At 35.3% G+C, this 72,089-nt stretch overlaps 3 protein-coding genes, 1 long non-coding RNA gene and 1 other non-coding gene across 11 annotated transcripts; 1 reads left to right on the top strand and 4 right to left on the bottom strand.

The window, feature by feature from the left end:
• The first annotated feature begins 28,211 nt into the window (after positions 1 to 28,211).
• LOC140822993 (uncharacterized) lies at positions 28,212 to 32,627 on the top strand. 3 transcript variants are annotated; one of them, XM_073184041.1, is made up of 5 exons: positions 28,212 to 28,344; positions 29,697 to 30,034; positions 31,163 to 31,256; positions 31,353 to 31,435; positions 32,319 to 32,619. In XM_073184041.1, the coding sequence occupies exons 2-5, from the start codon at positions 29,721 to 29,723 to the stop codon at positions 32,413 to 32,415; spliced, it is 588 nt and encodes a 195-aa protein (XP_073040142.1). In that variant the 5' UTR covers positions 28,212 to 28,344; positions 29,697 to 29,720; the 3' UTR covers positions 32,416 to 32,619. The 3 variants fall into 3 exon arrangements, 1 of the variants encoding a protein (XP_073040142.1); XR_012116088.1 differs by lacking the exons at positions 28,212 to 28,344; positions 31,163 to 31,256 and having other exon boundaries at positions 29,630 to 30,034; positions 32,319 to 32,625; XR_012116087.1 differs by lacking the exons at positions 28,212 to 28,344; positions 31,163 to 31,256; positions 31,353 to 31,435 and having other exon boundaries at positions 29,630 to 30,034; positions 32,313 to 32,627.
• A 4,967-nt stretch (positions 32,628 to 37,594) lies between these two features.
• On the bottom strand, positions 37,595 to 40,313 carry LOC140824612 (uncharacterized). 5 transcript variants are annotated; one of them, XM_073186181.1, is made up of 6 exons: positions 39,425 to 40,313; positions 38,753 to 39,334; positions 38,455 to 38,618; positions 38,212 to 38,380; positions 37,849 to 38,123; positions 37,595 to 37,771 (listed from the first exon to the last, which is right to left on the bottom strand). In XM_073186181.1, exons 2-4 carry the CDS (start codon positions 39,221 to 39,223, stop codon positions 38,212 to 38,214), a joined length of 804 nt encoding a protein of 267 aa, XP_073042282.1. In that variant the 5' UTR covers positions 39,224 to 39,334; positions 39,425 to 40,313; the 3' UTR covers positions 37,595 to 37,771; positions 37,849 to 38,123. The 5 variants fall into 5 exon arrangements, with proteins under 5 accessions (XP_073042282.1, XP_073042283.1, XP_073042284.1 ...); XM_073186182.1 differs by having other exon boundaries at positions 38,470 to 38,618; XM_073186183.1 differs by lacking the exon at positions 38,212 to 38,380.
• A 6,520-nt stretch (positions 40,314 to 46,833) lies between these two features.
• LOC140824938 (small nucleolar RNA snoR135) lies at positions 46,834 to 46,981 on the bottom strand. The gene has a single exon (XR_012116551.1). It is a non-coding gene; the product is annotated as a small nucleolar RNA snoR135 (small nucleolar RNA).
• An 11,871-nt stretch (positions 46,982 to 58,852) lies between these two features.
• LOC140824611 (uncharacterized) lies at positions 58,853 to 59,657 on the bottom strand. Its single transcript, XR_012116394.1, has 3 exons — positions 59,251 to 59,657; positions 59,051 to 59,184; positions 58,853 to 58,971 (listed from the first exon to the last, which is right to left on the bottom strand). It is a non-coding gene; the product is annotated as an uncharacterized lncRNA (long non-coding RNA).
• Positions 59,658 to 60,276: 619 nt separating this feature from the next.
• On the bottom strand, positions 60,277 to 61,314 carry LOC140824151 (zinc finger BED domain-containing protein RICESLEEPER 2-like). The gene has a single exon (XM_073185749.1). It carries the CDS (start codon positions 61,312 to 61,314, stop codon positions 60,277 to 60,279), a length of 1,038 nt encoding a protein of 345 aa, XP_073041850.1.
• Positions 61,315 to 72,089: the final 10,775 nt, after the last annotated feature.

The raw sequence follows: 72,089 nt of genomic DNA, 5'->3' as shown, positions 1-72,089 counted from the left end.
CGAATTTCAATTTTTCTTACAATTCCCAACATTAAAAGATGGATGACCATGCTTATTGTATAATATTTTCCTTAATTTATACCCAAAATGTTCGTCAACTTATCATATTTAAATCTTAAAATCCCAAACTCATCCACGAACGCTTAAATTTTTCAAGCCTAATATCGATTCATCCTACAATACCCTTGATTAAAATTTCTTATAACATTATAACCAAGATATCCTAAGGTTCCAAATATTCTTAAAAGTCTAAATCATCGAAAATTCTTACCATTTAAACCATTCAATTATCACTTATTGCTAAACTAGTTTTCAAATTCCTAAAAAAATCTCAAAATTAATTCTTAATTTCCCCAAAAATTATCTTAATTGGTCTTTAATTTCAAAAAAAATCCTACGATTAACCCATAAGTTCTCGGTATTCTTAATTTTCTTCTACAGTTTTCCCATGACATAATTTCGATAATTATAAACTTATTTCCCAAAATGAATTCTTATAACCAATTTTACTTTTCATCAAACTAAAAATCTCAATTTATACATTTTCTTACTTCCAAAGATAATTGCAGTCCTCGAATAATTATTACTGTTAGGATCGGTTATTGGCTAATTAGTGTTTAGAAGGGGGGGTTGAATAAACACTGATAGGAATTTAAATGTTTTTCGAAAAAGATAGTTCAGTCTTGTTACAAACTGAACTAAGTATCCCGTCAGTCAATATCAACCAGTTAAACTGAATAAGCAGTTGCGGAAAATAAACTGTTTAATAGATAGAATATCTAACTGAAAATGAAAAGCTAAAGTAAAGATGACACGGTATGTTTATGGATGTTCGGAGAATTGAATAACTCCTACGTCACCCCTTCTATCTCAAGGATAGGATATTTACTAAAAGACTTTGATCGAGTACAACGCTTGTACAGACCCACTTCAGTTAGGACTTATCTATTGCCTGAACTGAAACTCTTAGTATAATACAATGATCTCTGTAAGTAACTGAACTTAGCACTTAATTGAATCTTCAATATTTCACAGTGCTAATTTGCTCAATGTGTAGCCTTGATTGCTACGAATGGAACTGATACGAGTGAGCAGAGATTTTTGACAGAGTAATGGCAAGCTTAAGATTGGTCAATGGCGTTTTTTGTCAACTGCTCTTTAGTCATATTTATAGACTTCTCTTCCAACGGTAATTTTGAATTCTTGTATCCGTTGATTGCCACTTTATCATTTCTTGGACAATGTTCTTGATTGCCGCTTCATCATTTATTGCAAGACGGCGTATAAATCTTGATAGCCGAAACACATTGTTCTATGCAGTGCGGCTTTCCACATTCAGTTGCTGTCTGATATGTCTTTTTGTCTGTTTGAATGGTCTTTTCCGAGGTATCTTCAGTTGAGAAGCTTTAATATGTTCGGCTGAATGTTTTACTGATCTGTTCTCAACTGATCAGTTTGTGTCAACTGATTTTAGTTGAATGTTCAGCTGCCGAATATGCTTTCATGTATTAGTTGGTTTAGTTAATTGGTTTATGTTTTGTCAAACTCCAGAATTCAGTTTCCAACAATTTCCCCCTTTATGGTGTTTGACAAAACCAAGAGATTTGACTCAGCTCTTTGTTGATAATGGATTGTACGACTGAATCAAAAGATAACAGAATTCCTTGTAGATAATATAAATTCTGAGAGAATAACATCAGTTGGAGAAAATAACATCAGTTGATAATAATCTGATTCATTCAGATAATTCTTTAGCTGTTTTCCCCCTTTTTGTCAAATACCTCCATTTTGTCCGTTAGCTTTTGAACGTGAAGGGAGAGAATTTTGACGTCTGATGTGATGCTTGAAGTAAAAGTGTTGAAGGAGATCTGTAGTAACTCCGTTTGCTTTGAAACAAAAGCTTCCAGTCGCTGAAATCTTTGACTGTTTACATTTTGATCTGTAGATAAGGAGTTTAGTAACCCCTGCTTTGTTTGATCCATAGTTGTGACAAGAGAGTCCATTTTGACTCTAAGAGCATTCAATTTCTCTAAGTTGATCTATTTTAGATGATCCAATTTTAGAGTATGAGATAGTTGCGTGTTCTGAATGTTAGAGATGGCAGAGATCATTTGCTCCATATTATTGTGTAGATGCTGGACTTCTTCCAGAATAAGATCAATATCTGAAGCATTTTGAGGAGGAGATTGGTAGGATGATCCTGTTTCTTTGGTGATGTGTTCAGAAACGACTAGTGTATGATCAGTTGAGACTGGATCATCAACATTTTGAATTGAAACATCAGTTTCAATTATTTCTCCTTGAACTGTAAGGGGAGGAGATGAATTCTGTTCAGTAAAATGACTTGTCTGAAGAATAATAGATGGTGGAGAATTGAGCACCGGTTCTTGTAGCGGAGGATCTTGACAAGCCTGAGGGTTTTCTGTTGAAGTATTTATGTCAGCAGATGAAGCTTGCTGAATTGGTTCTTTTTCAGAGATGGGAGCCTCTTCATCAGTTTGATCAACTGGATGATCAATTTTGTCATTTGTAGATTTACTTAAGTTAGAATCCTGAACGATTACTGAAATGATCTCGTCGATGGGAGCAAAAGAAAGCTCAGCTTCGGTGTATAGTTGTTGTTCAGTCGGAGGTGACTGAAGCTTTTCTATAACTGGTACGTCAGTTGTAATAAGGGCCAGTTCAGACGATGGTTGCTGCTGTTCAGTGAGTGATTCGTCATCTTCGTTTTCATCATCAGTGTCTGAGTTTCCTTGATGAATAATCAATTCCTGATCCATTTCCCAAAATTTTATCTGAGATAGCAACCCTACCAGATCAGAATCTAGTTGAGTGATCACTGCTTGATCAGCATAGGCAGTTGGATTTGTGGGAATATAGTTATTCTTCAATTTGCTGATAATTTGAGTCAACTTCTTTGCTCGCATTTGATCAAATAAGTAGTTTTTCCTTTGCATAGCCAGAGTAATGGAGGCTGCTTTCACTGTCTTCAGAACATAATCTTCCATTTTAATAAATTTATTCAGTTGAGATTTGTTCTTCAGTTTCTAGGCAAAAATTTCAGTTCGGTAGGCCTTCCAATCATCATAGACCTGGATTTTTGAAGCTGCAAAATCATTAACCTTTGCCCAAACAAGGTCAATGTGGGTGTGAATCGGATTTGTTGGTCGGGATTTTTCAATCATCTTCCACTTTCCTTTGTCAGAACTCATGAGGTGTGGAATTTCTAATCCAGTTTGAGTTGAATCCACCACTTCTACAAACTTGATGCCTTTCGGGCGTGCAGGTGCGACACCAATTGGTCGGGATATCTGAGTTAAGGGAGCTTTGGCCCTAACTGATTCCCTCTTTGTGCTAGCTGAATCATCAGGTGGAATGATGTTCAAGGGAACAGCTTCTATCGGTTGCTGATTCTCTGTAGTCATTGACTGATCAGCAGCAATGGTGACTTCAGCAACTGACCTCACTCTTTGAGTTCTTGTTCTCTTGACAATCTGAGGTGATGGGGTTCTCTCTGAATCAGTTGTACTCAGAATCAATTTTCTTTTAGTGATCTTCCGTGGAGGTAGATTTTTTATTTTCTTTTCTGATTTTGTAGTCGCCTGATCTATTCCAATCTCCTTCTTAATCTTGACGAATTTGGCAGGAGAAATGTCCATGGTGATTTTTGGTGGCATGGTATTCTTTGCATTGAACACCTTGAATTTCGATAATCTTTCAGAATCAGCATCCACTAAACCTCTTACTTTCAAAAGATAACTGATTTGTACGGCAAAACCCTTGGATTGTTTTGATGACAACAAAATATTCTTCAGTATGTTAAAGATGAGCCGTTTCCAGTTGAATTTTTGATCAGTCATAATAGCAGTAATAGCTTGAAACTTTTCCAATGTAAGAGCAGCAAATGATCCTGCTTTTGCTAAGAGCCCTTTAGCAATTATATCAACAAGCAACTGAATTTCATGTTTCAGTTCCTTCTTAGGATCGGAAACTTTAATTTTCCGTCCATCAGCAGATAAAAGTATTTGCATTTCATCAATATCAGATGCTTTGACATCCGACAGTTGTGCTAATCCCTCACAAGGTAAAGAAAATATTTCCCCAAAAGAATCTTCAGATATAGTCAGCGACTGATTATTGACAGTAGAATTTATAATACCTTCTGAGTCAACCTTGCCAGATGAATAGAAATCTTGAAGTTCTTTTGGATATATATCCTGCGATTGTTGTCCCAGAAATTTTCTCAGACCAGCATTTTCGAGTTTTTGAAACACCTTTTTGACTTCTTCATCTCCGAAAGATAAAATGGATCCAAAATTGATTGTCATAGCATTAAGCATGTAAGCGGGAATCTGAGTCGTCATTTCGTACTGGGTAATTTGCTGAAGGAGAAATTTAGAGAAGATATGTGATCTTTCTTTCGGCAGTTTGTGAAGAATCGAACTGAAATAAGGCGGGCATTTGTACATATGTTTGTGACTATTCAAATTTTTGGACACGTGTCAGTCCGAAGTAATTTGTGTTTTTCAAAATAGTGTACGCGTGCCATGTGTGTGCAATTTTGAGCGGTGAAAAACGTGAACACGTTGTAAACTTAAAATTCATCATGATTTAGCAGATAGTCACGTCATATGATTTGGAATATAATAGGTTTAATTTATTAACTTTGATGAGAAGATTAATAGAATTTTCAACTGAACGATCAGTTAGGGAAAACTGATTCTATTCAGTTAAGAATTCACTAACAACTGTCTTCTTAGTTAATCTCTTAAACCATCATTCCCCCTAAATAAATGCATTAAAGAAAAATGACGGCGATAGTCAGTAATGATTAAAGACGAGTATAGTGCTTGGCATATCAATCGTCACAGAGAGAAGTGTCCTTTCGTTTTCCTTGTCCTGGCCTATAAATAAGACTGAAAAGTTAGTCACAAGTATCAGCAGAGAATTTTTAAGAAGCAATGGCAGGAGCAAGTAGTTCAAGCGTCGTTCCAGTTTCACTTGAGGCACAAAAAGCTGCGATAGAAGACGAGGTCTTCTATGCTAATCTTCCCTACTGGGAAGAGTTACAGGAGCTAGAGCTCCTGTACAACTCAGGAAGGGTCACCACCTTTAGGCGGATGGCCAAGTTAAGAGAAGTGCGAAAGCACTTAAAAATTTCTGCTGAGGTGGATGCCTTCAAGGAGGGCCACCTTTATGAATTGATGCTGCGTAAGGAGTTGGAGACTCTTAACAGCATCGCATCTTCTCATAATTTCTGCAAAACTTCATCCTCAGCACTAGCTGTTTGGATGAGAATGTGGATAGGTAGTGTGCAAGAAACTTATGATCATGTAATCTTGTCCAATATTTATGGATAAATGAAATATTTATTTTAATTAATGTGTCATTTTATTTTGTTTTTGTGCACAATGATCTGGTATGAGATATAAACGTTTAAACACTAACTGATATCAGTTGTGATAAATAGATAAACTAATAAAGGATTAATTTTAATAATTTGGTTACAAGTTATTAATTATTAACTAATAACTTAAAGTCATTGGTAAATAGGAAAGACATATTTAATGACTTAAAACGCTTCGGCTTCTTCATTTTTCCTATAAGTAGTGATCACAATGTGATATATTATCAGTTAAACTTTCAATATGTCTGATTCTGATACGGGCAGTAGCACTCATGTTCATGTGACTGAACAGTCAGCCCATCGTTTAGCTGAGATTAAAATAAAAATGGAGAAATATGTCTTTCACAAGGTGTTGACAACCTGGGAGAAGATTCAAGATTTGAAGGATGTGAGTGACAGTGGTGTCATGCCTACTCATGCTCAGGAAAGGAGAGAACAAAAATTTCTTGCTCGTTTTGAGGTTAGCCATGTTAGAGATTTGGTAGAAGATAAATGTCTTTTAGAGGCACTGCTGTGGAAGGAGTGGCATGTTGTTGATAAGATTTCGAAGTCTAGGGCATTTGCCAGAGTTCGAATCTATGAGTTGAATGACTGGGTTAGAGAATGGCTAGATACCGTTGGATCTATGATTTCTGCTGTAAATTGGGAACGTTGGTATTCTTAATAAAATATTATTCTTAATTTGTTCTGTTCTTATTTTCTGTATTTAATTCTGTTATAAAAGATATATCAATTAAACCAAGAATATTTCGAAAATAAGAAAACTTAGCCTCTGGTAGCGGTTTTGTGAAGATGTCTGCTGCTTGTTGTTCCGTTGAAACATACTCCAATCTGATGTTCTTCTTCAGTGCATGATCCCTGATGAAGTGATGTCTGACATCTATGTGCTTGGTTCTGGAATGAAGAACTGGGTTATATGTTATAGCGATTGTACTTGTGTTGTCACAAAATATCGGTGACTCCTTTGCATCGACACCATAATCTTTCAGTTGTTGATGAATCCAAAGCAGTTGTGCGCAGCAGCTTCCAGCAGCAAGATATTCTGTTTCAGTTGTGGAAGTTGCTATGGATGTTTGCTTCTTACTGAACCAAGAGATCAGTCTGTCTCCTAGAAACTGACATGATCCACTTGTGCTTTTCCGATCAAGCTTGCATCCTGCATAATCTGCATCTGAATAGCCAACTAAGTTGAAAGATGAGTCTTTTGAATACCATAAACCAACATTTTCTGTGCCTTTAAGATATCTCAAAATACGTTTGGCCGCAGAAAAATGTGATTGCTTGGGGTTAGCTTGAAATCTTGCACATATACATACAGCAAACATAATATCAGGGCGACTAGCAGTTAGGTACAATAAAGAACCTATTAATCCTCTGTATAGTGTCGTCTCAACTGATATTCCCCCTTGATCAGTGTCTAATTTAATTGATGAACTCATTGGAGTGCTTGCTGCTGAACAAGATTCCATGCCAAATTTTCTTAGCAATTCCTTGGTATATTTGGTTTGACTAATAAATGTTCCTGAATCCAGTTGCTTCACTTGCAAACCAAGAAAGAATGTCAGCTCACCCATCATGCTCATCTCGAACTTTTCCTGCATCAACTTAGCAAATTTCTTGCATAATTTGGGGTTAGTTGACCCAAAAATAATATCATCAACGTAAATTTGAACAAGTAAGATATGATCATTTTTCGAGAATTTAAACAAAGTCTTATCAACTGATCCAACAGTAAAATCATGATCAGTTAGAAATTTTGATAGGGTTTCATACCAAGCCCGTGGGGCTTGTTTGAGACCATATAATGCTTTGTTCAAATGATAAACGTGATTAGGAAAATTATGATTGACAAAACCTGGGGGTTGCTCAACGTAAACTTCTTCTTGCAATTGGCCATTTAGGAATGCACTTTTCACATCCATTTGATAGACTTTAAAGTTTTTGAAAGATGCATAAGCAAGAAATATTCTTATTGCCTCCAGTCTTGCAACTGGTGCAAATGTCTCATCATAATCGATCCCTTCTTCTTGTCTATAGCCTTGTGCTACGAGCCTGGCTTTGTTACGCACAACTGAACCGTCTTCGTTTAGTTTGTTCCTGTATACCCACTTTGTACCTATAACAGTTTTAGAAATTGGTCTTGGAACTAAGTTCCAGACATTGTTATGAACAAACTGATTTAGCTCTTCTTGCATTGCATTAATCCAATTAGGATCAGCAAGAGCTTCGTCAGTTTTCTTTGGTTCTAATTGAGATACAAAAGCTGAATGAATAAAAAGATTAAGCATCTGATTTCTGGTTCTTACTGGATCAGATGGGTTACCTATTACCAGTTCTGGAGGGTGTGATTTCTTCCATCTATATTCAGCATTTGTTGCTTCACAGCCAGCAGATTCTTCGTTGGGTAACTGAATGTTCTCAGTTTCATTTGGAACTGATTCAGCTGATAATTGATTTCCATTAGTTTGCTCCATGAGCTGATTGTCAAGATTTGCTTCTAATTCAGCTGGTTGATCCAATATCTCAGGTTCAGGTGTATGAAAGATATTCTGATTATTACGATTTTCATCTGAGTCATCATCTTCCAGACTGATATCTGTAAAACGATCAGCTAGCTCAACTGGATCAGTTGGCTTATCAATTAGTGCAGTTTCATCAAAATTAACATGTGCAGATTCTTCAACATTCAAAGTTTGCTTATTAAATACTCTGTAAGCTATGCTAACTGATGAATACCCGAGGAATATTCCTTCTGCTGATTTGACATCGAATGCTTTTAGATAATTTTTACCATTGTTGTGAATGAAACATCTACAACCAAATATTTTGAAATAAGTGATTATGCTTTTTCTTCCATGCCAGATCTCATATGGTGTTTTCATGTGATTTTTGTTAATCATCGATCTGTTCTGAGTATAGCATGCAGTGTTTACTGCTTCTGCCCAAAATCTTTGAGAAATACCTGAATCAGCAAGCATTGTTCTAGCAGCTTCCTTAAGAGTCCGATTCCTTCTCTCAGCTACACTGTTTTGCTGAGGTGTTCTTGCTGCTGAAAGCTCATGCTTGATTCCGGTATTTTCTAAAAAGTTTGAAAGTGTTTGATTGATGAATTCAGTTCCTCGATCAGTTCTGATTCGATCAATCCCAACTGATTTTTCATTTAAAAGTCTTTTGAAAAGTTTAATCAGTTGTGCAGCAGTATGGTCTTTGGATTTGAGAAATATAACCCAAGTGAATCTTGAAAAGTCATCTACAACCACTAAGGTGTATTTCATTCCCCCTAAGCTCATGACTGGTATTGGACCAAAGAGATCCATGTGCAATAGTTCTAAGCATCGGGATGAAGATTTACAGCCTTTGTTTTTAAAAGATGATCGAACTTGTTTTCCATACTGACATGCTGAACAAAGTTTTTCTTTTGAAAAATTTATTTTGGGTAAACCAGTTACAAGTTCATGCTTACTCAGATAGGCAAGAGATTTAAAATTTAAATGATTTAATCGTTTATGCCATAACCAGTTTTGGGATGATTTAGACGCAATAAAGCATACTGGTGTATTAGGTTGATCATTCCAACTGACTTTGTAAGTGTTTCCACACCTTTTGCCAGTTAGAATAATCTCTTCAGTTGAGTTTTTGACTGAACAAGAATGTTTGTCAAACTGAACTGAGAATCCATTATCGCATAACTGACTAATACTTATCAGATTATACTTAAGATTCTCGACTAATAAAATGTCATTAATGGTGAAATTACCATGGATAAGCTTACCCTTACCCACGGTTTTACCTTTGGAGTTATCCCCAAAACTGATGTTTGGACCATTGTATTTGACCAGTTGGGACAATAAGTTTGAATCTCCTGTCATGTGTCGAGAGCATCCACTGTCCAGGTACCATATTGATCCAATGCTTGTTCCTATTGTCTGCAATTAAGCACAAAATAAGATTCTGGTACCCTTTTCTATTTGGGTCCATAGTTGATTAGTCCTTTTGGAATCCAGACTTGAATCAGTTTAACTGACTGTCCTGTTGTTGTATTCCATATGGTCCTTCCCTGTCTGTGTGTGCTTGGTGTATATTGTGTGGATGATTTTACATGTGTTTTGTTCTTCTTCAACTGATTGTTCAGTCGATATCTTTTCTGAACCGGCTTACAGTTGTGATAGTTTGAATAGCCATATGAATATTTTCTGCTGAGTTTTTTTGGTTGCTGATTCCATGAATCAGTCTTACCCTTTGGAGTATATCCAATGCCACATCTCATGCCTTTATTCATATTCTGAGATGGCTGTTCAATCGGTTTGCTCGACTCTTCTTGATTTTGTACCATAACTGATTTTACAAAGCGAATATATTTCCCTTTGTTCGTATCCAGTTTTGGTTGAGTATCTTGGGAAGACAAATCATCGTTACTGCAGAATCCTAAACCAGTTTTATCATCAACTGATTTCTGAGAATTCTGTAAATTTGTTAGAGCTCTTGATGATTTGTTCCAAACTTGAATGAGCTCTTTGAGCTTTGTATTTTCAAGCGACAATTTTTGAATCATTGATTGATTCCTGCTTCTTTCATCAGTTAGTTCAGCAATCTCCCTTCTCAGACTCAACATTTCAACTGATTCATCAGTTTTTGTTTTATCGTCTTTGGGATCATCTTGCTTTGCTCTGAGTTTTTCAAATGATGAAGCAAGCTTTTGATACTCATTGACCATGTCATGAAGAGTGGAAATGAGTTCTTCTCGTGTAAAATCAATAGAGCTAAAGTCAAATACCTGCTCGCAGCTTGATTGATCTTCTATGTTATCTGCCATTAAGCATGTTACTTCTTCCTCATCACCTGAACTGCAAGAGCTTTCTGGATCTGACTCTTCACTGTCAGTTTCTGCCCATTTTGCTTTGTTGTCTTCAGCTAGCAGTACTTCATGTTTCTTCTTGTAAGGCTTCTTTTCGTCTTTAGATCTTCTTCTGTGCTCATATATCTTCTTTCTTTCAGTTGAGATTTGATTGTCCTTTTTAGGCTTTGTACAGTTGGCAATAAAGTGTCCGGATTTGCCACAGTTGAAACATACATTAGATTCTTCTCTGGAATTGTTTCTTTGATAATTCTTCTGAAAGTTTCCTTGATTTTTCCTCATGAATCTTCCAAATTTCTTAATAAATAGAGACATGGCATCATTACTCATCTGATCAGCAGTTTTCTCAACTGAACCAGTTGATTCATTTCTAACAGCAGTCAAGGCGGTAGTTGCTGCTGGAGTGGATGGTTCACCTTCTCGAGTTTGAAGTTCAAACTCATATGCTTTTAGATCTGCAAATAAATCATGAAGTTCAACTTTGTTAAGATCTTTGGATTCCCTCATTGCCATAGTTTTGACATCCCATTCTTTGGGAAGTCCTCTGATTACTTTCAGCGCTACTTCTTTGTTTGTATACACTTTTCCAAGTGCATTTAGTTCGTTGATAATACAGCTTGTTCTTTCATCATATTCATCCATTGTTTCACCCATCTTCATTCTGATGTTGTCGAACTTCTGCACAGCGACTGAGAGTTTGTTTTCTTTGGTTTGATCATTTCCTTCGCAAAGTTGAATTAACTTTTCCCAAATTTCTTTGGCGGTTTTGCACATTTTGATCTTACTGAATGTTACTTTGTCCAGCGTCTTATACAGTATGTCTTTTGCAACGTTGTCTAGGTTTGCCTTTCTCTTGTCTTCTGTTGTCCACTCATTTCGAGGCTTTTCAATTCGGTGAGGTGCCCCTTCAGTAATAGCAACAGCTGTGTTTGCTTTCAAAATTTTCATGGGTCCATCAGTTATGACGTACCACATGTCATCGTCTTGTGCAGCTAGATGAGCCTGCATTCTGATTTTCCAATCATCAAAATCTTCCCTGGAGAACATTGGAATCTTATTGAATGAAGACATAATGATTAGATTGAGGATAGATAATCTTTTGACAGGATATGCCTTGCTCTGATACCACTAGTTAGGATCGGTTATTGGCTAATTAGTGTTTAGAAGGGGGGGGTTGAATAAACACTGATAGGAATTTAAATGTTTTTCGAAAAAGATAGTTCAGTCTTGTTACAAACTGAACTAAGTATCCCGTCAGTCAATATCAACCAGTTAAACTGAATAAGCAGTTGCGGAAAATAAACGGTTTGATAGATAGAATATCTAACTGAAAATGAAAAGCTAAAGTAAAGATGACACGGTATGTTTATGGATGTTCGGAGAATTGAATAACTCCTACGTCACCCCTTCTATCTCAAGGATAGGATATTTACTAAAAGACTTTGATCGAGTACAACGCTTGTATAGACCCACTTCAGTTAGGACTTATCTATTGCCTGAACTGAAACTCTTAGTATAATACAATGATCTCTGTAAGTAACTGAACTTAGCACTTAATTGAATCTTCAATATTTCACAGTGCTAATTTGCTCAATGTGTAGCCTTGATTGCTACGAATGGAACTGATACGAGTGAGCAGAGATTTTTGACAGAGTAATGGCAAGCTTAAGATTGGTCAATGGCGTTTTTTGTCAACTGCTCTTTAGTCATATTTATAGACTTCTCTTCCAACGGTAATTTTGAATTCTTGTATCCGTTGATTGCCACTTTATCATTTCTTGGACAATGTTCTTGATTGCCGCTTCATCATTTATTGCAAGACGGCGTATAAATCTTGATAGCCGAAACACATTGTTCTATGCAGTGCGGCTTTCCACATTCAGTTGCTGTCTGATATGTCTTTTTGTCTGTTTGAATGGTCTTTTCTGAGGTATCTTCAGTTGAGAAGCTTTAATATGTTCGCCTGAATGTTTTACTGATCTGTTCTCAACTGATCAGTTTGTGTCAACTGATTTTAGTTGAATGTTCAGCTGCCGAATATGCTTTCATGTATTAGTTGGTTTAGTTAATTGGTTTATGTTTTGTCAAACTCCAGAATTCAGTTTCCAACAATTACTTATGAGTAATTCCCAAAATTAATTCAACTAGTAACCACGAATCATAAATATTTTTTTAGAAAATCTACGTGTCCCAAAACATTCATAATATTCATGATTAACTTATGGCCCAAAAGTAAAATGTCAATACTTTCCCAAAAATCGACATCGTCCAATTCCACCACGAAGCCAACATGCGTTAAAATCAAATAATTTTTCATTTCATATCGTATCACATAAAAAAAATTCCAAAGCATATAAATCATATATTATCATGAAGCTATTAAACATGTGACGTGAACATATAATTCATGTAGTCATGCAGGTGAAAACATATAAATCATATAAAGCATGTAAAAACTTACAACTTTGAGGCTTGGCGACTGATCTTTCTGGCTCTGATGGTGGCACAACCCTTTACAGGACCTTTGCTCTGATACCAACTGAAACGTCTACCCTTTTTATTGCTTATAAAGTACTAGAAATTTTTTTTTACACTCAATTTTGGCCATGTACATTTACCACATGAAAATATTTTACCCCTTTAAAATAAAACACCAACCAACTAGAATTTTAAAAATCAACTGCAATAGTCATAAAAATGAAATCGACAACTGTTTTACCAAACCTAAAAAGCAATAAATTTGAAAAGTATAGTCCATACTAAACCTCTCAAAAGCATTAATAAATAGCCTTAAATCTTTAACATAATTCATAAGTCATAATCGTAAATGCGGAAAAGTAGAAGCGCTGGTCCTCGGGTTGTGTGCGCCTTCAGTCCAGTCAAATCATCCCTCAAGCCCACCCTCAACCTCACCTGCATCCATCACACCTAGTGAGTCTAAAGAATCAACACACCATAATCTTGGTAACGAGTAATACGTAATACAGTCAACATATAACATTGAAAAATACATGTACTTAAAATATCGTTTTCATGAAGATGCATAAACTTCAAACATGAACATTTCCGTAAACCTTTTTATGATGCATGCACTTTAAATAGAACCATTTTCATAATGATGCATCAACTTTAAGCATAAACATTTTCATGACATGCATCACATAAACCTTAACATTTTCCTTTCTTTTTCCTGAACATGACATGACATAAAACCTTTAACATGATCATGAACATTTTCCTTTTTCCTTTTCTTTTCCTTTGTTGAATTCAGATCTTTAATTGTGACTTTCCTGATCATGACATAAACCTCAAGAGTCGGTGGATCAATCTACATGTAACCACAGTACTGGGCGGCGGGGGACACCAGCAACACTCTCACCGGTCAACTGGGCCCTGGTCTATCATCTTTCGAATAGAAATACGATCGTCGGGGTCCCCTCTGGGGCTTTTTCCCATAAATGGACTCTCTCTGGGGCCTTACTGTCCACAAATCCATTACCACATAATTGTTACCACATATTCGCAATGATGAAAACACGATCGTCGGGCTCATACTGGGACCATCACCCTCACGATATCCCCAGCATTAACGAATTATTCACAATTACTTCACTTCCTTAAACGTTTAACATTCACATCACTTTATAAAATCATGCATAACATAACAATTTTTTTTTGAAACCAAACATGCAACATGTCTTTTAAATGTCTTCCATAAATCATAAAAATCCCTTTGACATTTAAATAAATCATAATTTAATCATGATCATTTCATGTAAAGGCCTCAAATTTCGTTTTTTTAAAATTTACGGAAAAATTAAAAATTTTCTTTTTACATGATTAAAATGTCTCATTCATAAGTTAAACTGATAAATAAAGTTTAATATTCAAAATGGCAGCGGAAGAATTTAATGTTTGCAACATAACCGTTTAAAAATAATCCAACGACAGATAAAAATGTTTGATCATAAAATAATAAATGCTGAAAAATGAGATCCTCGGGTCCCACTACTGCCGACCCAAGCTAGCTCACTGGTCCCCGCCCTCGGTCCTGTCATTGTCAGTACCTACAACAATCAAGTTTAGTGAGTCTAAAGACTCAGCATGCATATATCGTAAATAACGAGTAAATAAATAATAAAATCGCATGCAAGTGAAAATATCATGTCCTGAGTTATATTGTGAATATCGTGTCATGATTAATTATAATACGTGCATAACTGAACTGAAAAATCATAAGTGAAAATGTTTGCTCCTTGGAGCCCTGTAATGAAATAACATGTAATAATTTTCTGGTGAGATTATGGTCTACGCAAGTGGCCCCTGAACTGAACTGAACTGAACTGACCGGTAAGTGACCACTGGGTGAAATAATAATCGTCTGATCAGATTAATGCCACAGTATACTGTGATGTGAATCTTGATACGAATAAATAGCAAACACGATTAAAAGTGAATCGCACCCTCTATTCAATTACAATAACAAGACGCGTGTGTTTTCCCGATCTTTTGATTCAAGTATTGTGTGATATTCACCTCTAAACTAGCAAGAGTTTAGCAACAAATAAACACGAGTATAAACAATCGAAAACTATACGAACCTTCGAAGAACTTTGCCTACGACAATCCGCACAAGCAACGATCGACAAACGCCACAAAGTTAAAAACTTTGATAAGTTTGATTTTGAATTAACAAAGCTAAAGCTTTGAAAATTTTGAGAGAAAATTCTCACAAATTTGATAAACTCAAAATAATATCTGTATTGTGTGTAAAAATTCGTCCAATATAGTCTAGATATCAAAAGATACCATGAAATCTAGTTTCCTAACAAAATAAAACTCTAAAAAAGGTAATTTTGTCGCGCAGAAAACACTAGGCACGGACCCCGTGCAGACCTCCGTGTCTGGGTCCGTGTACATACTGTAACTCATCTTCAGTCGGGATCAAGGGACACGGACCCCGTGCTCACCTCCGTGTACGGGTCCGTGTAGGCACTGTATTCGCCAAATACATAGGGCACGGACCCCGTGCCTGGGTCCGTCTTCAGGTCCGTGCAGGCACTGGAAAAGCTCATCTCAGGTTGTAAAGGACACGGACCCTGTGTGTAGGTCCGTGTGCAGGTCCGTCCAGACTCGGTCAGTTTATATTTGATTGTGATGCAACCCGAACCCTTCGAGCCTTGTTTCCAAGCTTTCATTGGTTGGATGAAGGGCAACATTCAACATCTTCAAGCGTCCTCTCGGGATTGGTTCTTGAAACGCATAGTGGCTGGCTAGATTCATATCATACTGGGTGGTAGGGAACTGAACTGACCGGTAACTGACGATCGGGTGAAGTAATGATAGTAAAGTGACCACAAGCAATATCGCATAAATCTCAAAATGAATATTTTGCACATAATATAATTAAATAACATAATTAAATATCTTGTAAAAATTTTACTAATTGGGTTGGATTGCTCCCATGCTCGCTGTGACTTAAATCTAACATGAAAAATATGCAAATGATCTAACTTGACCAAACTTTGTAATTGAATCCAAAAACGAGACAATTACGCCCAACGACTTCGTATTTAATCATGACTCCATACCAACCCAAACCAACACCGAACCATCATATAGTCCTGATTAAAATACGCTTAAAATGATGAAATAATGCTCCTAAATTTACAGTACTAGAAATTTAGTGAATGGAGGCCAAAAACGTGAAACGCTCTTTCGAGAGTCATTTTGACACATCGCACCGTAAATTCTCTTACGACCTCTAAAATGATCCGAATCACAAACGGCCAAAAACATGACCTTCCTAACTCGATGAGGCACTGTCTAGTCCAAGGACATAGGCTAAAAGCCAACCAAGAACCTAGAACATGCCTCTGAACCAAGACGTCACTTGCTGTCAACATATAGCATCAGCGCCTTTTAATCATTGCGTCGTTTTCGAGACTACCGGCCATTGGGGCTTGAACCACTGACCAGAGCCTCTTACCAACGTCCTAAGGAATGATTTGAACCATGGCTAATGGCCCTAGGCCAGCCACCATTCGAACCACACCATGAAACCATCCGAGAAGTCCCACCCGAGAGCACCCTTGCGTGCATGAGGTTTATTGCTTCGCTTGCTTTCTCGTGTCGTTCCAGTTGCCATTTGATTGACCATGGCACGATCTAGATATCAAGAGGTATGGTATGGACCGTGGCTATGGGCCAGAGGCCAACCAAGATTAACACCACACCACCAAACTCGAAACCACACTTGTTGTAAAATGAGAAGGGCCGAAAGAGGGGGGGCTGTTTTTGTGTTTTGATTTAAAAACCGATTCCACCATGGACCAAGCCTCGAAAGGGCGACTTGGTCACGTCTTAGACATGATAGGGAGGTGTTCTAACCATGGCTATAGTCCCCTAGGGCAGCCAAGATCAGAAACACCTCTTTGGACAGCAACTCTAAAAGAATTGAACACAATATGACACTTAAGGGGGTGTTTCTGTCATCTCTGGATTTCGGCTTTCATGGGACTCGAACCAATGGACAAAGGTGTTCCTAACATGTCCTAGTACATGCCTAGGAGCATACTTGGAAGCCTGGAATCGAACCATACCCTGAAACCATCGAAACAATGCAACCCGTGAAGCATGAAATGGAGGAAAACTGTGCAGAATTTGTTTTTACAATGAACTTGCTGTCATAATTCGGTTTTCATGATTCATGCTCACCTAATGGTTTATAAAAATGTAAATACAACTTGATTGAAGAGCAAGGGATGGTATATGCATGCCTGGATATTTGTGTTTCGAAATGAAAACAACCGAACGACGACGCGGCGCGGAGGAGACGGAGTGCACTTTTCTACCTAGTTTTCCTTCGATTTTTTTTCCTCTTGTTTTCTCTAAATTTTCTCACGGTTTGTACACTGAATTTTCCTCTGAATCACTCTCAGATTTTGGTGAAGAGGGGAGGGAGGGAATGGCTAGAAGATAGATGGGAATTTGCAAGATAAAAGGAAGAATAAGTCTTGTTATCCTAGTGAGTTGGTGAGATAAGGAAAATAGAATAATATCAAAAGATTTTTGAGGATCCTAGAGGGTGCATATGGTCGATCATAGTGTCTAGGTACAAGGGAGAAATAGTGCTTAATTAATTATTTTATGGTGATTTAAAAGTTGGGAGAATATCTACCTAGAAAAGATTAAGGAGATAATAAAGAATGAGTTGTCAACTACTTTAAATCTTTTGAAAGAAGGGAGAGGAGTGATCGATTTTAGCAATTAAGGGAGGGTAGGAAATTGTTTAAATAAATAATTATTAGGCAAAAGGTGAGGGATTTATCTCCCAAAAATAGATAAGGAAAAGATCAAGTGAAGGGTGGCCAAATATATTTAAATTAAATAGGGAGAGGGCCGAAATTTTAAACCAAAAATGAGGGTACGGAATTACTTCTTAAATATTTTATTTTAAATCTTTAGTGTTTTATCTACTCATTAAATAATTTAGTGAATTAAGGAATTAACTATGGAACTTTATTTACTACTTATCTCAATTATTTAAACAATTCTTTAAACATTCTTTTACATTTAATCAACTTATTATTTATCTTGAATAAATTCTAACTTATTATTTATCTAAAATAAATTCTAAGAATGTTTTCTTAATATTAAAATTTATCTCTTTACTCCAACTCTGGTCCGGCCTCACTTAATTAACTGAAAAGTTAATAATTAAACTACTAAATAAATTTAGAGAAAAGAATTTAAATACCCATGCACTAAAAATCATTTTAATTTAAATACTAGGAATTATGCATGGCTTATACATAGTCTAATTTACGGGTTCTACATTTCATAAACATTTAAAAATAATCATAATATCATAAAAATTGCATTTAAGGCACTGCCATGACGTTTACAAATTTTTAGGTGTAATAAGACCGTTTTACACCTGGACTCGACATTTTTCAATTTTGAATTTTTTTTTCTTGATTTCATGAGTTAGCATGTGCCAATTAATTATTTAAGCTTACATGAATTTTTTCATAATTTTATTTAGCTTAAATATTAGACTTTTCATTTATCTTTAATTAATTGTTTTGACGGTGTTTTAATCTCGAAAAATCCCAAACTTTAATATAAAATTCCTAAATTCATAATTTAGTCTTTTATATTATTTTTGCTCTTATGGACCACGACTCGACTCCCGTGAGCCAATTTCCAATTTTTCTTAGTTAAAAAACCCCAATGTGGCACCTAAACTTCGACCCTGAGCTAACTTTCGATTTCCACGAGTTACCCCCGAGCCATGCCGATCCAAAACTTGACCAATAACCTAAATTAACCTACTGGACCCTTAGACCACCAAGAACCCAGCCCGAACAACAAAAACGAAGTCCTCCCATGTAACCCTATACTGGCCGAGAATCCTACCTTGCATGGGTTCTAATTTTGCACACCTAGGGACCTAGCCGACGCCCCAGCACCCAAGCCAAACTCTAGTGCACCTTCTTAGGACCCTAGTGAGACACCCTAGCCCAGCCCGCGACCCACGAGCCGAGCCCCTAAGCCCCTGGACGCCTGCCCTCCCGTGCACACATGCAGCGCGATTCACGGGTGAGAGTCCTAGCATGGATAGGACTCCTTCCCCAACCCATAACTCGAGTCCTAGCTTGGCTAGGACCCACTCAATGACCCATGACAGCCCCTGGTCAAGCCCTAGCCCAAGCCAAGGCCGAACCAACCCCTTAACCCTGAACCCGATCGCCCCAACCCTTATGACAGCAGTTCACGGTTGTTGCTTGTTCTTGTTTCCCTTTTTTTTCCTTTGTTCCAGCCGAGTTTTGGGTGGTGTGTGGGACTCTAAAACATGTATAAATCTTACTTGATCTTACCATAATCATGGCAGCCCCTTAACTAAACAATAAACAAGTTATTGGATTCAAAGAATCAAGTGTCCTCATGTATACAAGCAATAAACCGAAATTTTCAGAAATAATTCCATGAACTTCATGCATACAATAATTCAAACAATACTATGATATGATGGATGAGAAAAGGAGATGTATGGTGTGCCTTTGCGTTTTATACGCACGAAAAACCGTTGACGACGAAGAACGGGACGCAACCTTGGCTTTGTTTTTGCTTGAACCTTGCGAATTTTCCTTTCTAAAGTTGTGAGTGTGTGTGCCGTGAGATAAGAGTGGTTGGGATAGAATTTTCAGAAATTGAAAGTGGGTGTGTGTGTCGTGACTTTAATGTGATGGAGAGAGTTTGAATTGATAGAAAGTGTGTGGTCGTGTGTATGTGGGTGGGGGAAAGGGTTGTGTTATTTTAAATACTCATATAATTATTAATCAAGGCTTAGGCCTAATAAGCCCTCAACTTAGGTCCAATTATCTTTGATTAAATAATAAAAATTATTTTGTTTAATAAATTTTGTGAATTTATTAGCCGGGTTGCCAAAACTTTTGCATTTTTGTTGAAAAACCAACACCGATAAAATTTACGTCCCAGCGTATAAAACCACTTCAAAACCCCTTATTTTCAAAAATAATAAAAAGCATCACCCTTATTTTAAATAATTAAAAACAATTAACCAATAAAAACATTTTTCTATTTTTCAGCCCTCGGTCTCCGTTCCTCGATCGCAACTTGAATAACCTTTAAAAATATACTTTAATGCAATCATGTAGAAAAATATATTTTAAACATGTAAATATGCACAACATAATTAATTCATGAAATTAAAATATTTAATTAAAATACAAAGAATTTAATAATTGCATGCGTGTGGTTTGCGTGGACCTTTAAATTTTTGGGGTGTTACAGCAACCCCTCTCAAACTTATGGATAAACTCCATAACAGTCAAGTCTCCCTGCCTCAGGTTCATAAACTCCCTGGTCAACCCGGAACGCATCTCGTCAGTAAAATATTTAGATTAGAATACCTCTGTATAGCACGTCCATCTCAGAGTAGCCAAGTTCAAGGCTACAGATGCTCCATCTCACCACAAGCGAGCGTCTCCTCAAAACAGATAGGTCGCACAACGAACCCTATCTTCATCTCCAAGCTCCATGAACTCGAAGATAACATCGAGGGACTTAATCCAGCCCTCGGCAATCATAGGATCTGTCGTCCCTGAGAACTCCTTCGGTCTCATCTTCATGAACCGCTCATAGGTAGCCTCAGGCCCCGCCTGCCTGGCTACCCCAGCATTGTTCCCTGCAAACTATGCGAAGAACTGCGTCATTCCGGCTAGCATATGGGCGTTCATGTCCGGTGGAGGGGTGGTGGTAAATCTCTCTCCTGCCTATGATCCTCACCGTCCTCATGACGATGCTCATCATCTCTCATGAGCTCAGGAATGCGTCTAGGAAGCATACTGTTCCATACATAACCCATACGTAACTAACATGCATAATTTCTATTATTTCTTTAAATTTAAATAGATACTGCATAATCATAATCTTGACATAAATCATTTCATGAAAACATGCAGTTAAAATATTTCATTCTTTAAAAGAAATGCGTAAACGTAAAACTTACATACCGAAGACGTGACTTCATAAGCTTCTCGAGGTCAGTAGTAGTACAACCCTTTACAAGAACATAGGCTCTGATACCAATTGTAGAGGCCCGTATTTCGTATTTGTAAATTTGCGAAATTATTTAAAAAATTTCTCTTTAAATAAATATCATGCATCATTCATAAAATAAACTAAAAAAAGATTTAATGTTCAAAGTAACATTGAAAGTAAATATTGTTTTCAAAACCACAACTTAAAAATAATTCATCAAAGTAAAAATTGAGTTTGAGCATAAATAGTAAATGATGAAAAGTGAGATCATCGGGTTCCTCCTACTGCTGACCCAAGCTAGCTCACTGGTCCCCGCCCTCAGTCTCGACCTCATCAGTGCCTCCAACAATCAATTCTAGTGATTCTAAAGACTCAGAATGCCTATATCGTGAATAACAAGTAAATATATCATAAAATTTCGTGTAACATAAAAATATCGTATCGAAAAGCGTAAATTGAAAATCGTGTCATGTATAATTATAAATACGTGCATATCTTAAAATCATACGTAAAAGCTTTGCTCGATAGAGTTCTGTCATAACATATCATATCGTAATTTTTTTGTAGAGATAATGTTTCTACGCAAGTGGCCCATAACATAACATGCACAGTCTGATCCGACTAAACCACGGTATACTGGGCGATAGAGATCATCACAGCCCTTGGACTGGATATCCGTACCCATACATAATCGTAAATCGGTCGTAATTCACCGGGTGAAGCAATCCCATAAGCGTAAGGTGGCCACAAGTCATATCGCATATATCTCAAAAATAAACATTTTATATTTTAAGCACGTAATATAATTATTACCCTGTTTTACCGAATGAGTTGGATCGTTCCCAGGCTTTCTGCGACCTAACTCTAACATGAGAAACATGCAAATAATATTGACTTGACAAGATCCACCCAAACCTCAAAAGCCGAAACCACTCACACGAAAATCAGACATGAAAATCGAAGGGGCACTTGTGTTGTTTGTTTAAAATTTCGATGGGACCATGAACCAAGCCATGTAAGGACATCTTGGTCACGTCCTAGAAATGCTAAGGAAGGGTTCTAACCATGGTTATAGTCCTTAGACCAACCAAGATTCGAACCTTCAACTTAGACAACCAACCATGGAAATCGAGACTCAAAATTTGCAACTATGGAGAGTTGCTGTCAAATTCGTTTTGCTGGGGTGAATGGACTTAAACCAATGGACCAATGCCTTCCTAACACACTCTATATCATGCCTAGATGCAGCCTTGAGCGCCTGGAACCGAGCCAATCCCTGAAATCACCGACACAACTCAAAACGTGAAGGCAACAAGTGAGAGCAGAAAATACTGCACAGATTTTTCGAAAGTTGCTGTCATACTTTCGTGTTTGCTTCACGATTTATGGACACAACATGGTTTAAAAATATGTATAAGACTTGATTGAAGAGAAAAGAATAACATATACATGCTTGGAAATTTTGTTTTGAATAAAACAAACAAATACGACGAACACGGCGCGACGGAGACGGAGTTTTCTTTTCTTACTTATCTCTCTTATTTTTCTTGCTGTTGTACACGATTTTTGCTGCTAGTTTCCTCTGAAATTTTTGAATGAGGGACAGGGAGAATGGCTAGGTAATGAAGGGGAACTTTACTAATTAAATGGGGATTTTGAATGGCAAATAAAAATCTTTCTATCCTAGTTGTTTGGGAGATATGAAATGATATGATATTATGGGATTAAGGGAGATTTGAGGGAGGCGAGTTGGCCGAGATTTGCTATCAAACAAGGCAAGGATATTGCTTAAATTATTAATTATAGGTGATTAAAAAGTGAGGGAATTATTCTACCATGAAAGATTAAGGAAAAGAATCAAAAATGGAGAGTTGCCAAACATGATAAATTCCTTTAAGGGAGTGGCCGAAAATTGCTATCAAAATGGGGTAAACAATTGCTTAATTCATGAATTTTAAACCCTTAAAGTTTTATACACCCATTAAGTTTTTTAGTGCATTAACAATTTAATTTAGGATAGTAATTTTCTTGCATACATGGCTAAGTCTTAAAATAAATTACTAACATGTTAAGTTACAATTTCTTAGATAGAATAGGCCTAGATTAATTTATCTCAATTGGTTACACATTTTAATTTAGGCTTTTAATTAATTATTGGACATAAAAGAACTTATTTACTACTTAACTCCAATTAATTAAATAAATCCTTGAACATTCTTTTACCTTAAAATAAATTATTCTTTGACTTAAAATAAATTTAGGAATATTTTATTATTATTAATTTTATCTCGATACTTCAACTCCAGTCCGGCCTCGCTTATTTATCCGAATAGATAAAAACTAAATTTGTGCGATTTAAAATAAATGATCATGACTTAACAAATTTTAAAATGCCTTAAACACTTCATAAATATAAAAAAAATCATTTTTAATTTAAATAATAGTTATTATGCATGGCTGATTTACCGAGTTCTACAGATACAGCTAGCAGTGGGTTCACATCTCCATATGATTCAGAATAACATTTATTCTTATTCGGGATTACCCTAGTTAGCCACATTCTTTTCATCAACACGTTAATCAATAATATCATAACTTAGTTATAGGTGCACCCATCGGATCATGGTAAGAGCATCTAGTAGTATCGCCCCATGATCCCTAGATATCTCTGATAGTGCCCGCAAGAAATTTTACTTATGGTTAGCGTATAGTACGGTCCCTTCAACACATATATCCTGATCGAATCTGCAACCATTGGTATATCGAGAGTTGCATATGAATTCGATAAAGATGTGATTTATCTTTGAGTAATAGTGTCATGGTATGCGCAACTTTGGAAACATCTGTAGAGGCCCGTATTTCGTGTTTGTAAATTTGCGGAATTATTTAATTTTTTAAAAAAATAAATAACATTCCTCATTCATAAAATAAACTGATAAAAAGATTTAATGTTTTAATGTAACAGTGGAAGCAAATATTGTTTTCAAACCACAACTTAAAAATAATTCGTCAAAGTAAAAACTGAGTTTGAGCATAAATAGTAAATGATAAAAATGAGGTCCTCGGGTTCCTACTACTGCCGACCCAAGCTAGCTCATTGGTCCCCGCCCTCGGTCCCGACCTCATCAGCACCTGCAACAATCAAGTCTAGTGAGTCTAAAGACTCAGCATGCCTATATCGTGAATAACAAGTAAAATATATCACAAAATTTGGTGTAACATAAAAATATTGTATCGTAAAACGTAACGTGAAAATTGTGTCATGGATAATTAAAAATACGTGCATATCTGAAAATCAAACGTAAAAACATTGCTCGATAGAGCTCCGTCATAACATATCATATCGTAATCTTTTTCTGTAGAGATAATGTTCTACGCAAGTGGCCCATAACATAACATAACATGCACGTCTGATCAAACTAAACCATAGTTTACTGGGCGGTAGAGATCATCACAGCCCTTGGACTGGATATCCATACCCATACATAATTGTAAACCGGTCGTAAGTCACCAGGTGAAGCAATCCCATAAGCGTAAGGTGGCCACAAGACATAGCGCATATATCTCAAACATAAACATTTTATATTTTATGCACGTAATATAATTAAATCCCTGTTTTTACCAAATGAGTTGGATCGTTCCCAGGTTCGCTGCGACCTAATTCTAACATGAAAAACATGCAAATAAACTTAACTTGACCAACACTTCATTATCGAACTAAAAACGAGACAATTACGCCCAACAAACTTAGTATTCAACCATGGATTCGTACCAACCCGAATCGACATTGAACCATCAGTTAGCCATTATTAAAATACTCCTAAAATATTGGAAAACATAACCATAGGGCTGTAATACACGAAAATAGTGAATGGAGGCCAAAATTGTGAAACGCTCTTTCGAGAGTCACTTTGGCACATTGCACCGTAAATTTTCGTACGACTTCTAAACTTAACCAAATCTCAAACAGCCAAAAGCATGACCTTCCTAACTCATTGAGGTATTGTCCAGTCCAAGGCCATAAGCTAAAAGCCAACCAAGTACTCGCACAACCTCCTGAACCGCAACACTGCTGCTGTCCAATTTCAGTGGCAGCAACTGTGCGTGCTTCATTTCGTTTACAAGGCTAATGGCCATTGGGGCTTGAACCACCAACCAGAGCCTCTTCCCAACATCCTAAAGTGTGGCTTGAACCATGGCTAAGGCCCTAGGCCAACCACAATCCAAGCAAACACCTAGGACAACCCGAAGTTCCACCCGAGAACACATATACTGTACCGTGGGGGATGTTGCTTCATCTTGCTGTCATAAATCATTCCAGTGCCCATAAGATCAACCATGGCTTGATCTAGACATCATGAGGTATTTTGTGAACCATGGATAAGGGCTAAAGCCAACCAAGATCCATCCAACACCCCAATACCAAAACCAACTCACAAAATCAGAAAATGAAACCGAGGGACATGTGTTTTGTTTTGTTTAAAAATCGATGGAACCATGACCCAAGCCATGAAAGGTCATCTTGGTCATGTCCTAAACATACTAAGGGAGGGTCTAACCATGGTTACAGGCCTTGGGTCAACCACAATCCAAACCTTCACCTTAGACATCCAAACAACCAAAATCGAGACTCACAATGCAACTATGGGGGAAGTTGCTGTCAAGTCTCTTCCTTGCGTGCATGGGGCTTGAACTAATGGACCAACATGATCTTAACACACCCTAGTACGTGACTAGATGCAGCCTTGAGCGCCTGGAACCGAGCCAATCCCTGAAATCACAAACACAACACAACCCGTGAAGCATGAAGGAAGCCGAAAAATCTGTGCAGAAATTTTTGTGTAGTTGCTGTCAACATTTCGGTTTTATCATGAATCAAGAACATGTAATGATTTAAAAATAGATATATGACTTGATTGAAGAGAAAAGAAACCATATATACATGCTTGGAAATTTTGTTTAGAAGAAAAAAAAAATGATACGACGAACGCGGCGCGGCGGAGACGGAGTTTCTTTTCTTGTTTTCTCTCTTGTTGCAAGTCACGATTTTTTGCTAGTGTTATGCTCTGAAATTCGAAGGTAAGGAGGGGAGAAAGATGTTATGGAATGAAGGGAAGGCTACTAGGAAATAAATGAGTCAAGAATGCTTTGGAGGGAAGTTTCAATTGAGGACATGGAATGACAAAGGGAATGATTCTTTTTCCTTCTATGTTGCTCGAATTTAAGGGATTAGATAGGCTACTTTAGTGATTTAATTAGGTGTAAGAAATTGTTTAATTAATAATTATTGATGAATTAAATTGAAGGAATTAATCATACCAAGAAAAGGATTAGTGAATGATATCAAAAATGGAGAGTTGTCTTAACAAGCATGATTGCTTCTAATGGGGCCGAAATCTTTACTAAATAAATGGAGGTAGAATATTGCTTAATTATTGAATGTTAACTCCTTAAAGTTTTAAACATTTATTATGTATTTTAGTGAATTAATAAATTGATTTAGGATAGTAATTTTTCTTGCATGCATGGCTAGGTCTTATCATAAATTTACTAACATGTTAGGTTACAATTTCTTAAATAAAATAGGCCTAGATTAGTTTATCACAATTGGTTATACATTTTAATTTAGGCTTTTAATTAAGTATTGGACATAAAAGAACTTATTTACTAACTTAACCCCAATTAATTAAATAAATCCTTTAAACATTCTTTTTCATTAAAATAAATTACTCTGTGACTTAAATTAAATTTAGGAATATTTTCTTATTATTAGTTTTATCTCAATACTCCAACTCCAGTCTGGCCTCGCTTATTTATCCGAAAAGATAAAAACTAAAATTCTGCATTTAAAATAAATAATCATGACGTAAAAAATTTTAAAATGAATCGAACCCTCATGCATGCATAAAAATCATTATAATTTAAATAAAAGTAATTATGCATGGCTTATACGTAATCTGATTTATCGGGTTCTACAACATCTTTCCAAACAGCACATGTTTTACTGCGACCAAAGATTCTTTACACTATTGACCATCAGACCAAATAAGATATCTTTACACGTAGGCAAACGGCAAATCCCCGACTACAATGCATTTTCTACTACGTATTTTGAAACTACACCTAATCTCGCCACCTGATGACCCTCGATGGAGTCGGTAAACGGAGCAAAGTGCATGCTAGTACGTATAGCCCCTACATTGTCTTAGGTCAAAGGACTAATGGTCTACAACCATAACTGCGGACTATTCTACTCGATAAGTGAGAACCACTTGGACAGCTCGAGAGAGAGTTGTTCGTGCATCATCACTTGATCACCTACCTGTGTGAATAGACATCTTCATGCCCCTGCCAATTAAACATGGCTTTTACTCCACAGATGCTAGTTTCGAGCTCGAGCGACTTTTATCCTTGTTTTAAGTGGCTTAATCGACTAGGCCTGTTTAGAATATATGGTACACTTTCTAATGAGTTTCATGATTTTACGTTGCGATGCAGACTTCATGGTACCTATTGAATATTGAAGAACTTTATCTATGCGACTTCTATAGTTATACAGATAAAGTATTATGTCATAATCGAATAAAATCATAAAATATTATTAAAATAAAATTTGTTTTACATTAGAATCAATAAAAACCCTGGCCATATGTTGGATTATCGGAATTCGGACACCTACTCTAACAGGTTGGAAGCCCCTCTAGTTTTGATAATTTTAAAGTGTATATATTTATTTATCTGGCATCAATTTTCACCCCTTTCATGGGGATAGCCTTATCTTGAGAGCTAACGTTATTTTTTGTGATGGATTTGACATGAGTTATTTTTTACTTTGGGATAACTTGTAGAGCTTATAGGAAATATCATATCCGAGTCACAGTCTGATATATAAAAGATGAAGAAATTCAAAATGGACGAGTTTGAGTTCGAAGAAAAAATTAGTAGATGGGTAATATTTTTTCTTAAGGTCATTATAGAACTTTATGATCCTAATTACATCAAATTAATTTTGATGGGTTATGCCTAATTTAATTAATAAGTTTATGGGTTTGACTTCACTCATCAACATTTACACCTGATCAAAAATCAAAAGATTGACATATTACATATACATTGTATTATCACATATATTCTATCATATTGATTTTAACATTAAAATTCATTCTTTGGGGTTCAGCTCATTCCTTATTTTACATTAAATAAAGGGAAATTTGGGAAAAAAATCCCTAACAGAAACTTGATTTGCTGTTCAATCTCCAAAACCCTAAAATTTTCTCTGCACCACCTGAGAGGATGAGAAATTTGTTTTAAACTCCCTCCCCAATATTTTATTAATTTTTCTCTTATTTTATTATTTTCTCTCTCCCCAATTCTCTCTCTCCAATTATCTCTCCCCCAATTCTCTCACCCATCGCCCCGACCGATCCTTAATCTTCCTTCAACCTCCACCTTCGAAACTACATCCACCTCCACGGAGCACCGATTTTTTTGGAGATTCAAGAAAAGAAAACCAGTGAGTTGCTTCTTCTTGTTTGTTCGCTCGTTTTTTTCCATTTATTTGATATTTGGTACGCCATTTGTCCTTGATTTATGATACTTTGACGATTTCGCAAAACAATTGATTCCTTCATCTTTTTTGTTCGGTGGATTTTTCCCGTTATTATGATATTTGTTAGCACACTTGTAATTTATCTGTGTTATTGTCATGATTTCTAGTTTAATTCCCTAGCCACCAAAACCCATGGTGAAGGCTATTGTTCTTGATTCTTCATGTACGCATGTGACGTAAAGAAAACAATCGGAACAAGATAATTAGTTTTTCTAAATTTTCAGATTATTTTGACCAAAAAAATTTGTCCTCTTTTGTTTGAAGAAGTACATTATTTTTAAAATAATTTGCGTCCATTCGTCCACTAATGCCACAAACTTATAAATTGGAGGCCAAAAAATGAGAAATTGGGAAAGCATACTACGGAGATGCCCAGTGCAGAGTTACTGGAGTCTTTTTGTGAATGAAAATAAATTTGTTTAATTTGAACAGTGAACCAGGTTCTCAATGTTTGTGCGGAAAAAAAATTTATATTTGTGGAAAATGAATAACAGAGCATCTTAGGAATAAAATTTGAATTTCACGAGTAGCTGTGTAATGTTTTTTGAAAGATCGAAGTCTATACGTAAATTTTTTACATATATATGACATACAAACAAGCTTTTTGGTTCACACAAGATTTTTTTTTCTTTAAATACATTATTGAAAGCTCAATGCTGAAGACACTAGAGAAGCAAGACAGTCGACAAATTTAGATTTTCTTTAGTTTGTGTTGGTTTAAGGTTAGAACTTATTTTAATTCTATTCATCAGCATGTTATTGTTTTTTCAGAGGTTATACTTCAAATATATTTTTTTGGAATTTGTATTAGTTATTGTACGTTTGTGCAAGTTTATGTGTGTTGTTTGTTGTTTTAATGTATTGTCAGTATGTCACTTTTTTGTTGTATAGATTATTATTCTTTTGTTGTAGTGTTGTTTTACTTGATGTAATCGATTTGTGCTTTTTTAATTGTTTCTAGTTTCTATTCGATTTATGATGGTATCATGTTTGTTTAATTCGAGCTTTGTTATACTTTAGTGTTGTTATTAAATCGTATGTTATAGTTGATTTTACTTTTTCGTATTGTATTTTAATTCTGTATTCTTATTTCTTTACTATTGGTGGATATATAAATAGTTTTATTAGATTTGATGAATGTTTTATGAATTAGTTTGTGAAGAACATTTTCTTTTGTATGAATTTGTTTTTTCTTCTAATTTTGTGCTTAGTAAAATCTTTTTCATGTGAAATTTGTAACTACTTAATTGACGCAGGTTTTTGTTTGATTTCTTGGAGAAATGGAATATGGATCTGGATCATCAAATTTTTCATTCCTGGGTAGCTGCGAGTACGAAAATGAGCTCTATATGATTTCAATCTTTAATGGCTTCTCTCTAACAGAGTTGTTTCTTAATTTTGGGAGAACATGTACGGTGATTTCCCCACAAACTATTACATTGCAGTATCTAGCCGCCCATCAGAAGATGTATGTGACGTTGAATGAAGATGATGACGTTCGTATCATGACCCATCTTCACACATCTATGAAACTTACAATAATTAACATGAGGGCAGTGAGAAAAGACCAAATAGGAGGCTATAATATTGGGAGGTAAAAACTCATGTGCAACTACTTATGATAACATTTTTTATTGTATTTTTCATGGAGATTTGTTGTGAGTGTGCTTCTTGTGAAAGTAGATGATGTGTCAGTTATATTTTTCAACTAACTGATCATTTACATTGTTATTTAGAACATAAGTATTATTTAACATGTGTTGTCTTAATAATTTCTTAAAAGGTACAAAATGTTAGTGTTAACAAATTTTTACATTACGTAAAATATGGTTGAATCTGAAGATGACACAGTGAGTAGCAATGATGGTCATCTTCAAGTTGGTTTGTTAAAAAATTCGATAGACGTTTGGAGTAATTGCATCTGTGGGAACGGTCAAATATTCAAGAATGCTGCTGAATTTCGAGTTTGTGCAAAAAATTATGCAATTGCTACGAGACGTTCTTTTTCGTACAAAAAGAATGATAATGAGAAGGTTACTATTGTGTGTAGTGTAAACAACTGTTCTTGGAGAATTTACGCTTCCAGACACAAATTTGACAAACTTTTTGGCATTAGAAAATGTAATCTAATCCATACATGTGGAGATGACAATCTACGTAGTAGAGGACATCCTAAAGCTGATGCTGCCTGGGTCTCCAATGTTGTGATGGAGAGATTGAGGGGAGAGCCGTCGTATAGACCATGTATGATGTTGAAAGACATACAAAGAGATTATGGGGTCGAGCTCAGTTATGACAAAGTTTGGAAAGGGAAAGGATTGGCTATGCATAACATTTATGGTACAGATGATTGGTCTTATGATAGATTAAGATGGTATTGTAGTGCCATCAAAGAAACTAATCCTGGAAGTATTGTTGAGTGTGAAATTGACCCTTCTAGTAATAAATTTAAACGATTATTTATCTGTTTCAATTCATGTGCAACTGGTTTTGTCAGTGGATGTAGGCCCTTGGTTTTTTTGGATGGCACTCATATAAAGGATAAATACAAGGGAAATAGTTTGGTTGTTGTTGCAAAAGATGTGAACGATGATCTTTTTACATTAGCATATGCAGTTGTGGATGCTGCTGATAACTGGGGATGGTTTTGTTTCCATCTTAAAGGTGCTTTGATTTTACATAACTGTATGGGGTTCGATGAGTACATTTTTTTCTCTGATAGGCATCCCGGAATAATCAAGGCCGTTGATTTAATATTCCCAAGCAGTCATCATTCATATTGTCTGCGTCATTTGGTAGATAATTTTGTGAAACAGGTTTGTAAGTAATATATATTTATATTGGGAAACTTTTGTTTAAAATATTGTTATGTGTATTATGTTTTATAATATTTTATCTTTTTTTTAATATAGGCCATGCGAAGATACCCACTTCACAACAAGAAACACTGGTCATCTGTGTTCAAAAAATCTGCATATGCCCCATCAAGGCAAGAGTTTGAAATTCATATTAACAATATAATAACGTCAGTGCCACTTGCCAGAGACTTTATATTCAATTCCTCTCCAGAAAGTTGGGCAAATGCATGGTTTCCTGAAAATCGATGGGGTGTAATAAAAAATAATATAGCTGAGTGTTGGAATAGTTGTGTGAAAGCAGCAAGATTTCTTCCTATTGTGGGCATGGTGGACCACATACGCATTCAAATTATGGACATGATGCACAAACGACGTGAAGCATCCATGAGGATGGATAAAATATTGAGTCAATCAAAGGAAAAAATTCTTGCAAAAACATATGCTGAATCTCGTATCTTGCAAGTGCGTAAGGCATGTGGTTGGAGTTTAGAGGTTGTGGACGGGGATAAATCATTTGCTGTGTATCTGTCTTCTACGAGTTGTTCATGTAGAGCCTGGCAGCTTAACAAACTTCCATGCAAGCATGCATGTGGTGCAATAGAGTCATAATCAGTGTCTTTATATGATTTTTGTGACAAATACTTTACGATGGAGTTATATCGTGAAACTTACAAAGGCATCCTAAATCTGTTCCTACATTTGATATGCATGAATACAATGCCAATCATGCATTAGTAATCAATCCCCCCGATGTTCGAAGCCAACCGGGCCGAAGAAGAATTGAAAGGATACCATCGCAAGTAGTTTTCTTCGAGTGTTAAAATGTGGTCGGTGTCATAAGAGAGGCCACAATCGACGAAGTTGCAAAGGACCCATTAACTAGCCTTTGTGTTGTGTTTTGTTAACTTAGTTTTGAGTTTTTGACGTACAAGTAAAAATCTTATATGCGTATTTTATGTGTCTCATTATATAATGATTGATAGGAAAACAACTAATACATTTTCCAATTCACAGGAAAAGGAGGATGGTAGAACAAAGAATTTGCGAGACAACGTCAACAAGAAGGTTTACTCGATCCAAGTGTACTAGTATTGGTGATGCAGCATTGCCTTTATGATCATTTTGCGAGACTCAGTTTTATTTTATGGTTTCGGTCGAGTGATGTACTTGTGATATTAATTAATTTGAACTCTTGTTCATTGAGTCTTAGTTCTTGTGTTTTATGTATAACTTGTGTTAGAAACATGGACTTGCGTATTTTCTGTAATGTTTTATTTTCATGTCATTTATGTCCTAGTAATATGTAAGTTGATTGTTGTCAACTAATATATTAACTGTTTTGTTACCTTGTTGGTTTTGTTGCGTGCCTTATTATTTTTTATTATATTGAGGTGTTGCATGCCTAAAACTTAAGGTGAAGAGTTGGTTTCTCAACTGTTAACCATCAAATGGAGATATGGGTGTGCATTTTCATGCACTTGCTTTCCCCCTTCAATTATGATGAAAAGATACTTTTACGTACCCAATTTAATCCATATTATGCTGAAATCGTTTGTTTTGTATGCCGAATTTAGCATTATTAATGCCGGAAATTTTTATGTCATGCAATTGTTTTGTGGGTATAAAAATCATGGTGAAGGGTTGGTTTCCCAACTTTGAATCAATAAATGGAGATATGAGTGTGTTTTCATGAACTTGCTTTCACCCTTCAATTATGCTGAAAAAATAATTTTACGTACCCAATTTAATCCATATTATGTTGAAAACGTTTGTTTTGTATTCCGAATTTAGCATTATTTATGCCGGATATTTTTTAGAAATGCAATTGTGTTGTGTTTATGAAAATCATGGTGAAGGGTTGGTTTCCCAACTTTGAATCAATAAATGGAGATATGGGTGTGCATTTTCATTTCCCAACTTTGAATCAATAAATTGAGATATGGGTGTGCATTTTCATGAACTTGCTTTCACCCTTCAATTATGCTGAAAAGATAATTTTACGTACCCAATTTAATCCATATTATGCTGAAAACGTTTGTTTTGTATGCCGGATTTAGCATTATTTATGCCGGAAATTATTATGACATGCAATTGTGTTGTGTTACTGCTTGTTGATGTCTTGTATTCTTATATGTTCTCTGGAAGAAAACTTGGGCTTTAGGTTGTTGTTTATATTAATCTTTTAAGTTGGAGAATTTATTGTTTTGTTTGTGTTAGGTGTTAAGCACTTCAATATGTATTTCTATTTATTGTTATTTGTTTCTGGAAGGTTTGGTATTTCATTTGTTCATTTTTTAATGTTTGGTTTAAGGAGTGTTTCAAATGGTACATATCAATTTTGAACAGATATTTGAATACAAAAATTGCTCAATTTGGTATATTATGTGTAAATATGAGTACAAATAATAAATAATTAGGTATATTTTGTGCACAAGAAAACTGTACTCATATTATACCGGAAATACAAAATACATGTCCAAATTGGAAGTTGTTGACTATTCAAATGTTATTCAATTAATGTAATATTTAGTCATACATTAATATGAACAGAGATTTGAATACAAATTTTACTCTCTTGTGTATAGTATGTGTAAATTGGAGTACAAATATTAAATAGTCGAGTATATTAGAGTTAGAGAAAAAGATATATTTTCGGTCGAAATTATAGTGTGTCAATTTCAAGGTACATAAATTGTCAGATTGAGTATATACGTTAAAGAATCGAGAACAATGTACATATGAATTGAGTACAATGACTTGTGAATCCAGCTAATCGTAGAGTAGTTCTTCTATTCATGCCTAAGATCACCAATTTAACAGTTTAATCGAGTACTAAAATTCATGTTATATGTTATGAGGAACATTACACAATAAATCAGGTATACATGTACATGAATCGAGTAGTAGAATTCATGTTATATGTCAATTTCATGAAATCTATACATATTCCATTAGAGTACTCGATTTGTGAACATGTATACCTGATTTTAAAACATTTATACCCGATTTAGTGTGAATTGTGCTCTATTATTTAATATATGTACTCAATCACACATCATGTGGGCATGTATATTAATCGAGTACTAAAATTCATGTCATATGTTATGTGGAACATTACACAATAAATCGGGTATACATGTGTTTATATCAGGTTTACATGTACATGAATCGAGTACTAGAATTCATGTTATATGTCAATTTCATGAATTCTATACGTATTCAATTTGAGTACTCGATTTCTGAACATGTATACCTGATTTTAAAACATTTATACCTGATTTAGTGTGAATTGTGCTCTATTATTTAATATATGTACTCAATCACACATCATGTGGGCTTCGAAATTGACATGATAACTTCTTCACCCAGATAGACGAATAAATGTGAGATACAATACTTGATCGAGCAAAACTTGCAATGTGGAATCTTAATAAAAATATGATTTTGTATGCTCAAAAATTAATTGCAAGTGCACGATGTCAAGTAATAGTATAATGTACGTGAGTATGAGTATCGTTCCAATGAAGACTGTATTTAACAATTATTATTTTCAGTTATTAAATCTTTAGTAACGAGATTTGGATGGTGGTTTTAGTACTACTATGCTCAATTACATAGGCAAATAAAATGATTCAAGAATGAAATAATGAAATATAATATCTAAAATGGTTGATTAAAATTCAATGAGAAATGAATTTGTTGGGAATATCGGTTCACCTACCCCTCGTTAATTAATTAATTCGTTCGATAGTGATTGTATGCTTCCGACAAGATTTCCTATTCAATTGAACACACTCTCTCGAACTATGTCAAACTAATTCTACTCGATGAAGTAATTAAATGTCTTTAATTATTTATCAAGAGTGAATCGCATTTCAATATATGATATCCCCTAGTTTTCGACCATTAAGACTATGACTATCGACGCGTATCCAAGAATAAACCAACAACTTAAATCATGTTAAAATCAGGTATACATGTACAATAAAATCAGGTATACATGTACATGAATCGAGTACTAGAATTCATGTTATATGTCAATTTCATGAATGTTATACATATTCAATTTGAGTACTCGATTTCTGAACATGTATACCCGATTTTAAAACATTTATACCTGATTTAGTGTGAATTGTGCTCTATTATTTAATATATGTACTCAATCACACATCCTGTGGGCATGTATATTAATCGAGTACTAAAATTCATGTCATGTGTTATGTGGAACATTACACAATAAATCGGGTATACATGTGTTTATATCAGGTGTACATGTACGTGAATCGAGTACTAGAATTCATGTTATATGTTAATTTCATGAATTCTATACATATTCAATTTGAGTACTCGATTTCTGAACATGTATACCTGATTTTAAAACATATATACCCGATTTAGTGTGAATTGTGTTCTATTACTTAATATATGTACTCAATCACACATCCTGTGAGCATGTATATTAATCGAGTACTAAAATTCATGTCATATGTTATGTGGAACATTACACAATAAATCGGGTATACATGTGTTTATATCAGGTATACATGTACATGAATCGAGTACTAGAATTCATGTTATATGTCAATTTCATGAATTCTATACATATTCAATTTGAGTAATCGATTTCTGAACATGTATACCTTATTTTAAAACATTTATACCCGATTTAGTGTGAATTGTGCTCTATTATTTAATATATGTACTCAATCACAAATCCTGTGGGCATGTATATTAATCGAGTACTAAAATTCATGTCATATGTTATGTGGAACATTACACAATAAATCGGGTATACATGTGTTTATATCAGGTGTACATGTACATGAATCGAGTACTAGAATTCATGTTATATGTCAATTTCATGAATTCTATACATATTCAATTTGAGTACTCGATTTCTGAACATGTATACTTGATTTTAAAACATATATACCCGATTTAGTGTGGATTGTGCTCTATTACTTAATATATGTACTCAATCACACATCCTGTGGGCATGTATATTAATCGAGTACTAAAATTCATGTCATATGTTATGTGGAACATTACACAATAAATCGGGTATACATGTGTTTATATCAGGTATACATGTACATGAATCGAGTACTAGAGTTCATGTTATATGTCAATTTCTTGAATTCTATACATATTCAATTTGAGTACTCGATTTCTGAACATGTATACCTGATTTTAAAACATTTATACCCAATTTATTGTGAATTGTGCTCTATTATTTAATATATGTACTCAATCACACATCCTGTGGGCATGTATATTAATCGAGTACTAAAATTCATGCCATATGTTATGTGGAACTTTACACAATAAATCGGGTTTACATGTTTTTATATCCGGTGTACATGTACATGAATCGAGTGCTAGAATTCATGAAAAATTCATGTTATATGTCAATTTCATGAATTCTATACATATTCAATTTGAGTACTCGATTTCTGAACATGTATACCTGATTTTAAAACATATATACCCGATTTAGTGTGGATTGTGCTTTATTACTTAATATATGTACTCAATCACACATCATGTGGGCATGTATATTAATCGACTACAAAAATTCATGTCATATGTTATGTGGAACATTACACAATAAATCGGGTATACATGTGTTTATATCAGATGTACATGTACATGAATCGAGTACTAGAATTCATGTTATATGTCAATTTCATGAATTCTATACATATTCAATTTGAGTACTCGATTTGGTTATCCTAGCATGAATAGATGAACTACTCTACGTTGTGCTGGATTGACATGTCATTGTACTCGATTCTTGTGTACATTGTCCTTCAGTAGTTAAATACTATTGTGTGTTTACTAATGTATGACTAAATATTAGATTAGTTAGATATACTCGATTATTTAACATTTGTACTCAACGTTACACATAATTTACCCAATTAGGCAATTTATGTACTTAATTTTCTCTTGTAAATTGATATGTACCATTTCAAATACCAGGTAACCCAAATTCTGAAAAGTGAACAAATTATACACCAAACTTTCCCAGAAACAAATAAATTTTAACAGAAAAATATATTGAAGTGTGTAACAACTAACACAAACACGATAATAATCAATTGTGTGTCTTCATTACATAATTTAAAACAACAATTAAACATAGACTTCAAATGTTCAAAATCCAGTACTACTGTAACTTCTTAAGCATCAGAATAGTGAGGAGTAATTAATTACTCAAACTTTTTTTTCAACAATCCATTTTCATCAGATAATATTGTGGCTGCCAAACGTGCTCGATAAGTGTCCATCTTCACATCTTGTGCATACCTCCACATCTCATCTGTGTCACGGGCTAGACACTCCAACCACATGCATGCATAGACACCACAATCAAGGGTTGCACCTTGTTGACGACAAGGTTCTCTTAACACTGGCTCAATTACAAGGTCGAATCCCGATAAGTGACGTATGGAACCAGCCAAAAACTTTGTCTGGAACAAACAATACTTTCAAAATTTAATCTTAATTTGTATTTACATAAGCTTTGAACATTTCAAAGTAAACTTACATAAACTTTGGCTTTCCCAACTGAGAATGGATCATGAATGGAGTTCCACACTTTAAATATCCCTTCATCTCTTTTGTAAACCAACAAAAACCAATGCCACATGTCATTTTTTTAATAGGGAAAATGATTTATCTGCATCTTCCAAATAATTCTCCAGTCAGTTCCTGCAGTCTAGCCATCGTGAAAGATGTCATCAATGAAAGAAAAGCTCCATAATCATCCCGATGTACCATCGATATTTTCCCATGTTGTTCCAACTTCGTAAGGACTTCTTTCTACACATTGAAGAATACATATACTCATTTATCTTAATATAGTAAAACGAAAACAAAAAAAAAACGCAAAACTCGGACTGCTACGAACCTACACCATTGTGTCCATGCAATAAATCTCAAATCCATGCTGCAAACTTTGCTTTTGCATAATTCTCATGTGAACATTAATTATCTCAGACTCAACAGGATCACCAAAGAGAAAATGACATATTATCGGTCCACTTAAACTCATAACCGCATCTTCCCAAACAACAACACTACAAAATAGAAAACTCAATTTCATTAAAAAAATTTGGACACATTATTACGAAAATAAAAAGAAGAAACATACGGAAGATCAACGTACTCCAACTCTTTTCTAGCAAGAAAGTTTGTCACCAATTTTCTCTCTTCATCATCAGCTTCTCCATGTCCACAGAAATCTGATCTACCTTGAAACTCATCCATGGCAACCTTGCCAGGAGTATTGCCTTTCTTCTCAACGTCTATAACTTCCTGTCCAAAAGCGGCGAAATATTCAGCAATATAACAGAAAATCCAAACATCAATAACAACAATAGTACTGAAAAACAGAAAAACTAAATTAAACTTAATACAATCGATTTGGAAATAATTGACACTTCATTTACCTGTTTTTTCAACTTCCTCTGACGTCTTGGTGTTGAGCTAGGTGGAGTCACAAACATGGAACCTTTTTTTTTCTTTACACGATCATCCCTAGCCCTCACATGATCCGCAATTGAAGATTGAGAAACCGTTTTCTTCTCCACTTCAAAAGTAGCAACAAAACTACCAACAATGCTCTCATCAACACAAGCATTCAAAAACTGGGATTCATCTAACTCTTTCTTTTCTTTAGCCAAATCAAAAACAACTGCATTTACCACTACGTCAACAAAATCACCAAAGTTAGCTCTTGCATCATGTGGTGACTCAAAAGTCACATTTTCTTCTGTTTTATCAACCTTTTCCTCAGACTCAACAACATTTTCACGCTTATCCGCCACAGACCTTTTTCCCTTCGTTCTACTTCGAACTTTTTCACCCTCTAACTCAGCACATCTCTTTCTCAGTATCTTTAACTCATTCATTTGTTTCATCACAAGTTTCTCAAAACGTTTTACTTCACATCTATTCGTTTCTTACTTTAAACCAAGATTCATGTCCGCTAACAACTTCTCATCCTCACAAAATGGATGTATCGACAGAACCTATTCACAAAAAAAAAAAAATACCACTATCAATCAACTAAACATTAATTTTGCACAACTACATTAATAAACTAAAATAATTATAAGTACCTGGGTTGAATCTATGCGTTTCAACAATGTTTCAGTGTCAGCTGCATTTAGTGGGATCTTGCTCTTCCCCCAACAAAACAACCGAGGGTAAACATTTAAACAACGCCTTACTCATAAAACTGGGACTGTCTCATATAACCAAGCCTAAAACAAAAAATAAAATAAAAGTTAATGACAAATACTAAGATCATAATTAGTAAAGCTGAATACTAATCATCAATCCAACCGTGCATCCATCAACATAAAGTTTTTTCCCGATCTGACATATTTCTCGATATAAAAATCGGAAGGCAGCATCTCCCAAGCATATTCAAAAAAATTCGTAAGATCATCAAGATAAGGAAATATAAATCCAGGAGTGATATAATTGCCCGTGGGAAATATTATGCAGTTGAAAATGAACAAAATGAAAGTTCTCACAAAATCATCAATATCACATTCATCGTCACTTCTTGCAAGGAAAATCAATTTTTCATAAATGGCTATTCGCTTGGCATTGGTGACCTTGCCGTCAAAATGACGTGTCAAATATTTGGACTCCATTTTCAGGTCCAAGTCAACTGGTTGTCCAACGTGATGTATGCCGAGCACAACAGAGAAATCAGCTTATTTGAAAGGTATGGTAATATTATCACCAACAAAAAAAAGAACACGAATCACCCTCAAATCTGTTCAGAAAATAATCAATCCGCCCATACTGATAGCAAAGACTGGCATATCAATCCATTTGGCGAAAGGAGTATCATTTATCCGAATCATTTGTTGCTCCCCTACAATTGGCTTCAATTCGCCCATCATAGTTTTAAAATACGGAGGGGAACATCGTGAAAAAAATTCTTTACCACTACCCTTCTCATTATAATCATGATTTACTTTGTCTTCTGCAGTATTTTCTACATTAAAAAACATAAAACCATTATACAATAACTATTACAAACACAATTACAAAAAAGAATAAGAAACAGAACATAATTGCATATACAAAAAACAAAAAATAGTATTTAGACATGTGTATTTGATCAACAAATCTATCCATGGTGTTATACGCAAAAAACTTATTTCACGGCCCACAACGGTAAACAGAAAATTCCCTAATAATCACATAAAAATTGAATTGTACATAACACAAGGAATTGGGAACAACATCTTCGAAATCAAGCACAAGTACTAATTTTTTAATGTAATCAAAATTTCTAAAAATATTAACAATACAACTGAAAAATTCGAATGTGGTTCTCGTTGTACCTTGCTTGGATTTCTCCTTCAAATGTGGTTCTCGTTCGTACATTTCTAAAAATATTAACAATACAATCAAAATTTCTAAAAATATTAACAATACAACTAAAACAAACATTAACAGTTTGAAAACCACAAAAAAATTTCCACAATTAACAAACCCTAGACATTGAGGAAAATGTGGTTCTCGTTCGTACCATGCTTGGATTTCTCCTTCGTACCTTGCTTCAATTTATTCTTATCTCGAGTTCTTGGATTTGTCGCCTTTTTTCTCCCCATTTGTTGCGTCTCAGTGAAAGCGGACCGGTTACGGTGGCCGGAAACGCAACGGAAGCAAAAATTCGAAATTTTGAGGCACAAATTTCGGCCACCCCAATTTAAATCTTGTGTAATATTTACAAAATCAAAACATACATAGGATGTTGAGAAATTTTACCTATCAATCTTTAAAAGATTGATGAATGGCACCAACTTTGTTGTCAAACAACAAAGCTCTTCAAGGCATGAAGATCTACAAGCTCCTCCTCCAAATCCTTGAAACTTTCCTTCAAATTAGGCCCACCACCAACTAGGTAGATCCCCTCAAATATTGCACTAGAAATATTTGAGGATTTTTCAAAGAGAAGAATTTTTCTCCAAGAAAATGAAGAACAAAATGGAAGAAAATTGGGAGAGAATCATGAGAGGGAATTCGGCCATATGCTTGATAGAATGGGGAGAGGAGACTTGTCTTGGATGTCCAAAAAGCAAAAAGCAAAAACACCTTTTTGCATGCCATGCTTTGATATCCCAAAAAGTAGTCTCCAACTCTTCACCTCCCATGCATGCACATTATATTATATGGTTTTTAATCAAATTAAAAACCTTGGACTAAATTTAATTATCTCAAACATATTTGAGACTAATTAAACATTACTTGAATTTACTCAAGTCCCACTAGTTAAATAATTATTTTAATTGAGCTCTACAAGACTCAATATTATTTAATTAATTCAACACTTGAATTAATTTAATTATTTGGACTCTACTAGGTCCACTAGTGTCTAATTAATTCAACACTTGAATTAATTTAATTTAGTCCATAATAATGTTTATGAAAATCACAATTTTCAAATACATCATTCTCTTGGCCAAATTTTAATTTAGGAACACTTCCGTAAATTAAAATTTACATTTCTCTCATAGAAGTCATACTTCTATTTTTCTTTACACTTATAAACACATTTATAAGCCGTTCAACACTTTGAACTATTTTCTCCTTTATAGAAGTCATACTTCTAATTTTCCTTACGCTTATAAACTCCTTTATAAGCCGTTCAACACATTGAACTATTTTACTTCTCATCGGGATTTACAAAGCTAGTACTTGTGTGGCCCTCAATGGTTCATTGATACAACTAGCCGTGGGTTCACATCTCCATGTGATTCGGACTAAACATGTCCTTATTCGAGCATACCCCAATTGCTCCATTCTCACTTATCAACTCCTTGATAGTAAGAACGTCAGAACTCAAGTCTGATAGTACCCAACCAATCACGTTAAACGCCTAGCAGTATCGCTTACGTGATTCTCTAGGTATCACATGATAGTGCCTGCAAGAACCATTCAATTATGGTTAGCGTACAGTACGGTCCCTTCAACTCATATATCCCGATCGATTCGACAATCATTGGTTTATCGAGAGTTGTCAATGAATCGATACTATGTGTCATGTCGTAGTTGCATCGATGGTGTAATCTATGAAACACCTTTCATAATTACAACCATACTCTGGCCAGAGATTTCAACCTACATACACATGATTACACATAGGATATCCATACCCGAAGGTAAGCGGTGAATCCCCGACTACAATGCATCGACTCCTATGTGTTTCGACAGAACACCCAACCTTGCCACCTGATGACCCCATGAGAGTCGGTAAACAAGTCAAAGTGTAATTCTAGCACATAGAGTCTCAATGTTGTCCCGGGTCATAAGGACTAATTCTGTACAACCATAAACCAGGACTTTTCCACTCGATAAGTGAGAACCACTTGGAAAGTCCTTTTATGGAGGGTTGTTCAGTGCACTCTACAAGGAGCACCTATCTGCATGTTCGGACATCACAATGTCCCCTACCAATGAAACATGGTACTCACATCGCAGATACTAGTCTCTAACTCGAGCGGCCTATATCCTTCTTAGTGGCGGCTGAATCGACTAGGAACCGTTTAGAATATACAGTATTACAAATAAGAGTTTCATGATACTCATCATATGAGCATCTCATATTCTTTCTACTATTTGTATATTCAAGGGCTTTATCTATGCAGCTAGCATGGGTATACAGATAAAGATTTGTCAAAATAATAATTTCAAATATTATTAAAATAAAGACTGCTTATTCATAGAGTTTCATTGTGAACACTCGGCCAACACTTGGCTCGACGGACACCTACTCTAACACTCAGTTGATGCCGTGATTTCCTTTCACTCGGCCCAACCTCCTCTGAAGAAGAAGGGAGAGAAGATATAATACAAAGGAGGATAGTAATGGGTTTTAATTAAATAGGAGGGTAATTCGGTCTTTGCCTCTTCATTAGGGAGTTTAAACATACAAATACAATTTGTGAGGCATTGAATATAAATAAAAGAAATATTGGGTACTGACCGCAAAGTTCAAAACCCCAATAGGAATTTATGTGCAATTTGCCGATATATTAATATAAAAATTATAAAAAAAAAAGTAAACTTCTAATATAATTCCAAACAACACGTACAATCAAAATTAATAACATTACAAAATGAAGACAAACAAAACAATGCAAAGCTTATTAAAATTGACAACAAACACTTGCTTGCTGTGATAATGATAGAACCATGATGTACCAGATTTACCTGGCCAAGCAGTGCATAGTTAAGGGTTGTTTCGGATTTCCTTAATGCTTTTTCCCCTCATTTTAGCATCCTGGAAATTCCGAATGATTTTTGCCCTTATTCTATAATGTCGAATCAAATGCTATCCAAATTGATTTTTTATCACATTCTTTGGTTCTCTTTGCTGGAAAGAGACTTAAAACCCACTCAATTTTCTCTTAGCAAAATGCAATACACACTGATGATTTTGTCTCATCCTTTTGCTTCTCCTTGTTGGTATAACCAATAACTCTGCACTGGGCATCACATACGTACAGGGAGAATCAAGAACATTAGCCTTCCGTGGGTTTTGGTGGCTAGGGAATTAAAATAGAAATCGTGACAATAACATATATAAATTACAATTGTGCTAACAAATATCATAATAACTGGAAAAATCCACCGAAACAAAAGATGAAGAAATCATTTGTTTTGCGAAATCTTCAAAGTATCATAAATCAAGAACAAATGGCGTACCAAATATCAAATAAATGGAAAAAACGAGCGAACAAACAAGAAGAAGCAACTCACTTGTTTTCTTTTCTTGAATCTCAAAAAAAATCGGTGCTCCGTGGAGGTGGATGTAGTTTCGAAGGTGGAGGTTGAAGGAAGATTAGGGATCAGCCGAGACGATGATGAGAGAATTGGGGGGAGAGAATTGGAGAGAGAGATAATAATAAATAAGAGAAAAAATTAATAAAATATTGTGGAGGGAGTTTAAAACAAATTCCTCATCTTCTCAGGTGGTGGGGAGAAAATTTCATGGTTTTGGGGACTGAACAGCAAATGAAGTTTCTGTTTAGGGATTTTTTCCCAAATGCCCCTTAAATAAATATATTTTTATTTTAAAAATAATAATTAATATGTTTTCAATTTTATTTAGAGGAGGTTTTTTGTGAGACGGTGTCATGAATCTTTATCTGTAAGACTGATCAACCTTAATGATATTCATAATAAAAAGTAATAATCTTAGCATAAAAAGTAATATTTTTTCATGGATGACTCAAATAAAAGATTGTCTCACAAAATACGACATGTGAGATCGTCTCACAGAAGTTTTTGTCTTTTATTTACACAACTTAAATTATTATTACTTATAATAAGTAATGATATTTTAAAAAGTAAATTTACTATCTGAAATTATTTCATCTTATTTTTATCTTTGCTTCGCTACAATCTAATTTCTCCAAAATCAAAAAAATTAAATTTACAAATGTAAATGAACGAGGAGTAGGTCTCATGTGAGACCGTCTCATGGATCATAATATGTGAGACGGGTCAACCCTACTCATATTCACAATAAAAAGTAATACACTTAGCATCAAAAATAATAATTTTTCATGAGTGACCCAAATAAGAGATCGTCTCATAAATACGACCCGTGAGACCGTCTAACACAATTTTTTGCCATGAATGAGACTCCCCGTGAGAAACTATTTCATTTAGACATTATCAGTGTTTTTGGCAACCAGGATTTGGATTTCATGGATTTGGATTTCAAAATCCAATTTTTACTGTTTGGCAAAGTGATTAAAAAAAATTCGGATATGTTTAGAATTTTATTGGATTTCATGAGATTTCAATGAGTATATCCAAATCATATCAAATTTGATAAAATTTGGTGAGATTTGGATTTTAAAAACATACAATTACTTTTTTATCGAGACAATCAATCAATATATATATATATATATATATATATATATATATATATATGTATATATATTATGTTTTTGTTTTTTTATTTTTTGAGAACTTATATAGAAATCAATAAAATGAATTTGTAAATATCATCAATAAATTTTAAACAAAACACCAAATAAAATTTCAAATACTTAAATTTCTAAATTCAATTTCAAATCAAAATTCATATTTTAAAATATCCAAACACTATGTATATATTCTGCATTCAACCACAGGTTGACTAAGACCATCCAACCCATATCCTCTATTTTTCATCCTCTATTTTTGAAAATAGAGATTCGTGATCTCTATTTTCAAAAACCTTCTCCAATTCATATCCTCTAAATATTACCAAATACTCTATTTTTTTTAATTTATTCGATTTCAGCCCATTTCCTTTAAATATTAAGAAATACTTTATTCTTTAATTTATTTCATTTTCAACCCATATCTTTTAAATATTACGAAATGTTTAATTTCTCTAATTTATTTCATTTTCAAATACAAACACATATAAATAATTAATTAATTTCATAATGTATTATTTAAATAAACTTAATTAGTTCGCTAAACATAACACAACTACATGTGTATTCGACTCGCTTATTTAACTAAACTTAATTAATTCGCTAAACATTATGTTATGTATTTTTTTGTCAGTACATTGTTCATCAAATTCTATTTCGTGACTATTATAAATTGTAAATTATAATTAATTCATGCAAAAAAATAAAACAATTAAAATAAATTTTTCAGAATTATATAATTCAAAATATAAAATATAAAATGGAAAAAAAATTTATTTAAAATTAAAAACTTTTTAAAAATTCAAAATTAAAAAAATTGGTCAAATAATTATTTAACATTAGAAATAATTAAAAAAAATCCGAAATTATTAAAAACTTGGCCAAAAAACTTGATAAAACTAAGAGTTATATTGCAATTTTCATAATGACAATTCTGTAATTATTCGAAACCTTCACTCCATCCTCCTTTTGAACAGTTGTCATCTATTTTTAGAGGACTACTATTGCTTCCTCTAAAATGGAGTACATAAATGAAAATGGGTTGGAGGAAAATCCATTCTCTATGATGAAGGAATACTCCATTTTAGAGTTGGGTTGAAGATGTCCTAAGAAGTATGTAAATGAAATCAAATCACATCGCTAAGAAAACAAAACTAACAAGACGGATGCATAAAAATTGGGATGAGTACTAAAGTGTAACAAGTTTAGATACAGATAAATATATACTTTTTGAGATAAATCTTCAATTCAATCCCAAATATGAATCGGATTAACATTCTCCAGGTATTAAACACTATAATTTTCCCAATTTAAACTAAACAGATGTTAAGTTTTATGGTTAAAAATCATATATATTACGAAGAAATGAAATAAAATTAAAAGAAGTCTTCCTTGATACATTTGGAAAGAATAATTTATGACGTTTAATTCGGATAGAATCTCAAAAATAAAACTTCGCTGGGGTTGGGTCCCTGATATTTTTTTGTGACTTCTCCTCCATCGTGTGAATATTTAGAGAAAATGAAAAAGAATCGAAATCTCTGAAACCAATTTGGAAGAATTAGGGATGTGGGGACGATGATTATTGAAGAATTTCAATTGCAAGACTTGAAAAACAACTGCCCATCGTCCCCGAGTTAAATATCGCAGAGAACACTTTCGATCAGAGTGCATTCAGATACGCACAAAGCCGATACACACAATCTCTGCTTTCCAATCTCAAAATAAGAAAATGGGGAAAGAAATATCCAAAAAGAAAAGCAATGGTATCGAACTTCGTTCGGCAGCACATATATATATATATATATATATATATATATATATATATAGGCGGCTGATGAACAAACAGATTAGGGTTTTGAAGATCGGCTATTACCAAACTACCCTTTCGCTGATTCTTTTATGAGGGTTGTGGTATTGGGTATAAATATTTTTTCTTTTTTTAAAAATAAAATGGTAAATACTATTTTAGTATTTTATATTTAAGTATTAATTTGAGTTTTCGCTCAGTTGGATTAAAAATTAACTAACCAAAAATTTAATTCCCGAATCGACTAAACCAGTTCAATTTTTTAAGATAATATTAATTTTTATTTAGGTCGGGAGCTTTATAGCCTTTACATTCTTGTTAGCTCTAGCTTTTATTATATTTTAATTTTTTATTTCTATTTTCGGTTTTTTTTTTTTATTTTGAAAAATCTCATAAAACTCGGTTGGGTTTATTTTTTTCAAATAAAAATTGGTGATTTGGGTTTTGGAAATTCGGTACAATCCCGTTTCAATCGATTTTCACCCCTTCTTGTTGTTACCAAGGTTGAATGTTAATTTAAAGTCTGTTGGGTTGGTTAGAAATTATTATTGAATGAGTAGATTTTTTGTTAGGCAAAAATTTGTGTGAGACGGTCTCACAGGTCGTATTTGTGAGACGAATCTTTTATTTGGATCACCCATGAAAAAGTATAAATTTTTATGCTAAGAGTATTATTTTTTATTGTGAAAATGGGTAGGGTTGACCCGTCTCACGAATTATGATCCGTGAGACGGTCTCACATGAGACTCACTCTTTTTGTTAGACGGTCTCACGAATCTTTATCTGTGAGACGAATCAATCCTACAGATATTCACAATAAAAACTAATATTTTAGCATAAAAAGTAATATTTTTCATTAATGACCCAAATAAGATATTTTTCTCATAAAATACGATCTGTGAGACCGTCTCACACAAATTTTTGACTTATTGAATATACTAATGGGCCGCTAGTCGCGAGAATAATAATTCGATATTCTGAGTTAGCTTAACTTTAGTATTTTCAATATAATTAAGATACACATAAAATCTTGTTAATTATTAATAAAATAGTTTGAGTTTGAATTCACGTTAAAAATAATATGAACATGCATAAATGTCATCATTGATTTATAAAGCGTTAATCAAAATTATTTAAGTGCAAGAAGATATATATCCCCCACCATATCGTTTTCAATCTAATCACTTTAATTGAGACTAATATATTGAATAAAGAAACTTACATTGGATGCTAGTGGCAAAACCATAATATCGAGTATTTGAGTTATTAAAAAAATTGAAATTTATATCTTAAAGTCTATGAGATCCATGTTATCTTAAATATATGGAAGAAGAAAAAAAATTATATGTGATCATTTTATGGATCAATTTTATAATATAGATTTACGATCTCATCCAATTTTTTTTAAAAATTACTCTTATATTAAAATTATTACTATTCATGATAGTTATGGATCAACTGAACTCATTTAACGATTATAAACCTATGAGACCGTCTTCCGAGAAACTTACTCATAAAAATGTGGTAAGAAATTCACCTTTCGGACTAGTAAGATATTATCCCGAAGATAGATTCAGTAGTGTCGTACAACTACTTAGCCATGAGAGTTTTACAATTTTTTGTGTGTTTCCTTTATAGAATTGTCAATACGGGTTAGACCCGTCAGGTTGGCTCAACCTACAAACAATTTATGATTATAATCATAACTCAGTGTTGAAACATTTCATATTCGCAATCTTTATTTTGATATTAACAAAAATTGTTATTGTATTTCTAACATATGTTAGGATCGAATAGGTGAGTGAAAGTGTTTAGAAGGTGAGTTAAATAAACACTTTATGATTTTCAAATCTTTTCGATGGGGTGAATCAGTTTAGTGATAAACTGAATTGGATAATCTTGTTGTCAATGTCAATCAGTTAACTTAAAGTGCGGAAACAAACTGAAAGACAGATTCAATACTTGAAAAATAAAGAACACAAAGATTTATGGATGTTCGGAGACTTTAAATACTCTAACGTCACACCTTCTATATCAATTATATGATTTTCACTAAAAGACTTTGATTAAATAGAGGAGTTGTAATAACTCAATTCAATTTGATCTTAAACACTGCCAAACTTGAAACTATTAGTATATTTACAATTTTATCAGCACGCAACTGATATATTTTTCTAAGAACTACTGATCTAAAAAGATCGAATATAGTAACAATAAGTGCTTGTGCTAATGCTCAAAATATAGTCTGAAAGCTATGAATATATCTGATAAAGTGTGAGCTTTACGTAACTGAAAACGATTTTCTTGTTCTTGTTCTTGCTAACTCGGTAATTGTTGCTATTCACGATTGCTCTATTACTCTCTTCTCAGCTGATCTTCTCGGCTATTTATAGGCTTTGCTCTTAACAGTAATATTGAACGCGTTTAAATGTCATATATCCGTTGATTTGTCCTGATTAGATATGTCATCATTCTTCTTACAATCGTACACAGTGGCATTTTGATATACGTTGCTCCCGCTACAAGTTTTAGTCTGCTCTTGTACAAATTTTCGGTTGTTGCCTACGCTCTTTAACTGATGATGTGTCAAGCTGATTTATCAGTTGAATCTATAGCCGATTCGATGAACTGACTATGTAACTGATCAGCCTTAACTGATAGTTCATGTAGCATCTACCGTTTTAAAGGTGCAGAATTTTATTTTTTAATTTTTAAAAAAACTAACATTTTGAAAATAAGCATTTGTGTCATTTGCATGCATGTAGTCCTACTTCAAAAAAATATCATTTAAAAATAACCATAAGTAATTTACCAACAAAATATAACGGAGCAAAAACGAGGAAAAATCCTAACATCAGACATTAAAATAAAACAGCGTATTAAACGCTCATATCCTCTCAAATCATAAAATCATAAGAGTGCGGAAAAACATGAGGTCCTCGGGTCGTGTCGTCCCACCAGGTCTGTTTACTTAGAGTTCATCACCTCCAATCCCCTCGATATAAAGCTCACATGTATCACACACGCCTAGTGAGTCTAAAGACTCAACACACCTGTACGATAAATAAGAAGTACATATACATAGCACACAGAAGTGAAAAATATCATATTCAACATACATTTCATGATCTTTAAAACCGTAATTTAAACGTGTCATATGAAATCCTTACATGACAAACAGCTCATCATTAATCATCGTTCATCATTTATCATTCATCGTTCCTTTAGAGAATTTAGTTTATTAATTGTGACAATCGTACATCATTCATCATTTACGATGGATTCATCATATATAGAACCGCGGTACCCGGCGGCTGTCGGACATCAGTGACATGATTATCTATCCACTGTGTCTAGGCCTCATCATCACCATTTACAATACGTCTTAAGCATTTACATATACTTCGATAGCCACAACTATTCCCATCATTCAAAACATCATTATTTTCACCACTTATCAAAATTATGCACATGCGTAAATTTTATTAAAATCAAGTAAGCAGCGTATATTTTCAGAAATTCATAAAAATCGTGACCGTGATGCATAAACATTTTAAAACACGATAAATTTGTGCTCAGGGCGTTGTCAGGACTAAAATCTCACCCCATGGACCTCTAAAGATTTCAAAGTGCTAACAAGCTCGCAAATATAGCCTTGATTGCTACTGATATATCTGATAAGAGTGAACTCTTGATATTTGAATACAAGTGCTGATTTTAGCAGAGTAACAACAAGCTTGAATAGAATAGTAGTTCGTGTTGTATCTTCTCAGGTGCCTTTTTCACCTATTTATAGGCTTCCCTCTCAACGGTAATATTAAATAACATTTGAATCTTTATATCCGTTGATTGTCACGTCAATTTCTCTGACATTCGTACACTGCAATCTCTGAAATGCGGCGTTCCACTACTAGTTGCAGTCTGTTGTACTATTTGTCGGTTGTCGTTCTCAACTGATGACGTGTACAGCTGACAGATCAGTTGAAGGATACTTTGCTGGAAAACTCATAACTGATTGTTTGAACGGATCAGTTAGTTAAATCCTGCTTCAATTGATCAGTTTCCAACTGATCAGGGAACTGATCAGTTCGACGTAGATAAGATTTACCTAATATGCATTAATTTTCAGCTAATGACAACTAACAGTTGTAAGATTTTAGTCAGTTAAGCTCATTTTCCTTTGATCAGTTATTCTAATAAGTTCGATGCTTAGTTTGTCAAATTACTGAAATTTAGTTTCCAACAATTTCCCCCTTTTTGGTGATTTACAAAACTCAGAATTTAATAAACTGATCAGTTGAAGTAAAAGAATGCTTTGAATCATTGTAGATAAAATAATTTTTCTAGTATACAGATTCGAACAAAGAAAACAAATAATCTTCAACTAGTAACTGACAATAGTTGTCTCTTCGGTTGTATCATCTTTTATTCTTTCATCAATCTAGTTGTTTCCCCATTTTTGTCAAGCACATCGACTTTGAGAGATAGAATCCTAACATCAGCTACTATATCTTTGACAGTAGTCAATACAGTGGTTTTGTTGGAAACGAAATTCCGGCGTTTGACAAAAGATTTACCAACTGAATCCAGCAACTGAATTTGACTAACTGATCGACGTAACTGAACACGTCATCAGTCAACTGATCGCTACAACTGAAGTCTATTCCATCGTCAACTGATCTTTACCAGCTGATCTCTCAGCTGTACACGTCATCAGTTGAAAGAGACAACCGACAAATAGTACAGCTATCTGCAACTGGTAGTGGCTCGCCGCATTTCAGAATGAACAGTGTACGATTGTCAGAATATATCGACGTGGAAATCAACGGTTAGAATATTCAAATATCTTTAATGTTACCGTTGAGAGGGAAGCCTATAAATAGTCGAAGACAACAGCTGAAGAATATCCGACTCTCAGTTATCTTCTCTTACTTGCTGTTACGCTGCAAAAATATCCACTTACATTCAGAAATCAAAGCTCACGCTTATCAGTTATATCAGTAGTATTCTAGACTACGCTCTTGAGCTTATATAGCACTTTTTAATCGATTGATAGATTTTCTAAGTTGTGCTAAGATCAGTTACAATCTGTAAAAGTGTTGTATACTAAGAGTTTCAGTATTGGCAAAGTGATAAGTCCAAACTGAAGTGGGTCAGTACACCTTTTTGTATTTGATCAAAGTCTTTTAGTGAATATCCTATCTTCGTGATAGAAGGGGTGACGTAGGAGTTATTCAAGTCTCCGAACATCCAGAAACAAATTGCGGTGTTATTACTTTTAGTTATCATTTTCAGTTAGATACTCTATCTTTCAGTCAGTTAGTTTTCCGCAACTGTTTATTCAGTTTAACTGATTGTTATTGACCGACGGGATATTTAGATTCAGTTTGTAACACAACTGAAATCAGTTTGTCGAAGAATAATTTTAATTGAGCAGTGTTTATTCAACTCCCATTCTAAACACTCTTCACCCGATTCACCGATCCTTTCAAGTGGTATCAGAGCAAGTCATATCCTTTCAAAAGAATATCTATACTCAAATTGTTCACTATGTCGTCATTCAACAAGATCCCCATGTTCTCCAGAGAAGATTTTGACGATTGGAAGATCAGGATGCAGGCTCATCTAGCTGCACAGGATGATGACATGTGGTACGTTATAACTGACGGACCCATGAAGATTTTGAAAGCCAACACAACAGTTTCAATCACAGATGGGGCACCTCACCGTATCGAAAAGCCCAGAGATGAATGGACTGCTGAAGACAAGAGAAAAGCTAATTTGGATAATGTTGCAAAAGACATATTGTACAAAACACTGGACAAAGTGACGTTCAGTAAAATCAAGATGTGCAAAACAACCAAAGAGATTTGGGAGAAATTAATCCAGCTTTGCGAAGGCAATGAACAAACCAAAGAAAACAAGCTATCTGTTGCTGTACAAAAGTTCGATAACATCAGAATGAAAATTGGAGAAACAATGCATGAATATGATGAAAGAACCAGCTGCATCATCAACGAACTGAATGCACTTGGAAAAGTGTATACCAATAAAGAAGTAGCATTGAAGGTTATCAGAGGTCTTCCCAAAGAATGGGATGTGAAAACCATGGCTATGAGGGAGTCTAAAGATCTGAACAAAGTTGAACTCCATGACCTGTTCGCTGACTTAAAAGCATATGAATTTGAACTGCAAACTTGAGAAGGAGAACCATCTACCCCAGCAGCAACTACTGCCTTAGCTGCTGTAAGATCAGAACCAACTGGTTCAGTTGAGAAAGCTGCAGATCAACTAAGCAATAACGCCATGTCATTGTTCATCAGGAAATTCGGAAGATTCATGAGGAAGAATCAAGGAAATTTTCAGAAGCAGTACCAAAGAAACAATTCCAGAGAAGAGTCCAATGCATGCTACAACTGTGGCAAACCTAGTCATTTTATTGCTGACTGTCCCAAGCCTAAAAAGGACTGTCAAGTTTCAACTGAAAGAAAGAAGAAAGTGTATGAGCATAAGAGGAGATCTAAGGACGATAAGAAGCCTTACAGAAAGAAGCATGAAGTACTCCTAGCTGAGGATAGCAAAGCCAAATGGGCAGAGACTGACAGCGAAGAGTCAGAACCAGAAACCTCTTGCAGCTCTAGTGAAGATGAGGAAGAAGTAAAGTGCTTGATGGCTGATAACACATAAGTTCAATCAAGCAGCCAACAGGTATTTGACTTTAGCTCAACTGATTTCACAAGAGAGGAACTTATTTCGACTCTTCATGACGTGGTTAGTGAGTATCAAAAGCTTGCCTTATCATTTGAAAAGGCCAGAGTAGAGCAAACTGATCCTATTGACAATAAGACAACAACTGATATATCAGTTGAGATGTTGTGTCTAAAAAGGGAGATTGCCGAACTCAATACTGAAAGGAGCAAGGATCAATTAATGATTCAAAAGTTAATGCTTGAAAACTCAAAGCAAACTGAGCTCATTCAGGCTTGGAATAAATCATCTGTTGCATTGACTGATATACAGAACTCTCAGAAATCATTTACTGATAAAACTGGCTTAGGGTTCAGTAACCAGGATGAAATACCTTCCAAAGATATTCAACCAAAACTGAATATAGATAAAGGGAAATATATTCACTTTGTCAAATCAGTTATGGTACAAGAACAAGATGAGCTGAGTAAACTGATTGAACAACCAACTCACAATATGAGCAAGGGCAAAAGATGTGGTATTGGTTATAGCCCAAGAGTTGTGACTGACTCACGAAGTCAGCCACCAAAATTTTTCAGCAAAAACTGAAACGTCTCACTCGTTTTAAAAAAAAAATGCGGAATATTTTTTTTTTAAAAGTTCGTGCTTTTCGAAAGAACATTTAAAATAATCGTAATTATCTGACCGTAAAAATAATACAGTTTAAATTAACCATACTCGTCCCAAAATCATACGTAAACATAAATGAGTATAAATCTTAAAATCATCGACGTATGAAAATATTATCTCCTCTCAATCTCATAAATCGTAATGCAGAAAACATGTGGTCCTCGGGTCATGTCACCGCACTAGGTCTGCCAACTCAGAGTTCGGCACCTCCAGTCTCCTCATCATTAAACTCACCTGCATCACACACGCCTAGTGAGTCTAAAGACTCAACACACCTGCACCGTTAATAACGAGTACATATACATAGCACACAGCAGTGAAAAATATCATACTCAACATATCTTTCATGAACTTAAAAGCATAATGTAAACGTGTCGTGTAAAATCGTATCGTGCCAAAGCATGTCATCTCATGTCATCATATACGTATACGTGTCGTGTAAAATCATATCGTCTCAAAACATGTCATCTCATGTCATCATATACGTATACGTGTCGTGTAAAATCATATCATGTCAAAACATATCATCTCATATCATCATATACGTATACGTGTTCTTTTTAATTGAATTCAGTTCATTAGTTGTGACTTTAGTATCAGCTCTATCGATAGATCCATCTATAAAAACCGTGGTACCCGGCGGCAGGGGACATCAGCGACAGCATTACCCGCCCACTGAGCCCGGGCCTCAGCTCATCATATCTCATGTCATCGTATACATATACATCGTCAGTCACAACCAATTCCCATCATTCAAAAATCATCATATTCACCACTTAATAAAACATGCATATACGTAACTTTTCCTTTAAACCAAGCATGCACCATAGTTATCATAATTTCATGAAAAACCATAAACATGATGCATAAACATTAAAAACATGCTAAAATGTGCTTAAGGCGCTGCCAAGACCAAAATCTCACATCGGGTGCAAAATGTCCATTTTGCCCCTGGAAACCCAAAAATTATCGTTTTACCCCTAGACGTAAAATTTCACATTTGTGACCTTTTCTTAATTCCATTGACTCTAACATGTCCCAGATAATTATTTAAGCCTACATGAATTTTCCCATATTTTTATTTGGCTTAAATCGATGACCTTTGAATTAATCTTTAACTATAACATATTAATGCGTTTTAATCCCTAATTAAACCAAACCTTAACATAAAATTCTCAAATTAAAAACTTAGACTTCTAATAATTATTTGAGCTTAAATATAATTTTTCATAATTTTATTAACCTTAAATCTAGGCGTTTCAATTAATTCTTTAATTAACGTTTCGTGCGGTGATTGAATCCCAAATAAATCCAAAATTCATTATTTTGATCCGAAGCTTACCAAACTCCTTAAAATATCCCATAACATATTTAAAAGCATTCCTATATGTAAAATCGAGTCCATTTCATAACTTAACCGAATTGTTTTAAAACTTAGACCGAAGTCCCGATTTTAACCCGAATCGAACCGAAACTTAACCAAAACTTTCTTAACTTTTTACCACACCTTATAAACTCTTAAAAGACCCTAATTTCCCCAAAACCACCCCCTCAGTCCTTCGAACATACCTTGGGCAGCAGCTGGAAAAATACAGCAGCTCATCCCTCACCCCTAGCCGAGCTACTAGCACACGATCACCACTCCTTCACCAAATCCGATGGCTCCAGCCACCCACCAACCTTTCTTAGACCATCCTAGGACCATCCCGAGCCTACTGAACCACACAAATCAGCCCATGCATGCTGGAGGTCCCAGCTTCTCGCTAAATCTCTCGATGTGCTCGACCAAGACTCTTCCTCAATACTACTCCCTCTCGCGGCCCTCGAGTGCAGACCAGCAGGGTTAGAGCTCTTCCAGATCGCGACTCAGACTCAGCAGAGACCAGTCCACGGCCTGGAGATGCCCTCACCTCGTCGTCCTCACCTTTGGTCCGAGCCTCAACCCCAACCGAGACACTACACGCTCAACTTCTCGACCCTTTAATCAATTCACGCACCACTCACCAAAATGTGATCCAAGCTTAACAACCTCATGACCTTCGGCATTCTCAGCCCTTTAAGGTCCTAGATCAGCAGCCCCTCGCACCATAGTAATAAAAACGTGAGATGTATGCAACAATATACGGTTTTCGTACCAAACCAAGAGTATAAAAGCTTTGCCATGCCAATACCGAAAAATGCATAAACATAGCACACATGACAACACATATATGACGTGAATGATGCAGAAATAAAGATACAATGCGTGCCTTGGTGATTGAAAGAACAAGAACGATGCAATGGAGACCCAGAAGAAGTTTTTCTTTTGCAAACCAAGAGAAAACCGAAGCATTCAACTGCTGTACTCTGAAACCGAGGACAAGGAGTGTTGAATGAGGGTGTCGGTTGTGAGGGGAGAGATAATATGATGCCTCACGTGGAGGGGCTGCATAAATAAATGGGTGGGTGGCCACTTAGTATTAATTAGGTTTAAGTTTAGTTTTAAGTATAATTTAGATTAATTAAAATGTGCACTAATGAGCCTCAATTAAAATAAGACCCATTAAATCCAAATAATGTCTTGAAAATATTTCGTGTTGGAAAGATTTTGAAAATATTAGCCGAACCCTAAAAAATTTCCCCGATTCGCTAAAATTTGCGTACCGATAAAAATTAAAATCTTGCGGTTAAAAATACACAATAAATCCCAATTCTTGAAAAATACCTTTAAAACACCTTAAATTAATATTTAAAAACAAATCATGTAATTAAAATAATATTCTTGAAAATTCTCCGGTCTCCGATACTCGTTTGAGCGCGAAATGAAACTTAAAAATCTTTAATGCATATACTTTTAAAATTTCGTGAAATAAATTCTATCATGCAATAGTAATGCATAAAATGCATAGAAATAATTAAAAACAAATTAATAAAATAAATATGCATTTTTATGCTTTAAAAGAATTTAATAAAATACCAAAGAAATTTAATAACTTGCATGCATGTGGTTTACATGACCCTTCAAATTTTCGGGACGTTACAATCTCCTCCCCTTAAATTGAATTTCGTCCTCGAAATTCGCTTATCCTTGATAATCAAAAAGTTTAGACTTAGTTTTAGTATCCCAATAGTCCATGCTTCCGTGGCGCTACTATGATAAAATAATAAATCTTAAGTTGTCCTTATGTCTCCTTGGTCCCGATAAACTCTACATTCTAAATCCTCGTTTGCAAAACTCAACTTATAACGACCCATGGTGACCTAGTTCCATTTTTCTATAACCTCGAATTTCAACTTTTCTTAAACTTTCCAATATTAGAATTGACAGTCCGAATTTTATTGCGTTTTACTTTCTTATACTATACTCAGGATTTTCATTGACCTACTATATTAGCATTTATGAAGTTCAACTTTAGAAACCTTAGCACCAAAAATTACTAATCGACTTCTATCCTCGGTAATACACTTGAAAGTTAAACATTATCTCAACCTCATACTAATATTAGCCTAAGATCCTTGAATTTAGGGGTGTCAATCGGGTGGGTTGGGTCGGGTTTCGGGTCAACCCGCGAAATTTTATTTTATTTTTCTCCAACCCGAACCCGAAGCAACCCGAAAACCCCCAACCCGAACATGAACCCGTATAACCCGAATCAACCCGTATAACCCGAAATTTATTTATTTTTTAAAAAAAATTAATGAAAAAAATCGAAAAAAAATAAATATAGCAAAAAAAAACTTTCAAATTTAAAATTTTTAAAAAGTGTCTCTGTTGAAAATCAACGTGAAATGTTAGGGGAAAAAAGTTTTTAAAACAATTACATGGTACGTGTCTCTTTGGTATTTTAAAATGAAACTTTTATCTTTATTTAAAAAAAAATTAAATATGAAATTATATTTCAAAAAAATTGAAGAGATTGGGACTAACAGCTAGCTGCTAGCATTACCCGATGTTTTCAAGGCACATATGGCTACTTTTGTTTGCTTTCTTATTAAATTTTGAGTATGATACAGACTTTCTATTTTTGGCTCATAAACATTTCAATTCTCCAAAGTATATTGATTCCATTCAATTTTTAAACCTTAGTGCATGCTAATAGAAGTAATTTAATATAAAAAATTTAAGTAATATGTACCACAAACTGGTTCTTGTATAAATACAAAATAAAACATAAATTATTTCAAATGAAGAAAAAAAAAACACCATCTGCTATAATATACTGACATATGTGAGCATATAGCTAACATTTCTAATAATATCCTCATAAGTTTCTCAATAAGAATGTGTAATGTTGTGATTGTGTGTAATAGAATTTTAGTTGTCTATGTATAATATTAATTTTTCAACACAATAATTAGATAAATATTCAAAACAAATAATGATAATAATAACATTTAATTCAAACACATAATAACAAAAGCTATTCAAAAAGTCTTCAAACATAACAAAATAATTTTCAACTTTCAAGTGACAATCAAGATCCACTCCTGTCTTCTGACTTCTTCATTGTCCTACATTTGTTTGTTGAAGCCAAACCTTTAAATAACATTTAAAAAATTAAAATAGGAAAGGGTGAAAATTTTCAAAAATTATGAATTTATAAAATTTAACTTACTTTTCAATACTAGGTAGCATAGCATTGTTAGAATCATCAAGCATCCGTTGAAGCATTGTTTGATCCAGCATCATCATTTATGAATAAATTCATAATATTTTCAGTCAAATCATCAAACCTCACCTCGGTAGTTTCTACAAAAATAAAATATTAGTGAAACAGGTAACTTAAAAATGAAATTAACAAGAAGAATCACTAACCTTTCTGTCCAACTAACCAATCTCTACAACAAACCAACGCCTCAACAACATCAGGTTTCATTGCACTACGATATTGGTCAAGTATCCTACCACCCGTGCTAAAAGCTGATTCAGAAGCAACTGTAGAAATTGGAACACTCAAAATATCTCTGGCCATTTGTGCAATTGTTCAGGATACCTAAATTGGTAATCTTTCCAAAATGCAAGAACATCACAATTTGAAGATCTGTCAATTTTCGGCTCATCCAAATAAAGATCTAATTGACTCTTTTGAGCTCTATCATTTAATTATGTTCTTTGAAATGTGTCAAATTCCTACATCATAAATTAAACGTATTGGTAACGAAAAGTAAAAAATAGTGAAGAAAAAAAACTATCGTAAATGGTAAATACCTTCAAAACATCCATGTATCCACTGTTTGAATTTAGAGGAAGAGAAGCATTATCATCAATGCCACTGTGAGAACTCGTAGATGTGTTGCTACAACTTGATTTAGAAGCAAGGCCCATATATTCCTCAAACAAAGACACTAATTTAGACTTCACCAGACTTAATTCGTTACTACCATATCCGTATAACTTGTTGTAACAAAACTCAACAAACTGCATCTTGAACCTCGGATCAACTATCACAGCAATGGACAGCAAAATGTTATATTCTTTCCAGTACTTGTCAAATTTCTGAAACATCTGATTGGATATTGATCTCATGAAATCATCAGAGCTTTGCAAGGCTTGACTTAATGTCAATTGAACCGTAAAGACACGAGGAAAATAAAGGTTGGCAGTAGGATATTTCACCCCAAAAAACAAAGTTGTTGTCTCATAGAAAACCTCAAGAAATTTGCATATTTTTTCAGCTTGAACCCACTCGTCAACCAATGGACAGTGTGTGAAATTAGTATCAGTCAATTTCAAATGATTAAAAGCACGTCGATAATATATGGCACTAGAAAGCATCAAATACGTAGAATTGCATCTAGTAGGAACATCTTGCCTTAGTGATTTCTTAGGATCCAGCGAAGTTTAGGTAACAGATTCTACAAACTTTTTCTTTCTCACTTGACTGCCTTTTACATACTTCACACATTCACGAATCTTATCAACGGAATGATCAATTATTTTCAAATCTTCTTGGACAATTAAATTGAGAATGTGTGCACAACAACGAACATGCAAAAACTCGCCACCATTCACTAATGAACAATTTAAACTAAGATGATCCCTTAAAAGGCCAACAAACACATCATTTGTAGCGGCATTGTCCAACGTAATTGTGAAAACCTTTCTCTGAATTCCCCAAGCATTGAATAAGCTATTGATTTTATCATACAATGCAATACCAGAGTGAGGTGGAGGCATGTAAGAGAAGTTGATAATCTTTTTTTGCAAAACCCAATTAGAATCAATGAAATGCGCTGTCAAACATACATAGCCATCAGTGGCGATAGAAGTCCACAAATCAGAAGTGAAACAAATTTTTCCAGGGCATGAACGCATTTCTTGATCTAGTCTATTGTATTCATTTTTATGCATCTTGAGAATATCAGTCCTTGCGGTGTTTCTAGTGAAATGATTGACTTGAGGTTCCAAATATGTAAAAATTGATTTAATTGCCTCATATTCCACAAACTGAAATGGTAAATCATGTCTCACAATTGCTAATATTAGCAACTCTCTAAATCTTTCTTGGCTGAACTTTTGTGACCTTATGGCAAGACTTTTATCGCCTTGTTCTAACAAAGCCTGAGCAATATCACGAGTTCTCTGTCTAGGACACTGTTTGAGAATATGGCGTTGGAGATTACCTGTCCCCATGCTACTGTCTGCTTTGTACGTAGTCCCACATACTTTACATTTGCAACGCTTTTCTTCTCCTTCTACTTCTGGAAGCATCTCAAAATATTGCCACCATTGTGATTTTAAAGGTCTCTTTCGTTTAACACTTCCGGAGGCCCGACCTTGCAAGTTAGTACCTGTTTCTTCGTCAACATCTAAATCCAACACATGTACACCCTCCACACTATCCTCCTCGTGAACAAGACCAATTGGTTCTGAACTCATTCTATCAATTAAAAGGCATAACAATATTATTAGCTACAAGCAAAAAATTAACAATTCCTTAAAAACAAGTCACAACATGAGAAAAATAAACAAGGCACTGATGTAAATACGTGGGGTATAAATCATAGGAGGAAGCCAATGCACAATTGCAGCTAAATTAAAGCATCGTGGACCATGCTCAATCATGTACACATTTTCCTCCATAACAATTAACTACTCGAACGATAAAATGCCCAAACAATGCAAAGAAATGAACTTGTTTTCATTTATTTTCTTCTCTATCACTAGAAGCTTCTTGTATTTTGATAAACGGATATTATACGTATAAACAAATGGTAGATTGGAATTAAGAAAGCAGAAGCAGTGTCAATATCTAAATCCCAATTGGTTAAATTCTTTCACACAAATCGAGTAGTGGGTATCTGATCTGTTCGGGTATCATGAGTTTCCTACCAAGAATCCTACTTTAATTGGCAAAAGAAAAAACCCAACAACCAATAATCAAAATTGAACAATAATTAAATCAACAAGATCAGGGTTTATAAGCCCAGTAATCAAACAAAGAAAATCAAAACGATGATGAAAAAGAACAGAACCACAAAAAATTTCTTGCCCGTTTGGTGACTGAACTGTAGAGTTTCGATAAAATTTCTTTTCAAGAGAAATTGTGAGGGACGCGGAGTGCTGGACGAGATGTCGAGATAGAAATGAGAACTCAAGGGTTCATCTTTAGATACAGTAGAGAATTAATGGGTTGGGCTTTATTTTAGTTTAAAAAAGAAGAAACCATGGGCCTAGAAAATAGTTGTGTAAATTCACCAAATTGTAAACTTTTTTTAAAAAAAAAAACATGATGGGTCGGGTGGGTCGGGTGGGTTCGGGTCATTGGGTGACCTGAAATTTTTTTCAGGTCAACCCGGGTCAACCCGAACCCACCCGGGAAATTTTTTTTTTCGGGTTTGCATTCGGGTCCGACTCGTTTCGACCCGAACCCGAAAAGCATAAACCCAAACCCGATATTTTTCGTGTCGTCCCGTGTCGGGTTAGCGTGTCGGGTTCATTTTTGACACCCCTACTTGAATTGAATCTTTATCTTACGGCACTAAACTTTCGTAACTTAACTAATTACAAAGACATCCTCAATATAAATTATTGCAAATCTTAATCCTCCAGTAACGTTAATCCATAAAATCCAAATATACAATATCGATCTTCTACCTATATTTTAAAGCCCTTCAAGTCCCAATTACATGCTTAAACTGTTTCTTTCCAATTTCAATATAGTGGAGGTCTAAGACTCCAGACTTTTCTCATTGGAACAAATGTCGCATTCTTATGTACCCTCAATGCTTAATTAATTCTGGCGTATAACACTTACTAAGTTATCTCATGTTAACGTTGGACTAACTCTATTAAACCAACTTTACTTATAGCCCATAGAATTCTAAAATTCAGACATCAAGATTTTAGATTTCTTACTCGATAAAAATTTAATATTCATTCATTGATAACTTATGTTGAACACAACTAATTACTTTTTGTTTTTATTTCACCCAAAATTTCCGTATGAACAAATATCCCACAAATTTGAAATTCAAACTTACCTAATCCAAATAGCTTTGGATAAAATAATTCCAATATACATATCCGCTTATTCCCAAGTTTCTTAATGACTTACCAAAAATTTCTCAAGACAAGGTGTCTACCTAAATTCTTACATGCGTCTATCGAGTAACCTAACCATCAATCATACCCAACTTTCTAGAAAAATAAAATTCCAACAAAAGTATAGTTCTAACTGTTAAGATCATGACTAAAGCTTATGACACAACAAACTTAAATTCCCAAAAATTTGCTAACTCAAGGTCTATTCTTATAACTTAGCTAACCGATCAACTTCACCTTAAATTGTCATCACTTTAAATTCTTAATTTCCACAACATTATTTTACTAACACTTAAATTTTTTTTAAAGCTCAAAATTGATTCATCCTACAATGTCATTGATTACCCTTTCTTATAACATTATAACCCAAATATCTCAAGGTTCCAAATATCCTTTCAAATCTAAATCATCAAAAATTCCGGTCATTTAAACCATTCGCTTCTCACTTAATGCTAAACAAATTCCCCAAATTTCTTAAACATTGCAAAATTTGTTATTACTTTCCTCGAATATTATCCGATTTGTCCTAAATCTCAAGAATCCAACAATTACCCATAAGTTCTTGGCATTGCTAATCCCACTTTATAGGTTTCTCGTAACAGAAAGTTCAATAATTATAAGCTTATTAAACACAAAATCAATTTCCATAACCTCGAAAATTACTGATTTAATCCAAGTATTACTCAAAAGTTCGAATTTTAATCTTAAAAAAATTCGTAATTTGCAATTTGGCCTTTAAAGTTCTTGAAATTTACATTTTTGACCCTAAAACTCATCGAAATTTGTATTATTGTCCCCATAAAATTTTCGACTTGGCCTCATTAAACTTTAAAATTCTCAAAACTAAAAATTTAATCCCAAAGTTTGGTAAATTCGAAATAGTCCCTTAGAATTTTATTGTTGCACTTAGGTCCTCAAATTATTGGTTAATACAGTAGGTCCTTAAAATTCTCAATCCATTCAATTCAATCCTTAGGTCCCACTAGGTAGACCATGCATCCTAAATAAATTCTACATTTTTATACTTCCAAATATTGTCGTAGTTTTCGAATCATTAATCCTTACATGGAATCCTCAAAAATTAATTCAACTACCAACCACGAAGCACCGGTAATTACTTAGAAATTCTACAAGTCCTAAAAGCATTCATAGTTTCCAAGATTAACTTATTACCCCAAAGAGTAGAACATCAGTACTTCTAACCTAAAATCAATATAATCAAATCATTATCAACTTATCCTAAAGCCCAATATTCGAATTCTTAGACACGTCCAATTCCAAACGTAACCAACATGCAATTTAATCTAGTTTTGAAAACAATAAATCCTTAAATCATAAAAATAGTTAAACATATACCGTAGATCATCATAAAGCATAAATCATGTTAACATGCATGTGATATGAGTAAATCATTTAAATCATAAAAGCTTACAGACTTGAGGCTTGAAGACTGAGCGGCAGAAGCTGGCGGTGGCACAACCCTACACAGGACCCTTGCTCTGATACCAACTGAAACGTCTCACTCGTTTTAAAAAAATGCGGAATATTTTTTTTAAAAGCTCGCGCTTTTCGAAAGAACATTTAAAATAATCGTAATTATCTGACCGTAAAAATAATACAGTTCAAATTAACCATACTCGTCCCAAAATCATACGTAAACATAAATGAGTATAAATCTTAAAATCATCGACGTATGAAAATATTATCTCCTCTCAATCTCATAAATCGTAATGCGGAAAACATGTGGTCCTCGGGTCATGTCCCTGCACCAGGTCTGCCAACTCAGAGTTCGGCACCTCCAGTCTCCTCATCATTAAACTCACCTGCATCACACACACCTAGTGAGTCTAAAGACTCAACACACCTGCACCGTTAATAACGAGTACATATACATAGCACACAGCAGTGAAAAATATCATACTCAACATATCTTTCATGAACTTAAAAGCATAATGTAAACGTGTCGTGTAAAATCGTATCGTGCCAAAGTATGTCATCTCATGTCATCATATACGTATACGTGTCGTGTAAAATCATATCGTCTCAAAACATGTCATCTCATGTCATCATATACGTATACGTGTCGTGTAAAATCATATCGTGTCAAAACATATCATCTCATATCATCATCTACATATACGTGTTCTTTTTAATTGAATTCAGTTCATTAGTTGTGACTTTCGTATCAGCTCTATCGTATCAGCTCTATCGATGGATCCATCTATAAAAACTGTGGTACCCGGCGGCAGGGGACATCAGCGACAGCATTACCCGCCCACTGAGCCCGGGCCTCAGCTCATCATATCTCATGTCATCGTATACATATACATCGTCAGTCACAACCAATTCCCATCATTCAAAAATCATCATATTCACCACTTAATAAAACATGCATATACGTAACTTTTCCTTTAAACCAAGCATGCACCATAGTTATCATAATTTCATGAAAAACCATAAACATGATGCATAAACATTAAAAACATGCTAAAATGTGCTTAAGGCGCTGCCAAGACCAAAATCTCACATCGGGTGCAAAATGTCCATTTTGCCCCTGGAAACCCAAAAATTATCGTTTTACCCCTAGACGTAAAATTTCACATTTGTGACCTTTTCTTAATTCCATTGACTCTAACATGTCCCAGATAATTATTTAAGCCTACATGAATTTTCCATATTTTTATTTGGCTTAAATCGATGACCTTTGAATTAATCTTTAACTATAACATATTAATGCGTTTTAATCCCGAATTAAACCAAACCTTAGCATAAAATTCCCAAATTAAAAACTTAGACTTCTAATAATTATTTGAGCTTAAATGTAATTTTTCATAATTTTATTAACCTTAAATCTAGGCGTTTCAATTAATTCTTTAATTAACGTTTCGTGCGGTGATTGAATCCCAAATAAATCCAAAATTCATTATTTTGATCCGAAGCTTACCAAACTCCTTAACATATCCCATAACATATTTAAAAGCATTCCTATATGTAAAATCGAGTCCATTTCATAACTTAACCGAATTGTTTTAAAACTTAGACCGAAGTCCCGATTTTAACCCGAATCGAACCGAAACTTAACCAAAACTTTCTTAACTTTTTACCACACCTTATAAACTCTTAAAAGACCCTAATTTCCCCAAAACCACCCCCTCAGTCCTTCGAACATACCTTGGGCAGCAGCTGGAAAAATACAGCAGCTCATCCCTCACCCCTAGCCGAGCTACTAGCACACGATCACCACTCCTTCACCAAATCCGATGGCTCCAGCCACCCACCAACCTTTCTTAGACCATCCTAGGACCATCCCGAGCCTACTGAACCACACAAATCAGCCCATGCATGCTGGAGGCCCCAGCTTCTCGCTAAATCTCTCGATGTGCTCGACCAAGACTCTTCCTCAATACTACTCCCTCTCGCGGCCCTCGAGTGCAGACCAGCAGGGTTAGAGCTCTTCCAGATCACGACTCAGACTCAGCAGAGACCAGTCCACGGCCTGGAGATGCCCTCACCTCGTCGTCCTCACCTTTGGTCCGAGCCTCAACCCCAACCGAGACACTACACGCTCAACTTCTCGACCCTTTAATCAATTCACGCACCACTCACCAAAATGTGATCCAAGCTTAACAACCTCATGACCTTCGGCATTCTCAGCCCTTTAAGGTCCTAGATCAGCAGCCCCTCGCACCATAGTAATAAAAACGTGAGATGTATGCAACAATATACGGTTTTCGTACCAAACCAAGAGTATAAAAGCTTTGCCATGTCAATACCGAAAAATGCATAAACATAGCACACATGACAACACATATATGACGTGAATGATGCAGAAATAAAGATACAATGCGTGCCTTGGTGATTGAAAGAACAAGAACGATGCAATGGAGACCCGGAAGAAGTTTTTCTTTTGCAAACCAAGAGAAAACCGAAGCATTCAACTGCTGTACTCTGAAACCGAGGACAAGGAGTGTTGAATGAGGGTGTCGGTTGTGAGGGGAGAGATAATATGATGCCTCACGTGGAGGGGCTGCATAAATAAATGGGTGGGTGGCCACTTAGTATTAATTAGGTTTAAGTTTAGTTTTAAGTATAATTTAGATTAATTAAAATGTGCACTAATGAGCCTCAATTAAAATAAGACCCATTAAATCCAAATAATGTCTTGAAAATATTTCGTGTTGGAAAGATTTTGAAAATATTAGCCGAACCCTAAAAAATTTCCCCGATTCGCTAAAATTTGCGTACCGATAAAAATTAAAATCTTGCGGTTAAAAATACACAATAAATCCCAATTCTTGAAAAATACCTTTAAAACACCTTAAATTAATATTTAAAAACAAATCATGTAATTAAAATAATATTCTTGAAAATTCTCCGGTCTCCGATACTCGTTTGAGCGCGAAATGAAACTTAAAAATCTTTAATGCATATACATTTAAAATTTCGTGAAATAAATTCTATTATGCAATAGTAATGCATAAAATGCATAGAAATAATTAAAAAACAAGTTAATAAAATAAATATGCATTTTTATGCTTTAAAAGAATTTAATAAAATACCAAAGAAATTTAATAACTTGCATGCATGTGGTTTACATGACCCTTCAAATTTTCGGGACGTTACAAAAACTATTCAACTGGATATTCAAACTACTATAACAGCAAACCAGTTCAGAAAAGATACTGGCTGAACAATCAGTCGAAAAAGGGCAAATCACATGTTGTATCTTCTGCACACCACACACCACACACACACAGACCGGGAAAGACAATTTGGAATACAGCAACTGGACGGTCAGTTCGACTGATCCAAGTTTGGATTCCTAAAGGACTAATCAACTTTGGACCCAAATAGAAAAGGGTACCACAATCTTATCTTGTGTTTGATTGCAGGTAATAGGTACAAGCATTGGATCTATATGGTACTTGGACAGTGGATGTTCACGCCACATGACAGGAGATTCAAATTTATTATCTCAACTGATCAAGTACACTGGACCAAACATCAGTTTTGGAGATAATTCTAAAGGTAAAACTGTGGGTAATGGTAAGCTTATCCATGGTAACTTCACCATTAATGATGTTTTATTAGTTGAGAATCTCAAGTATAATCTGATCAGTATCAGTTAGTTATGCAATAATGGATTCTCAGTTCAGTTTGACAAACATTCTTGTTCAGTCAAAAACTCAACTGAAGAGATCATCCTAACTGGCAAAAGGTGTGGAAACACTTACAAAGTCAGCTGGAATGATCAACCTTATGCACCAGTGATGCGACCTCGATGAAATAGGTGAGCCGGGTCAGAAGCTCCAACGGATCGAATCAATAATTTATAATGTTTGGGAATCTGAGTATGGGCAATGACTTCTCTTAACGCCTGCAAACAAGAAGAGAACTCGTGAATGGGCGTCGGAAGGGTGTCCGGCGTGACCACTCCGATGCTTAAGTCAGCAGGTTTGTCGAGGAAGAAACTTAAAGCAATATGTATGGATGCTTGAGAATGAAGAAATTTCAGACCTGTAAAATGTCAACGATACCTGCTATTTGAAGAGAAGCTAGGGTTACCTTGATGCGCGTGCTCACCTACTACTTGTACCCTCGGACGTTGACGGCCTGTCGGGTCCCTTTCTTCCCGATAGCTTCGTGGGTACTCCAAGAATAAGGGACGTTGACTGCATGTCCAGTCCCTTTCTTCTCAATATTTTCGGGGATACGTTCAGGCGAAAGACGTTGACTTCCCGCCCAGTCGCTTTCTTCCCTATAATCTATAAGATCCTCTAAGTAAGTTACTCGAGTACCGAGCCCTCGGCTTTAGCATGAAAGCCCGGTCCCTAGTTGCCCGGGAGGTAAGTAAATACCCGGCCATGCATGAAGTGCCCAGTCATGTAGGTAATAATCGCCTTCCTGTTTTTATACGGGCTACCCAATGAAACTTCCCGGGTCATCCATGACCCGGGCCCTTATAGGGGTATCACCACCCATCCCTAAAATAGTCGGGCTAGAGTCTCACTCGCTGTCCCGATTGGTGCGAAATAATTCATGGTGTATGATAGCATCGGAGCCTTTAAATATCCCGTAGAGGAGATGTCACGCCTGGATGATTTGTCTCCCGGACCCGAATGAATTGTTATCCAGCCTCTCTGAATTTCGCATTCGTTATAATGAGATGCACCCAAAATTAATTCTTACTAGAAAACGCTCCACATCTCGAGAAATGGATAAGTCTGACACCTCGACAGCTGTGCACGTCTTTTCACCTCCCGGCACAATTTCCAAAACTTATCTCAACCGTTCAGGCATCTTGAAGATCAACGGTCATTATTAATTTGTTCTTATTATAAATAGTGCCTTACCGATCCGCCATCATACCAGCAAAGTGTTGTTAGGAAGATACAATGGCAGGTGCTAGCAATCCCAGCGTCCCTGATCTGGCGGAAGAGTTCATGAATGCGTCTACAGAGAGACACAAGACGGAAATAGAGGAGGAGGTCTTTCACAAGATTCTTGCCTTCTGGGAGGCACTGCAGGAGTTACAGCTTCTCTACTACTGTGGTGAGGCTAATACTCCCCGGCTGCTGGCGAAATTGGAGAAGTATCGGGAGTATCTAAATATTTCCGAGTTGGGGGATCCTTTTGAAGAGGGTCACATGTACGAACTGATGCTCCGTAAAGAGAGGAACACTCTCAACGATATCACTGACACCAAGAGCTACGAAGGAAGGGCTACACGAGAAGTGAGACGTTGGATGTACCTGTGGAAAGCCTTCGTAGAAGAGGTATATTCCGATGTAATCCGAAATAATTTCTTTAAATAAAATTATTATCTGAGTTTACTGTCTTTGTACTATTTTATTTGATGCATATCCCCCGGGCTGCACAACTCAACTGACAAGATTAACTAACAATAAGTAACGAACAGAGACGTGAGGATTTCGTATTTAAAATAAAAAGGATGTTCGAGCTCCGCATCTCTCGGGTTTCGGAGTGAATACCGGGGCCCCATCTTTCTCAAGTTTTATTGAAAAGACCTACGGGTGCGACACCTCGGGCGTAAAAAACGTTGCTTCGTAATGATGTGTGCCTTGATGACACACGTCCATTCCACTCAACTATCGCCATCGTTTATCATTTTGAGAAGGACTACTTAGGATACCTTAATATGTTCGATTCAAGTATATCCGCCGGGTTTAAAAGTAGCATGCCGGGGCGTCGTATCTCCCGGGCTTGCAATAATATGCCGGGGCCTCGGACCTCCCGGTCTCAAGAGAAAATGCCGGGGCCTTAAGCCTCCCGGACTCAATACAAATGTTACCCCGTTTACCCGGCTGTCCCGATTGTTATGATGACAGGTGTAAGCCTTAATTCTTTCCTGGAGACGCTTCGTATTTCGGGAAATGAATAAGTCTAATGCCTCGATAATCACGTATGTCCTTTCCTCTTCTGACGACTAGTTCTCTAGTACCTCGATATTCGTAACAATCCCTTCGCATACCTCAATAATAAATGATACGCGCCTATAAATACAGGAAGGCAATGGGAGGTAAGAAATAACACCTTCGACATGGCAAGTTCGAGCGAATCTACGGTCTGCAGTGGCATATACGTCCCAGCACCCAATACTCTACCTCCTCATCTGGAGGATCTGAAGAGGACCATTGAGGAGTTGGTCCTGTCGAAGGTGATGTCCACTTGGCATAAGATTCAAGATCTTAATGCCACGCTTCAGGAGGGTTTGGCCTTCACTCGGGCACAAAGAGCGGTGGCGAGGAGGTATAAACGGGAGCTCGAAGTTAACCATGTTGCCGAGCTAGCTACTGATGAAGTCCTGCTTCATGCAATGCTGCTGAAGAAAGGGCGTCAACTGGAAAAGATTTCATCCTCTGAGTCCTTTAACATCGCCCAGTCTCCTGAACTAACCCACTGGATCCATGAGTGGCAGCATGTCGTAGGTGTACTAATAATTGGTGCTAGGCATGAGCGATTCCTTTATGAATAAAATCTGTTTATTTGTTTCACTTTCTTCTTCGCACATTAATCAATGATAAACCGAATATAATTCGTAAATCTGCGATTGGATCATCCAGAACAAAAATCTCTCCTACTTTAAATAAAGTATAAGAGCTCTGTTTGGAATAAAATGCCGGGGCCTCAAATTTCCCGGATTGAAAATAACGTGCCGGGGTCTTAAACCTCCCGGACTTAGAATAATGTGCCGGGATCTCAAACATCCCGGACTTAGAATAATATGCCGGGATCTCAAACCTCCCGGACTTAGAATAATATGCCGGGATCTCAAACCTCCCAGACTTAGAATAATGTGCCGGGGCCTCAAACCTCCCGGACTTAGAATAATGTGCCGGGGCCTCAAACCTCCCGGATTATTCACGTGGTATCCGGATGATATACAACTCATCATTAAAACTTTCACCGAATGAGAGCGTTCCGTATTCCTAGATGTATCAGTCGGGCGCCTTGGTAACCGTCAATGCCCCTTCACCTTCTTAGCACAATTTTCAAGGAATATCCTGACCGCCCACGTGTTTAGATTCGATGGCTTCAATTAACTTTTTCCTTTGACTCATAGAGGGGACGATTCAGCTGGCTGGGACTCTTGTACTTCCTCCACATTTAAAAACGTTCACCTATAAATAAGGGGGGATAGATGCAAAGTGACCCTCAATTCAAAATGTCGAATTCAAGCGGTTCCAGTGCCTGCAGCAGTACACATGTCCTGGTGACCCCGGAGATGCGTCCTCATGTGGAGGAACTGAAGAGGGAAATCGAGGAACATATATGGGCGAAGGTCATGGCCGTGCGGGACAAGGCTCATGACTTGGATTATACCTACCGCAATCGTTTGGCCACTACTCGAGCGCAAAGAGCTAGAGCGAGGAAGTATATCCGAGAATTCGTAGTAGACCGGGTGACCGATCTGGTTGATGATGAAGTTCTGCTGTATATGATGCTGTGGAAAGAGTGGCATGCCCTGAACAAGATAATGAAGAATGAATCCTTCATCAACCTCCGCATTCATGAATTAACTAATTGGATAACGGAGTGGCAGGATTCTGTATCTAACATAATGGATCCCATAACTTTTCGCCGCTATT

The sequence above is a fragment of the Primulina eburnea genome, chromosome 2 (assembly GCF_022965805.1).
Source record: "Primulina eburnea isolate SZY01 chromosome 2, ASM2296580v1, whole genome shotgun sequence".
Classification (NCBI taxonomy): Eukaryota; Viridiplantae; Streptophyta; class Magnoliopsida; order Lamiales; family Gesneriaceae; genus Primulina; species Primulina eburnea.
Note: the sequence above shows the minus strand (reverse complement) of the source record. Positions and strands in the feature narration are given on the sequence as shown.

Excerpts from the sequence above, each read along its gene's own strand:
- LOC140822993 (XM_073184041.1), top strand. The coding sequence starts at position 29,721 with ATGGAATATGGATCTGGATCATCAAATTTTTCATTCCTGGGTAGCTGC. Across the intron at positions 30,035-31,162 it reads GGAGGCTATAATATTGGGAG|GCATCCCGGAATAATCAAGG; the intron begins GTAAAAACTCAT and ends TTTCTCTGATAG. Across the intron at positions 31,436-32,318 it reads TATGCCCCATCAAGGCAAGA|GAGGATGGTAGAACAAAGAA; the intron begins GTTTGAAATTCA and ends TCACAGGAAAAG.
- LOC140824151 (XM_073185749.1), bottom strand. The coding sequence starts at position 61,314 with ATGAGTTCAGAACCAATTGGTCTTGTTCACGAGGAGGATAGTGTGGAG.
- LOC140824612 (XM_073186181.1), bottom strand. The coding sequence starts at position 39,223 with ATGAAACAAATGAATGAGTTAAAGATACTGAGAAAGAGATGTGCTGAG. Across the intron at positions 38,619-38,752 it reads AGAGGAAGTTGAAAAAACAG|GAAGTTATAGACGTTGAGAA; the intron begins GTAAATGAAGTG and ends GCTTTTGGACAG. Across the intron at positions 38,381-38,454 it reads TTGGAGTACGTTGATCTTCC|TGTTGTTGTTTGGGAAGATG; the intron begins GTATGTTTCTTC and ends TCTATTTTGTAG.